The sequence below is a fragment of the Rattus rattus genome, chromosome 10 (assembly GCF_011064425.1).
Source record: "Rattus rattus isolate New Zealand chromosome 10, Rrattus_CSIRO_v1, whole genome shotgun sequence".
In the NCBI taxonomy this organism is placed as follows: Eukaryota; Metazoa; Chordata; class Mammalia; order Rodentia; family Muridae; genus Rattus; species Rattus rattus.
In genome coordinates, this window is record NC_046163.1 from 43,966,444 (window position 1) to 44,038,532 (window position 72,089).

Consider the following 72,089-nt stretch of genomic DNA (forward strand, 5'->3'; position numbering starts at 1 on the left):
ACATTCAGACTAGTGTGGTACATACAACTTTTTTTGTCAGTCAATTGGAATTATTTGAAGGGAACTGACGAAGCCTGCCTGTGCACTTTACACCCGTTCTCTGTGTGTTCTGCCCCAGCCTGCTCCTCCTCAGCTCTCCCTGTCCCATCTCAGTACAGATGTTCATAGTTATTTGTTTCTTGTGCTCTCTCTTTCTCTCTCTCTCTCTCTCTCTCTCTCTCTCTCTCTCTCTCTCTCTCTCTCTCTCTCTGTCTCATGTACACACACAAACACATGCACACACATACACACATACTCACATACACGTTCTCACACACACTTCCACACACACTCACACACATGTGCATGCACACATATACACATGCATTCACACACAGGCACACACATATGCACGATACACTTGCCCACACACACACACACACACACACACCGCACACACACACACACACACACACACACACACACACACACACACACACACACACACACACACACACACACACACACACACACACACACATACACACACTCACACACACACTCACACACACCACACTCACACACATCACACACACACACACACATTCACACACACACACACACACACACACAAAACCTTGGACCTTGCTCACCACCTTCTCTTGGTTCTCCCAATGCCCATCTCAAGTAGCTGTGAGAAATTGAACTGAGAGACTCTATCCCACATCACCCTGAGTATGAGCCACTGAGGAAGCAATGTTTACAAAGGACAACAGTCGAGGACCTCTCTCTTTGGCCTAAGGAACTGAACCTTAAAGAATGTCGGCCACTGAAATAGATGGGTATCTCCCCTTCCTCCCCAACACTTTTTGTCAAAATAATCAAATAGAGGTTCGTGAACAATGAGCCAGATGGTGATACGGATTATGAAAATACATAACTGAAGAATACAATCTGGATTTTCTTACGCATTTGGGTGTGGTGGGCCACACATGTATTCCAGCACTCAGAAGAGTAAGGCGGGATGATTTCAAATTCCCAAGTTCAAGTGATGCCTGGCTACATAGTATTATCAAAGTACATGATACCCTCAAATGAAACTACCCCAATGAACCATTACCTTGTACAGTGAGTATCAAAGAGGTTTTAAGCAGAAAAAAATTCAGAAGGTGTTGAGATGGTCATTTTGTTTTTTCACTGCAATTGGAGATTTCGGCCACTGTATGGCTATACAATTGCCTTGTCCCTGTCTTCTATTAAAAATACTGACACCCTTCCCTCCTCCCTGACCTGTCTCACACATGACACATTGGAACAATCCTTAAAAGGCTCCACTAAGAATATTTTTAGAAAGAAGTCTAACAGAGTCAACACGGTTAAGTGACTAGTCCTCGAATTTCGTTTTCTGACTTTCTGAAGCCATGGGAATATCAAGGTGGACAAGTCAGGTCATGAGGCTTCACAGGTGAATATTAGCCCTCATCAAGATGTGATTAGTTTGTGTATAGTCTATGGTCAAAATAGCTCTCCCAGGGACAGTGCTTTGAAACCATAATGCAAGTCGAAGATGTGATTCATTAGGGAAAATTGTTTCTAAATACAGAAAAAGGAACCTAAAGGTGATAGTTTTAATTTATTTGGTTAAAATTTTATAATACTGTGTATATTCAAATTCAAGAGCTCACATTTCTTTCATCTTTTATTCTGATACTTTTTCTGGAGTGTTAAATTCAAATCTGATGTCTTTGAGGTAAGATGCCAGAGTCCTTTTGTCTTACCACCTCTTGGCATGAATACATAGTCATGAAGTATTGTGAAGGAATGCTTTAGAGTGGGACCCACCCCCTATGTGTGGGCTCAGGATGAGGCAGCAAGCAGAGGAACAGCTTAGCAACCTGAGGTCTCACAGGACTTGGGCCATTGCACCCTTTTAGAGCAATGCATACAATACACATGCATCTCTCTCTCTCTCTCTCTCTCTCTCTCTCTCTCTCTCTCTCTCTCTCTCTTCTAACAATGCAACTCTCAAACTACTCCATTTTTCCCATGTAGAACCTTCCCTAGCTTAAACTGTCAAATTCAATTGCCTAACCTTCAATATGAACATCAGGCAGAGTCCAAGCATAGACAGAATCTATGGCCTTCCAAGAAAGCAAGAATTAGAATCATCATGAACACTACCCACCTCCTTTGCTGTTTCAGGGAGAAAGCATTTTTTTTCATAAAAAGCTAATTAATTCATTGTATCTGCACGAATGCTTTGTCTACATGTATGTCTGTGCACAGCAGTGTGTGCCCGGAGCCCATCCTCAGATCACTGAGACCTGGAGCTACAGCTGGATGTGAGATGCCATGTGGGTTCCAAGATTTGAATCTGGATCCTCTGCAAGAAGAACCAGTTGTTTTAGCCACTGAGCCATCTCAGTCCCTAAACTTGGCCTTTTACATGTTGATTTGTCTGTAAATTATAATTAGTTCTTTAATGTTAAGAAAAAGTTGGCATAGCCAAGGTACAATGATAAAAATCCACTGAAATCCTCAAAGAATTAATTTAAAACATTTAAGAAATATTTGAAGAATGAAGAACCTTTGCCAAAGACACAAAACAGTTAAGGGTAAAGGATGAATAAAAATTATTGGTTAATATTCACAGAGCTTACCAATAACAAAATCCATTATATTCAAATAGGACTTAGCCTGGTCTAGATGATTAAAGTATTTAAAGCCAGAATTTGTGCTTCACTATTTTTCCTCAGAGTTTGGATTGAAGCACTGGTTTTTGTGAGGTTTAGGGAACATTATATTCGATTTACCTTAAATCCTTTTTTTCAAAAAAAAAAAAAAAACTTCCTCTAAGGAAAAATACTAGGACTACCTTAGGAAATATTTCGCTATGACAGGCTTCTACAGGACACTACTTAGAGAATGACAAAGGAACAGCCAAAAATTATGACTATTGATTATCACCATCAATAAACAATTGATAAATGATACATTGTATCGAGTCCTCCAAAGGAGTCAGGGGAAAATTCCATTATTCAAATAAAATGATTCTGGGGGAAACATTCCAAAGTGTACTTTATTCTCCATTATAGAAAACTGAGAATAACCTGGTCCTCTGCTGATCAGAGTTTGATGTCCAAATATCTGCCAAGTCATCCAGACACACTGTAATTGATAGAAATCTTTCTATAATAATGAGCCCTGGGAAGAACCAGACAGCAGCCATGAGTGTCAAGATGTTGCTCGGAGGTAACGGAACCTATGTGCATGGCTGAAAGCTGTTCGGGCTTTAAGTTCTATAACAGCGACTACGAATAATCCATTAGGACTTCTACATGAGGGCCTACGGGTGAACACCTACATGTCTATGTCTAGGGCTATTGTAGTCTAGAGTAGGTTTCTAGAAAAGAAACAGCACAGCACAAGAAGCCTGTGGAAGTTGTTACAGGGGCATCTCCAACAAGAATATGCAAGACAGATAATACAGCTAGGGCATCAGCAAGGAGATCTGGGGAGAGGGTAGCTCCTCTAAGCCGAGCCCGTAGGTATGTTGGATGATGAAACTGTTAAGAGTTTACTGCACTGTGAAAAGATGAAGTACAAGCCAGGGAAGAAGAATGATCACAGGTTCTCTCTTCCTTAAAGTAATCCATGTGGCTGAATCCCTTCTCAGACTCAGAGAGCACAGATCCTGTTATTTCTCAATAACTACTTCTTTTTCATAACCGTTGACTTAAGTGTCACTTCAAAGTTTCAGAGACAGAGGCCTGGGGAGATGGTTCAGAAGGAAAGAGTCCTTGCGTGCAAGCAGGAGGACCTGAATTTGTATCCCCAGCGCCCCAATAAAAAGCCAGGATCACATGTGCTTGCACCTATAACCTCAGTGCTGTGCAAGGTGGAGACAGGAGGGCTGCTGTACCTTCACAGTTGCCAGCCTAGTTCCAGGTTCAGTGAGAGACTCTGTCTCAAGGGAATAAGGAGAGGGGGAGTGGGAGAGTGGGAGACTGGCATTCTCCTCTGGTTTCTTCATACTAGTGCACACATGTCTTCATACAGTCTACATGTATAACACACACACACACACACACACACTCACATACACGAAGTAAAGTAGAAGGAACCAAAGTTTCACAGGACATCCCTTATGGTGTCATCGTGTTCAAACATTTAGCAAGGAGAGGCTGGCAAGGTAGCTCAGTGAGTAAAAGAGCTTGCTCCACATCTCTGGCGACCTGAGCTTGATGCGAAGAACACAGTAAGGAGAAAACATCAAGAAAAGTGTTCCCTGACTTCTATATACATACTGTGGCATGGACACACACACACACACACACACACACACACACACATTATTTTTTAAGTTAAGGTTTGCATTTCTGTCCAGTTGATATTTTGCTCTATATGAAGCCACTGGCTGACACCATTTATAATTTTGCCTCTTTATCCCATGAACTGCAACGTTTTGTTGAAGCTATTTCATGTTTCGTATTGCCACAAGGTGTCCTTCATTGTTGATAATTTTTCTGTAATATCATTAGCCAGAAGCCTTGCTTCAGTGAGTCCTAAAAGCACTTTTGAGGGGAGGAAGCTATGGCTTGAGGAAAGAGACGAGGAGAGTGCCTTTCCTTCACTTACCTTGGTCTATCAACTCATCCATGCAAGAAGACGTTGATGCGGCATCTACAATCAGTGTGCCAAGCTGTGGTCTAAGTTCTGCGAATGCAGTTGTGCACACAGCAAGCATACGGCCTTCTTTCAAACGGTGAGCATCTAGCTCAGTGGACAGCACCTGCCCAGATGTTCTGGAGCTCTTTGCCAATCAATGATAAGTCAGAGAATCTGTACTTTCAGAGTTATTTCTTCTTTAAATTTTGTATCTCAGGAGAGGCATAGGGTATAACTCATTCCTTGCTCCTAAAGAAATGGAGTATAAATAGATTTAAAAGACTGAATATGACCTCACAGGCAGGCCTGGAGATGACTGATGTGTGTTGAATGTCAACTGTGTACTAGGAGCTGTACTCTAGCCTGAATAAGGCAATGTATAAAAACAGACAGGGTACTGTCTTCACGGAACGCATAGTCTAGTGTAAGGTATCAGAGGCTGATAAGTAGAGAATTGCAACTATGATAAAGGCTGTGAGGCAGATTTAAACAGCACATGAGGTGGGGGAGTGTACAGAGTGTGAACTGGGGGTGTGTACAGAGTGTGAACTGGGGGTGTACAGAGTGTGAACTGGGGGTGTGCACAGAGTGTGAACTGGGGTGTGTGTACAGAGTAGGAACTGGGGGTGTGTACAGAGTGTGAACTGTGGGGGTGTACAGAGTGTGAACTGAGGTGTGTGTACAGAGTGTGAACTGGGGTGTGTGTACAGAGTGTGAACTGGGGGAGTGTACAGAGTGGGAACTGGGGGTGTAACAGAGGGTGAACTGGGGGATGTGTACAGAGAGTGTGAACTGGGGGTGTACAGAGAGTGTGAACTGGGTGTGTGCACAGAGTGTGAACTGGGGTTGTGTGAACTGGGAGTGTGTACAGTGTGAATTGGGGTGTGTGTACAGAGTAGGAACTGGGGTGTGTACAGAGGTGAACTGGGGGTGTGCACAGAGGTGAACTGGGGTGTGCACAGAGTGTGAACTGGGGTGTGTGTACAGAGTAGGAACTGGGGGGTGTGTACAGAGTGTTAGAGTAGGAAGTGGGGGGTTGTACAGAGTGTTAGGTGGGAATTTGAGGAGACTGTGAGGGAGGAACAGAAATCCAGGCATGGAACAGAAACGTTTAGCATAGCTCTCTTTTTCCAGGCTTGCAGCAGTCTGTGACTGGGTCTGGGAAGACTCAACTTGAGTCTCCAGAATGACTTAGGCAATCCTAAGAGATTATTTATCTTGAGAGCCCAAGCTTTATGTCAGATTTCCCTTTAATCATTAGTGGTCTCATTTGTAAAGTTGGGGTGACATGTTCCTTGAAGACTGTGAGGGTGACCTTCAATAAAGCAAGTATAAAAGTGTGCACAACAGCCAGACACACTCACAGAAGCAGGCAGGTAGGCATGCTGTGTTTGGTTCAGGAAAATGTGCAGGCACGTGAAAGCAGGGCCTAGGAGGGAACACCTAGGACGTGGTGTTTGAATGAGCATGGCCCCTGTAGGCTCACATGTTTGAATGCTTAGGCTGTAGCTGGTGGACTGCTTGGGAGAAGGATTGGGAGGTGTGGCCTTGGTGGAGATGTGTCACTGGGGTAGGCTTTGAGGTTACAAAAGACCACTCCAGGACTAGTCTCCCTGCCACACCTCTCCCTCCAAGTTAGTGGAAGAAGCACCTGCCTCCAGGGAGACCACCATGTCAGTGGTTCTGTCTCCTGTTATTGTGACTCCCTACAACCTGGGTGTCCATTTGATTAGACTTCTGATGGATTTCTGATGGTCCAAGATGACCAGGAGTCAGACAACAGGGCATAAGAGACAGCACATAAAAGCCTCCCAGGGCACGGTCCAGGAAAGAGAAGACATCTAGAAAGGGTAGAAGAGACGGATTTTTCGTTTCTGTTTTAGTGGCTGGCTTTGTTCTAAGCACTTTACATGGATTGTGTCCTTCATGTCTCGTGATAAAAGCAAAGTATAGGTATGCATGTGTGAGTGCATATATATGCATAGACACACACAGATGGGGGGAGTGTTAAAATTTTTCTGGCAAAGCAGTAGAAATGTCTCTCCTGCTTAGATGAAGGCAGCCTACTGACGTAGAGTTAAATTATTTCGGTAGGTGTTAATATTGCAGCTTTTAAAGAAGCTGGGGTAGAAAATAGGACTCATTAATGTGCAGTGTGCTGAGCTCCAGGCTGTTGACAGGGACAGGAGGCAGGCTGAGCTATTGCCTCTGCTGCAGTTCTCAGTTCTGCTCTGTCACTGCCTGCGTGGGTGGCGTGTGATCAGGAGACAGGTGGCCTGCTCCTGAAAGCCACGGGAACGTCTGTACTTCGACCAACAGCAGGGATACTGGCAGAAGAGCGGTTCCCCATTCTGCCTCAAACTGGGAAGATCAGAAACATTCTCAGGAAATAAACACCCACCTTAGCTTGTGCTCCTAGACCTTAGTGTGCCTAACAGTCAACACGAAGCTGATTAAAGACGCAGGTTCCTGGGCCCCAGCTGCAGGACTTCATTTCAGTAGAGCTGATCAGGGACTTAGTAATCTGTCTTTTGGGACTTCTTCAGGGATGTGGGGTGATCTGTTCACCTCAGTGTAATTCTTTTGGGTGAAAGTGTGATGGATGTAGAGCTGATAAAAGACAGGAAGATTCTCGGGTGACCAGGTACAATATTCAAACCCATTGACGTAAAGTACAATGTGAAGAGATGTTAAGGGAATAAGCATAACAATGGGAGAATGTGTACACATAGTTAAAGGGTCATGAGCGTGTGTGTGGGTCTTAGTTAAAGGGTTAGCCAGATGTGATTACTCTGCAAATGGAGGCAGCAATGGGAAACAGAATCAATGACGGTGTGGAAAGACTGGCCTCCCTGAGGGGTGGGTGCTTCTTCCAGTAACATCTGGCCTCAACCGCCTCATCTTCAGGATGGTCAGAAGGTAGAAGTCAGTAAATATATGAGTGGCCTCTCCAAAGTTAGAATGGGCCACCATTGTTTCCTAAAGGAAATATTCACCCAATAGCAAGATGTTCTGTCCTTTGAGAGACGGGTCTACTTCATTGGGATTGAAAGAAAGAAAGAAAGAAAGAAAGAAAGAAAGAAAGAAAGAAAGAAAGAAAGAAAGAAAGGAAGGAAGGAAGGAAGGAAGGAAGAAAGGAAGGAAGGAAGGAAGAAAAAAAGAAAGAAAGATTGGAGAGTGCTTTGAGATCATCTTTTGTACTAGCAACATGGGCTTGTATATGTAGATCTCCTCCCCCACTGTTCTCTAACTGTGAACATCACCAAACCTCTTAAAACCTATGCCTTTACATCAACTAGATGGACACGATCAAAGGTGGATTCTGTGTCCATGAACACAAATGTGAACTGGAATCATATTAAGTCCCAGAGAAGAATACATATTGCTTGGTCCTCTGGTGCCTGCTGGATTGTGTGATGTCTACATGTGTTATATAAAATGATGCACACATGAAAGGTACTGCTATTATTTCAGACACTATTTAAGCTTGAGCTATTGTAAAGGTGACTTTGAATCAGGAAATGCGTCATGGAATGACATCACAGGAGTGCTTTTCGGTTGTATATTATCCCTCCCGATTTTCCCACTCTTGAATCCAGAACTCGCCTTGGGTCATTCTGTAGCATGCTCTTCATCCCGAGCTCCAAGTTGCACCAGGCACTGTGATCTTGTTTGCTCCACTGAAAACTCTACATTCACCAAAGCAACGATCTTCACACATCTGCCAATCCCTGACCTCTATTCATCCTCACAGATCCCAGACGTCTATTTAAGCAACAAGTCACACGAGCCTCCTGCATTGGACATCTCAGCTTCCTTGACTTAGTATCTCTATTCACTCCAACACACATTCTTGGGTAGTCTAGGTTCCTCTTCTCCAGGAAAATGGCTTCTCCATCTCGATGCTGCTCCAGGGGCTCCTGAGTCCCTCCTCCCCCATCGTGTTCTTCCTTTAGTGTTCAGTCCTTGTTTTCATGATGGCTCCCCCTGGAAGCTTGCTCTCAGACATCTCTACAGTTGAATTCAACCATGTGATGAACGGTACCTCTTAGAATGACAGGACTGTATCAACGAACTTTCTTCATTCCCTACACCCTGAAGTCACTTCTCTACACAAGAAGTCTCTGCTGCATGCAGAGCCCTGGGGTTGCTCATTTACTTTGATTACTGATTTACTTGATGATGCCCTCCTGAGTCTAGCATTACTCTGAGGTCATAATGCCGACCTTCATTTGTAGCAAGCATTATAGTTTATAATGTCTTTAAAAGACTATTATTTAATAGAGGTCTTGGAACGATCTTTTTTCTTTACTCCTTTATATTATAATTTAACTGTGTCATTTCCCCTTTCCTTTTTCTGTCTCTAAACCTTCTCATGGGCACCACCTGGCTGTCTTTCAAATTCTTAGCCTCTTTTTAAAATTGTTGTTACATGTGTATATGTATACATATATACAAGTATGTTCCTTAATATAACCTGCTAAGTCTGAATGTTACTCAGGTGTATGTTTACAGGGCTAATCATGTGGTATTGGATAACCAATCAGTATGCTCTTCTCTGAGGGAAGACTGTTTCCCTCACCCTCAGCATTTCTTAGTTGCTTGAGGATCTTTGTAATTCAATGGCTCTCAATCAGAGATGATTTTGTTCCCCCAAGAGACTTTTGACAACATTTGGAGGCCCTTCTGGCTGTTACAATGAAGGCAATAAGAATGCTACTGAAATTTTATTGATAAAGGCCAGCATGATGCTCAAAGTGCCACAACATGCAGGATCCTGCACGCCAGAGATTCATCTGATCTAAAGCATCAGTAGGGGGGAAAACTTGATGCAAGGTCGTTAAGCTTTCTTACGGGACTCTACTTTGCTAGTTGTGACTCTAGGAATCCTTCTCTTCAGGACTACATGCAAGGTCCTGTGGTCCTATTGTGACAGTTAGGCACCTGGAGTAATAAAATCTCCTCATTAAGAGAAACAAACTGGGGCTGGAGAGATGGCTCAGTGGTTAAGAGCACTGACTGCTCTTCCAGAGGTCCTGAGTTCAAATCCCAGCAACCACATGGTGGCTCACAAACATCTGTAATGGGATAAGGTGCTGTCTTCTGGTGTGTGTGTACTCATATAAATAAAAAATTAATTAAAAAAAGGAGAGAAACAAACTGACGATTTCAAGTTTGTGCAATGTCATACCTGTGAAAATAGAGGCAAGTTAACATTGACCTTTTAAAAATATATTTATTTTTATTTTATGTGCATTGATGTTTGGCCTGGATGCAAGTCAGATATTGGAGTTACAGACAGTTGGGAGCTGCCATGTGGGTGCTGATTTGAACCCAGGTCTTCTGGAAGAGCAGTCAGTGCTTTTAACCCCACTGGTCCACCACATAGAGAGCAGGTATCAGGGCGGAGTTGTTCTATCTTACTCTGCATCTTTCGGTCTTTCCTCAGCATCAGCTGTCACAGTTCCCTCATTGCCTCCAGTCTGTGCATTTTATACCTCCCTGGAAGAAGCTGCTGGGACTAAGTCCAGATGCTTGCATGGTGGGTTCCACAACAGAAAAGCAATGGATCATGCAAAAAAGTAACTGTCAGATCACAGTGAATTCAGGCCCCAAAAATGTATTACCGAAGCGCTTGTGGGTTTCCACAGCTTCTATAACTCAAGCAATGACAAGAGCTGGCGAGGATATGGAGGAATTGGAACCATCGTCTGTTGTTGCTAGGAACATGAAAGGATGCAGCTGTTTTGGAAGACGTCCTGGTAGCTCTGCATCAGGTTAGACATAGCATTACCATTTGCCCAGCAGAAGAGTGGAAGGAACCGAACTTCACCCTTGTGAATGGTTAAATGAAACTCGTATATTCCCACAATAGAATAAGGAAGTCCAAATACATGCCACACTTGGATGAACCTTCAAAACATACCAGGTTAAAGAATTTGGTCGTGAGCAATCAGGCTTTGAGTGATTCCATTAATACAGAAAAATTCATAGAAATGGAAGGAGATTTGTTGTTGCCTTGGGATGAAGAGTTGAGGAGAAATAGTGACTACTAAGTGGTCCAGGATTTATGGATGATTGATTGGAATGGCCTCAAACTGATGGCCAAGATGGTTATAAAACTCTTTGACCAGTAACAGTCAGTGAGTGATATACCTTAAGTGCTGGTATACTAATTAGCTCTCCATAAAACTTCTGATAAATAAGAAACAGAGATAAAGAAGGAAGAGAAAGGGAAGCCGAAGAAAAGACGTGTGTAGTCTCTTGAATGTCCCTTGGCTGCATCTCTTCAAAGCATCTCAAGTTATTAGGAATATGAAGGATGGAAACGTCACCTTTCTCTCCTCACCTCAGTTCTTTCCTGATCTTTAGTTGTGTTTAGAAATTAAACTATCTTTAAGCAGGTTAAGAAGAGAAGAGGCATACACGTTTTACTAACTTTGTGTGCCTTGGAAATTTCCACAAGACAGTGACGTCTGGAAAAATGTCCAAAGCAAAATGCACTTCTACTTTGTAAACAAAGAGGAATAAATCTCAGGAGAGAGGCTAGACATAAGAGGATGGCTAAACACAGGGAAGACAGAGGAGACTAAATTCCATGAAGCAAGGCTTCTCTGCAGTCCCCACTGGCCACCTGGCTCTGAGCTGATAAAGCTATCGTCAGTTAGGAATGATTAATGCCCTGTCATTAGACAGCAGTGAGAAAAGCAGAAAGTTTCTCTGTGTTGGAATAGTTTTAAGGCCAATAAACCTCAGTGTCCTAAGAGGAAATGTTTTGGGTTCCTTCAGCTTCCAGGAGAAGATACAGTCCAGTAATAGGGAGCTCCAGCTTTGGAGTCACGAAGACTGAGCTGGGTCAGACAGGCTTCTGGACTGCTGGGTTCTCCCAACAGTGCGGACTCTGGAATTCGGGTGCGGTGTGAGAACTCTCCTTTCAGTATGCATCAGACCTTCTGGGGGTTCTCAAAATATACTTGGCTATATTCCACTGACCGAGTATCTGAGGCAGGGGGATTGAGTGAGAGCAGGGATTCTGAATTAACAGTCTCTTAGTGACTACCATGCTGCCGGTCCTAGAACCACATGATCTGTAATAATATTTAGTCTGAAATAATATGTAGATGTAATTTGCAAATAACACGGAAATCCGTACTTTAAATTAGTTATGCGTGTTAACACGAATGCTTTATAAATACTTTATTTGCAGTCTCCAAATGTTGATAAAGAAGTAGCTGCAGTTTTTGATAAAATGATAAGAAGGATTAAAGAATAGAATCAAAAGACCCAAGCCATATAGTTGGATTCAAGAAATTCTTTTTTTTTTTTTTTTGGTCAGGGTCTCTTTTAGAGTTTTATTTATTTACTCTACTTGTCCTGAACTTTGAGGTCTGTAGATACAATATAATTTCTAATCGACCTCTAAATACTCGGCCACACCCTGGCTTACCTTGGCAACAAAAGTAGGGCCATTGTCTGCCCAGATTACCTTGGGCACTCCAGACCTGGGGAAGATTTCTTCCAGTATCTTCTTGATGACTACAGAGGCCGTCTTTTGCTTGGTGGAGAAAGCTTCTATCTATTCCTGAAAAGGTATCTACAAGCACTAGGAGATACTGTGACCATATTTTCCTGGTTTTATCTCAGTGAAGTTCACTTCGACTTCCCACTAAACTCTCTAGGTCTCTTTGCCCTGTTTGCTTGCTAAGCATTCACTTACTGATGTACCTTATACTTTTTTACTGCCTCTCTGGCTAAAATCTTAAAGTCTATTACATACACCTTAACTACTTGGACAAGCTTCTTATCTCCTAAATGAGTCCATTTGTGTATTTGGCAAAGTGAGTCTTTTGTTTGTTCTCTTGGGAATATAGTTTCCCCTCAAGTGTGCCATTGTCTTTTTTCTTCTAAGCAATTTGGGCCCTTTCTTCTGTTGTACATTCTAAGTGGGGCCATCCCTTAATCCGATCCCAGTTCCCAGTGGCTGTCTCAAGAAATTCTTGAACTATAATGTCTTCATCGATGAAAAATAGTCCTAAGTATGGCTCCTCAGCAGAGATCATGGGATGATAACCTGAAAGCACGTGGCAAATCCTAAACGCACCTTTCCTTGAGCTCTTTCTCTTCTGTTTGTTTGCTCTGACCTATTCTGGTTCATTTGTTTTTATCTTATCTATTACTATTATTATTATTATTATTATTAATTCTTATTTGTATTCTTGTACATAAGAGAAAGAAATGGTGTAGATTTGGGAGGGAAGGGAAATGGGAAGAATCTGGGAGGAGTTGGAGGAGGAGAATCATAATAATACTGTATTGTATTGTATTTTTAAAAAGCTACTGTAAATATAAAATAAATTCAAATTAAAAAATTAAAAAGAGATACCCCAAATAATTCAAAATACTAAAACAGGCAAGACATTTAAAAAAGTGTGTTCCATACCAAAAAAAAAAAAAAAACAAAAACAAAAAACCAAAACCTAATGAAAAGAAATTCTTAAAATCATTAGCCAGGAGCCAAAAATATTCATGCCAAACTGTCACTGCACACCTATTAAAATGTCCAAAATCAGGAAGAAAGGATAATTTTCTGGAAGGGTGATGCCATAGCACGTGCAGCCTCTTTTAAAGTTAGACACATTCTTACCTAGTGACTGGGAAATCAGTCATAAGTATCTACTGAAGGGAATGAAGAAGAAACTTTATACCGAAACCTCTGTGCATTTATAGAGACTTTATTCATAAGTACTTATGCACGGTTATAATAATTTTTTACAAACGAGATATTCCACACGTGCTTCGGATGGCACATTTGTATGGGACACCGTACTGTGGAACTCTTCTCAGTAACTAAAAGAGGTGGGTGACCGACAGCGCAGTCGAGTCTCAAAAGCAGGGGTAACCCAGAGACTGACTCACGAGGCATAGCCCCACTTATTTACAACCTGGAATAGGCAAAATTGTAGGGACAAACATCAGATTGTTGGGTAGCAGAACTAGGTATTGGGAAAGGCGAGGCTGCAGAGGGATATGGGGAGGTGCTGTTACCTGTCCAGTCTCCTCTACGGTGTGATTTCAGTGCTGTCTGCAGAACCGTATGCTACACGGTTAAAAAGCTGGCCTTTATTTTACACACTGTACCTCAACAAAAAGAAAAGTCAGTGTAAAGTTAGAAAGTGCCAACTGATGAAAATTACTGATCATTTGAGCTTAACCAGTTCTACATTTAAGCTAGGGCTGAAGCGATCAATTTCAGCAGCTCAGGTGGCCCCGCTGCTCTCTCCATGGACCAAGAGCACTTCTACCTGCACGTCGAAAATTTTAACAGTAGACCCGAAGACAGGCACATCTGCTTCTACCCCAAATCAAAAGATGTTGGACTAAGAATGTAAAAACAACCAGGCTCCTGGGTTCGCAGAAGACCAAAGGTTGCGTTTCGAAATCACCACCTGGATTTCCGTATGATTCTAGAGGGCTAAGCTGGAGAACGAACACAGGGTTTGCTAATGCGGAGAGTGGCAGAGGGGCCGGATGCCGAGAGATGAGGGATAGGTAGGCGATTGAGGGGTCTTTCTTGGGCGTTTCTGGGCAGAGTGGAGCTGCTGGCTCCAGACTCTCTCCGTGAAGTGATTCTCCAGGGAGATTTCCTTGATTTACATGTTCGATGCATATTCATAGAATTCCACCTTAAAACAAACTGGACTCAAGCAAGGCCAATTTCTCAGCGTGGAAGAGCTTTTGCTTGAGCAATGACACACTGCAGTTGGATCCAATTCCCCCACATCTGGAAGCCACATGTCAGCAGCAGCTGTATAAAAGTCAGCCCAGCAAACGGAGGGTGACATTTCTGTAGCCAAAAGCCGGGGCAGTATGGACCTCACTCTTCTGTGGGTGCTTCTGCCACTGGTGAGCACAGCCTGGGGCCAGTATGGTGACTACGGGTACCATCCATACCAGCAGTACCAGGACTACAGTGACGACGGATGGGTGAACCTGAACCGTCAGGGCTTCAGCTACCAGTGTCCCCACGGGCAAGTGGTGGTAGCTGTGAGGAGCATCTTTAACAAGAAGGAGGGCTCTGACAGACAGTGGAACTATGCCTGCATGCCCACTCCCCAAAGCCTCGGGGAGCCCACTGAGTGCTGGTGGGAGGAGATCAACAGGGCTGGCATGGAATGGTAAGAAGGAGACAGCGCACTAGGGACGGGAGCATCTGTGCATGTACTTCATGGGGGAAGTTTGGACCTCGAGGAATAGCATGGCTCAGACCCTGGGCACATCCCAAACTTGCTATCGCATGCTCTGGGGGGCAGGTCTGTACAATGGAGATGGCATTGTAAGGTGGAAAACCAGGGTAGGATATGTCCCAGGAAAGACCAACCTCTCTGGTTCTAGTCCTTCAAAGGCCATCCTAATGCTCAGCGTGTCCTGCAGGCTGGGTGTGTGCGTGAAGAATGCTTATCAAACTTCCCAAATCGAAATTTCTTAAGGAACTCATAGAAAGTGGTCATCGCTGTGACATTGGAATAACATTTCCATTTTGTAATGATTTACTGTTTTCCAAAAAATATACTCCAGGACGGTTGGGAGAAAATAAACAATTAGGTCCTTAGCCTCAACATTCTGAAAAATACTGATTTAAAGTAAGTGATTGGATAGACAGGACTGAGAACTAGAAACAAAGGGAGGGGAAGTTAAGTAGCCCTCTGCTGTTCTGATAAATTATGCTCTGTCAGGTTTTACTACTAAGATTTCTCTGTCTCCCTTTCCCTCTCTCTTCCTTTCTCTTGAATTTAAAGTAGCTTCTGTTGCTAGGATATAGTTTACCAAAAGTTTTCAGAGGTGCCCTTCTGCCCTTTCTGCCTTTTGCCCTAATCAATGGAAAGGAATTGATCCCAGTTTGTGCTTCTCTGTGGTGTTTGAATATCCCAACCCTGGCATTGGGTCAGAAACCTGTCTTAAGAGCCAATGATGGTCAGACGGGTCATTCACAACTGTCCAAATGGTGCCCAAATTTCAGGGCTTAGGGAGAAGGTGGAGGCTGACCCAGGAGAGGCAGACTGAGGGAGGAGGTAGCCCAGCTGGAAGGCCGCCAGGTGTGCTGTCTGCTGAGCAAGACCACTGTGTGAAGAGAGCCCCGGCAGGACAGGGGTGGAGTGAACATCCGGGAGGGCTCAACATAAGACATTAGTGGTGTCACTTTCAGCCGTCCAGGAGAAATGCCCTGAGCATACATCACACCACACACTATATACAATGATCTCATTTAATGCTTAAAGCAAGTCTATAAATCGTGCTGTAGGTGGCAAACTGTGGTCTGGATATAAGGTGGGTTTCCTCAGCTAGAAAGACAAGGTTGGATCCAGAAACGTCTCAGCTTTAAACATCATATGCTCAACTACAGCAGTGGGTTCCCAAGAGCCTGCTGCCTCCACCCCAAGCTGATTCCTGTCTGCAGAGCCAGGGCCCCAGAACCACACTCAAGCTCGTTTGTCCCAGCAGACAGACTCATTGCCTCGCTTCAAGGGTGGAAACGGTCTAGTTGTAACTGCCCGTCCAGTCCACCCACCCTAGGGGACGATCGTGTAGATGGGCCCACTTTCTAACCCCCTGTTAGAGCCACAGTAGGACAGCACTCGGTGAAGATTGCCTAACCCCTAACAAGAGAGCCCTGGGCTGAGTCACAAGCTGGGTTCGGGTTCTGGTGCTAATGACAAAATGCAGTGTGACCTTAGGCCAAGCTTCAGTGGTCTCTCTGCTGCTGCCTTTGGAGGATGAACTCTCAGACTTGGCGATGTCTACACAAAGCAGCCACTCACGTCGGCGCATGCTCGGCTTTCGCTTGCATTCTCTTGATCCTTGTGATCGCCCAGCTAAGGAAAGAAGCCAAATGCTATTTAGTTCGAAACGTGCCGGTTTGCAGCTGGTTGCCATGAACTCTCAATGTTGAAGAGAGGCAGAAGGAAAAAGGGGGGAGGGAGGAATGTGATTTTTTTTAAATGTGCGGGATCTAAGATCTTTGCTTTCCTCCTTTCTGCCCTTCATTGTCCATAGTCTCCTCCCCACCTCCACCAATCACAGGGCTAGAAAGTCATGAACACGGAAAGCAGCTTCTTTCACGACCCAACCCAGCTGCCCCAGAACCCGTACCCAATTACTCCCTAGGCATTTTCTCCTTGACGATTATGACTTTGTGTTCAGACTCCAGTCTCAGTGAAAAATTTGGAAGGAAAGAAAATTGTTCACAGGCTGGGGAGCAATTACATCTCCCCGACTGGCTGCCTGTTCTTAATCTGTTCTGGGGAGGAGTTGTTGATGAGTTTGTTGCAATTTGACTGTCTTGTGTAAGTAAATTAGCTTTCAGGTTTATTTTAAGAGGCAGGAGGGACAAACACAAACTTGGCAATACAAAGAATCTGCTGAAGAAAACTTGCTAATGGGGAGCCATCTTTTCTGGGCGCTACCTTCAGAGCGGAGTGCTGTTACCCATGGTGTCTATGCCACAGACCATGGTTTCGAATAAAGTTTAGAATTAAGCAGGGTGCCTGGTTCCACCAAGGAAATCTTTGGGAGGCCTTATCCGGTCTTCTGTGAATATGTGTGGCCTCCTCAAGGACAGGTCTGCAGTGTTCTCAGGGGATTCCTCGGACTTTGGTTAGCCAATACCATGGGATACACAAGTCTTTAGTGGAGCAAGACGAAACTGGAAGTTGTAGTGATTCGGAACTGCCTTATGGTAGAAGGGTCTCTGAACGAGGATCCTTCTCACCTCCCAGCTGTAGTGTATTAGGCTCTCAATTGCTTCTGGTGGATGGGGTGTGGGAGAGAATAAATGAGAGAAGAAAAAAGGAAATAAAAGTCACGATGCTTCCAGGAGAAGAGGGGGATTCTAAAATAAATCTACATCTAAAACAAACATTTGGCACGTCGCCATCTTATTTAAGGGCAGTCAATAATGATTTAGTGAATATGGGATTTGACAAAACTTATTTTGGGCAAACCAGGCTTATGTGAGACCTGTATTGGAGGAAGGATGGTCTGTATATTTTTACCATTTCTACTCCCTGGACTTCAGAGAATCTGCAAAGACATTTAAAAAGACTCTGTTTTATTAGAGCCGAAATTTTGAATTAATTAATCCATGACAACACACTGCTCATGTCTTTGAAATTTTGTATGTCCACATTTATAAAACAAAGTTTTGGCTTACTGAATCCACCAATATACATGATAGGGAACCTTCGACGTTTCCCTAAGAATCTCTAAAACAGGAACAGAGCATGGCTGACTCACGTTGTTACCCCAAGATGACCTGGTTATTAGATTTACATTCTCCTATAATTTTAATGTTTCAGTAAACTAAACTATTTCATAGTGAACTCTTTGTTTCCAAAAGCATAAAGACTAAACGTTGCATAATATCTCGGATTGAATACTAGACCAATAAAAGGGCATTAATGGCAAAACTTGTAGATCGTAATAATTTCTAGAGCTTAGACTTCTGCTAATGTCATGTCTTGGTATTTAGAAACATACTGAGTTTTGGAATGTGGCATCAGGAAAGGACAGATATGAATCTTGCTTTATCTTTAAATCTAAACTATTCCAAAGTGGGAAGTTGAAAACTAAGAGTTCAGGCTGTCTATTTGCCTTATGGGAAATTCAACGACAAACCATGTATATTCAAGAACCCCAAGCCTGGAAGAGGGCTTCCTGAGCATGTAGACCCATCTTCTTACATCATAGTTAGAAACGAAAGCCCAGGAAGTCCAGCAATTGAAAAGTCAATGAAGTCATCGTAGTAAGTAAAAGGTGGATGGCCCATGCTCTAAACCATGTGGCCCTTTGATGCTTGTAGCCTTTGCCAATTGTGCATTTGTTTGTCCAGTCTTGCTTTTTACTATAAACTTTGCTAGACTGTGATATGAAGATTAATATCACAAATCTATGTCCTTGAGTTACTCACAGGCCAACCTTACTGGGTCTCCACAACGGGACTGGGAGGAAGGTATTTGGTATCTTTGTTTTCCTAATGTGGGAGCATAGCTCTAAGCATTAAGGAATGCCCACCGATGGCCAGTGATGGAGAAGCAGTCAAGCCTTGTGCCCCATACGACAGATGGGTATGAGATTATTCTTGTTATTTTTTTCTTAGATAAAGCCATATTGAGTGCTAAGCTAAAATAGATTCCATATACAAATGGTTTCTGAGGACAAGGCTGAGTGTGGGAAACAAGGTTGTGGCAGAACAAGGATTTGGGCCAACTTTCTGTCTAGGTCATTCTACTAAGTACTAGAAATCAATTGTCCAGGGGAACTTGATACTTTTTTTCTTTCTTTGAAGGAAGTTCTATGATAAAATTCACTCTCCCCAGTGTGGGATTTGCCTCTGTCTGCTATCTACTGATATCAGCTTTCCAATCAATAAAAGACTTCTCAAGAGCTGGAAACCTTAGGGTATGCCGAGTATGTGTGCACCTGAGTGTGTGTGTGCTTGTGTGTGTGTGTGTTTCAAGGCTTCGAACTTTACCCTTAAGAGGACTAATTCTCAAAAGGCATCCCTACAACACAGTCCTGTAGCTCTCATGTCCTCAGTTTCTATGTCAACAGAAATGTTTTCTATAAATTATTATAAAAATGTTAAAGGATGCTGGCATCAAAGCACTCAACTTTAATCCCAGAACTCAGGAGGCAGAGGCAGGTGGATCTCTGTGAGCTCCTTGACTCAAGAGGACTGCTTGATCTACAAAGAGTTTCAGGACAGTCAGGGCTATTATACAGAGAAATCCAGTCTTGAAAAACAAACAAACAAACAAACAAACAAAACTTTTAAAGGATATCTATGTGCCTTTAGGAAAGATACCTAACATCTCTAAAACCTCATTTCATGTATAAAGCAGGGAAGATAATGCTAGCTATTTTTGTCCATTTCAGAGAATTGTTTTGATGATTAAAATGACTAACACAGACACCATATTTAACAGAATACCCAGCCCATGTAACTCCTTGTGAAGGGTTGTTCATGATCACTGGTAGGAACACTCAGTTGAAACTGAGCTTCTCTGAGACAGACACACCTAGCCAGTAAGTTTCAAAATGGAAGTGGCAGGATACATGGACTTTTGGAATATACAATTCAGTTAGAATCTATGAATATTAAATGTACAATTTCAAGCATCTTGAATACTAGCCACAACTTAATAGATACTGGGACGGCATTATGCCAACAGGTTAAAAGGTAGTTTAGTAACTTTTGATTATGAGCCCCACCACAGTTAAGCCTGCTTGTTGTCCTTTCATTGTCTGAAACTTTAGGGAGATAAGAATGTCTCACAAAATGAGCTGGATCTCCTCAGAGGCCCTTTGAAAAGTCACTACTGACTGCTTCTCTACAATGGGTCTTTCTGCCTCCGGTTGTTTCTGCTTAGTTCTTAGTAGATAGTCCAGCAGCTCTAAAACATGGAGTCTGGTGACAGAAACTCAAAGTCAGGAACAACAAGAAGAGAGCAGCCTGCATACAGCTGAACATTATTTAAAAGAAAAAAAAGTTCATGACCCCATCATTAAAGCAGGACAATAAGTGGTGTGGTATGTTATATTCAAAAATCGTGGAGCATCATACTGGGGGGGCAGCCAGATGAAGACTGTTTTAATGAAATATGTGATAGTTGTATCAACATATCACAAGGAAGGAAGATATCAATATGAATTCCAAGTGTGAGACTCACTTGGAGTAGAAGCTGAAACTGTGTCTTACCCTCTGACACTGGACACATTGTTGGAGGAGTTCAGTGCTAACCATTCCTCAGGGAGGACCCAAGGATTACAGATTTCTTTTAAAATCCATAGATATTAAGTTTTAAATAATAAAAATATCCAGAAATCCAGTTTTTTGGATTAAACAGCCCTATCCTCCATCCAAGTTTACAACCTACATGTTACCTCGTCGTTACGTTACCACGTCACTGCCCTGACACTGGTCTAGTGCTCTTCCATCGCTGGTCCCACTTTGCTTCCTCTTAAAAATGTCTCCACTGTCAGAGGATCTGGTTGTTAATACCAGGACCCCAAGAAGGAGACCAGACTAAGTACAGAGCAGACTTTAATGAATACTTGTTGAAATATTTAATGGGTACACTAAAGTTCTGTGGATTGTGTTTTAAATGGTTAATGGTAACCAAAAAATTATTCCAGTAAGAACAGAATGGAAAACTAAAATTGATTCTATGCTACAATTATCTACTTTGAGGAATGGAAAGAAATTGGAAAATGTTCAGAAGGTTCCTTCATTGCAGGGAGTTGGCCACTGGTGTGGAATACAGGCAAAACTACTCTTAGTCCATCCCAGCCGTGGTGCTGAAGACTGGCTAACAGCCCTTAAAATATTTGTGTTATCAAGTGGGACAAGACTAACACAACCAGATCATCTAATTTAAAAAAAATTTTGAGAGCTACTGACCAAAGATGGTCCTGTGCCCTTCGCTTTTATACCCAACTCAATCCTATTTTCAATTCACTGAAATCTTGGGCTTTCCACACATTTGAACAGGGGCTAGCAGAGATCAGAGGAAGAGACTGAAACTCCACAGACCACTTTAAAAGAAAAACAAAGAAAATAAAAGAAAACCTGCTCTCCCCTCTCCTACCTCCCCCTCCTCTCTTCTCCCCCTTCCCTTCATACTTCCCCCTCCCACCTCTGACTGGTGTCCTTCTTCCTGTCTGACCATCCCAGAATTTCACATACATAAGGGAAAGTCTAGCTGAAGTGCTGATGGGAGCAGATTGACAATATAATGCCAGATTTGTTTATTTGTGTGTTGTTTGTTCTGTACTTCCTTGAAGGGAAGCATGCATGAAAATTTTGGTTATAAAGAAGCCCTAGCTATAAATCCTTTTCTAGTTAGTGACTAGCTTGGCCATTCTTGTTCAGGCATCACTTCACCAAGTCCTCACTGTCTATGAGCACCCATAGAACACATTCACCTCAAGATGGAGAGGAGACTTCCTGCCTGCAGACTCCTCAGGATAAGGTCCTCCCATGACCTATTATTTCTATTTTACCATTGCAGACAGAGGGGTAAATTTTCTGTCTCTGCCTCTAAGGCGATGGCCTGGAGATAAATCATTTTCAGAAAGGCCATTTTCCTCAGAACACAGGAGCAAATGTTGTTGTCACGGGAAGAGTAATAGCCTCATGCCTTCCCTTCCAGAAAACTCCCAGCCTTAGGTGGTGTGGAACTGATATTGCTCCTGTGTTTGAAGCTAAAATTGAATAGCAAAGAGATAATGAAAAAGAATGGGAGGGGAATCTCCAAAGCAGAGCACCCGGCCCTCACGTGCCAAGGGGACGGTTTTCTTGCAGTCTGCGGAGGATGCAGGCTCATTCCACAACTCATCAGTAAAGCTGCAACCTTGGAGCTGACACTCTATTCTGCAGACCATTCAAAAGCGACAAACCACTGCTGTGACGTGTCCCCGGGCCTTGATGTGTCCCTGTACCGTGGCTTGTTTTCTTTGCTTGAGCTGGAGTGTGTGGACCAATTCGGAACCTTCCAGCTCTTCCCCTCACCTTGTCAGCTGCCCTTACCTCTTCTCGATTGCCTTGAACCTGGGTCTGTAACTCTGAATTCTGCAGCTACACCCAATGTTCACATGAGCTCTGTTGTCTAAGAGCTTATCGAGAAGGTGACTGGGAGTGTAAACAGGGCCTTTGGGGACTACATAAAATGACCCTTGTTTGGCACCTTCATCCTCCAGCGGGGCTGCTCCCGAAGCAGAAGGTAGAAATGGGAAACTTAACCACTGCTCCGGTTTCCATAGGAGCAGCCTAGGAAGAGTTCCAGAGACTTTCAAAGACTCAAATGATAGGCCCTTACGAGTCAAGTCCTCCTCCGAGATCAGGAGGCAGCCGGTCAGTCATTTGCTCGTCATTCTACTATCAAACATTTACTGGACAAGCGTCAGGCATTACGAGGAATACAAATAAAAATTAAATGGCCGTTTCTCACAAGGCCTGTACTATCTACTTGGGGTGATGAGAGACACCAGAGCATCTGTGTACAGAGAGGCCAAGGCATCCACTCTCAGTGAGCTTCATCCTAGGGGCACAGCAGCTCAGAGCATGCATACGATGCTTCACTGACACTCAGCACGGGAGTGGCTCTCACAAAGTAGACTCCAACTCACTGTGTAGACTACACCAAAGTGTAATGACAGGAAGTGATGTATGCAGCATCAAAACAGCAGCATCCTCAGAATTTTCAATGCATTCTCTTATTTGGTCTTCAAAGAAATACAAATATATGCTATTCTTGTGTTCGTTTTACCGAGGAGAAAATCTAGGTCATTAGATGGCATGGTAACTGTTCTAGATGACTCAGTTAACAGTGAGGCACCAGTCCAGCAGCACAGCCTGTGATGGTAACCGCCCCCCCACCCCACCATGTCTGTCTTCACATTGTGAATACATACTCCTACCAATTCCACACCACCAAACTCACATCAGACTCCCATTACCAAAAATACGACGGCAACCGAGCTGGGTTTGTAGAGGAGCTCTGATATTCAATTACCTTTCTCCAAATGGTCTGGGGCTGGGCACATGTAAGGAGCAACTACCCTTCACAGGGAAGCATTATTTGAGGGTGTGGGAAAATGATAGCACTCTTCTCGCAAGGGCCGTGAGTCTGACTGGCCAGCAGAGAGCCAGAGGGGAGTTTGTGGAACTTGGATTGCTTTCAGAACTGGGCCTCCATGAGATGGATCAGCTTACCTCCTGACATTCATTTCACATAAGGGGAACTCATCACCTTATAGGAAGCTGAGTACACAGAACACAAGGATAGACGAGTAGCAGGGGGACAAAACCACAACCGAGATGGGGAGCAAAAGGCTCTGCTTCGGAGGAAGGTGGGTATTTAAGGAGGAGGACAAAACAGGAAATCTCATAGAGCACCAGCGTGCTCTGCCCTTTCCCTTTGAAGACCTTAGGGTTTGCCTATGACTCTTGGAGCTTACACTGGTTTCCCTCCACCCACACTGATTTGGAGTTGAGATGAGTAGATATACCCAGGAGACACATGAGGACAGTTACTTCTCCTTTATACGATGACAGTCACAGTCTAATGTTAAATGGGTAAACCCAAAGTGACAATATTCTTGAGGATAAAAGAAAAAGCCATCAGTCTCAATTTACATATTGGATTTCATTCTTGATTGCACAGAGCTGAATTCTCTACTCTGAACTTCTTACCACTCTTGAGAACATCATTGAGTAACACCCAGCCCATCTCTTAATTCCCTTCTCATTGTAGAACACAGTGGTTGAAACAGAAGAGTAGTAAAACGTAAGTTGTTGATGAATAAATGTATATTTAAATATATATATATATGTATATATATATATGAAAGAACACAGACATACATAACAAATGAATGAAAAGGAAAGATGCATGAGTTAATTTCCACCAGTGGGAGAAGAAAAGAAAATGACACTTAAATAAATGTCCCAGTTCATTTGGGCCACCTGTAGACTTTAATTTTTCTCCAACCCTATTTTTAATAATGCTTCTTGAATGCTTTAACCTCCCTTCTAGCCCACCCATAGAGGTAGTAGAAAAGAAAGGTTATTATGATACAGGGGGAGTGGACCTATTTAGAAATTGTTCTTTGGAGCAAATCCCATGTGTGTTGTCAGGAAACCAGCAGTTCAGTTTACAGGTCAGGAGCGTTAGATCGATCCACTTGCAAACATTTCACAAATATACCAGCAATCTAGGTTGGTAGATTCAGAAGAGCAAACACGAATCAGCAGCAATGGTGCAACCTAGCTGAGACAGCCAGGCCTCAGCTGAATCGCCATGAGTCAGCAGGAGGAACCTGGACCACCAGGGATACCAGAAGAAATTCTTTGCTGAACCTCTCTCAACGAAGTGGCGATCAGCAAAGACTCAAAACCAGGAAGCATTCCAAAGCTAGCCATGCAAGCAAGCCTCTTCTGTTACTATCTGTTGTCCTATTTATATTCCCTCCAAATATCACGTGACCTCCACGAGCCTTGCCTCACCATGTTTCTTCCACGTGAGTCTGTAACAGCTGATATCACTCTGCCAATGGCTGGAGTTTGAGGAAGCAGCCACCAGAGCACCACCAGAAGTGTTTTGGTGCATTTCTTTCTGCAGAATCATAACAAACAGAGCTCAAATACACATCATAAGGTGAACCAGTACATGCATGTCATTAGTGAAGAATTCTTCATCGTGTGCCTTTTCATGTGCTTGCTTTAGCAAAACGTCCTTCCACCTGTGCTCACTCCGTGAAAACATTCTTTCACGTGTCCGTGTGTCCCACCCAGCAAGTCACCATCCAACACAACTGACCTTCCAAAGAACCCTTAAGTTTCCACTTCCGTCCCCACCTCAGTGCTCAGTGCAGGGAACATCCCCCTTTCATAGTTTCTAGAAATAGTTTTATTTGTAAGTCAGGGCTAATCTAGCAGCCTTCAGACAATGTACCATCAGCCACCCACCTTCTGTTTCACTCGAGAGAGGACAGATCGATATCCCAGGTACCTAAGAGACTGAAGGATACAGAAATAGCTGAAGACCTCAGTTGGAGGGGCTCGTACAGTGGTTTGGATATGTTTCATGTATTATAAATTTAATCCTTGAATTTGTGTGTGGAGAGCATTAGGACCTGTCCTTCGGAAGGTAATAGGAAACGAGTAAGGGGCCATGGTAGGATCAGTTTCTCTGTAAGCAGGGAAAGGAAAGCCCACATTGATGCACTGCTCCATGTGAACAGCAGGAAACAGCCTGGAAAACAACGTAGGAAATAGCATGGTCTACATAAGGCAACAAAGCGCTGAGGCCAGGAAGAAAACAGTCATCATCCAAGCAGAAAGGACCAAACCTTCAGGCAGTGTGTGAGTGGGGAGAGAATGAGCCTCATTGTTCTTCAGAGAGATGCCTTAAAGACGGAAGGGGCGGGCTCGAAGACCAGCAGCACAGGTAGATGGAAGGGGAAATTCCCTACCAACTTAGGACCAATGGTAGGAGAGAAGAGGGGCCTCTGGAGGGAGTTTGAACTCAGTTGGCCTGGGATTTTCTGTGGGGAGTTTTTTCATGCTCTTGGCTCACCTGTAGGCTCTAGGGGTGAAGTTCAGAGACCCACCTAGTAGGTGGTAGAAAGATTTCTGGATATGCAGAGAGAATGCTGACAACGGTCCTAGATGTCCCATCAGGTTCCCCAGAATAGCACTATATTGACCTGTACTTTGTGTGCTGTGTAGAGAGAGAGAGAGTAAAATGTTAATCTGAAGTTCGAGAGTTCGTTATAGTTCTTTGTCAGCATCCTAGTTTAAAGTCAGGTAAAATGACGTACAGCACCCTCAACTGTAAAATTCACCAATTTTCTTTCATCTGAGCACACATTTATGGAAAGCCGTTAGGAACAGGGTCTCCCAAGCTTTCTGCCATTCAAAGTGGCTGAGCCATTGGAACTTTTACGGCATGGATGTAATTTCCACAATAGGACATCTAGTCTTTGTATTAAATAGAGTAATGTGTAGGGGTGTGGCCAGGGGGAGAGTATTAACTGTGTCAGGGGGGCCGGAGGAAGGGGTTTGCCGTCATCGGTGCCCTGACACCTTCTTCTCTTCAGGTACCAGAAGTGCTCTAACAATGGATTGGTGGCGGGGTTCCAAAGCCGTTACTTCGAGTCAGTGCTGGATCGAGAGTGGCAATTTTACTGCTGCCGGTATAGCAAGAGGTGCCCATATTCCTGCTGGTGAGTCTGATATCTAAACCTTACTCCTCAGAGCTCCTGGGGGTGGATAGGAGCCTACAATGATCTGGTCCTTCGAAAAAGCCCAAGATGTTACTAACTGGTTTGATAAGAGGAGGCTAGAATATAGTAGAGAAAGAGTGACTGAGGGAAACCATTCATACCGGAAAGAAAGAGCCCTACAGGTTATCCAATCTGATGTCCCCGTACCCTTCTTTGCCATGAAAAAAGAAACAGAACAAGGCCTAGTGGCTCCTATCCCCATCCCTGTTCCCTTTGTCTGGATGATGGCTTCACCTCACATCTGAGTCTGTTTGGGGCCTGTATTCCTCCAGTGCTTCCAGGACTTTCCAAGTCTCTCCTGAGCCCCGCTCTGACACAGAGTTAGAGACAGGAAGCGAAACTACAATCACAGCAACAGCAAAGCAGTGCTGGTGTTTTCTGAGTTGCTTGGCAGCCACAGCCTGGGATGTCCTATTTCTTTGTCTCTCCCTGGGCTGAAGCCCAGTGCTCCCTGACTTTGGCTTCCAATCTTCTACGGGAGTGCACATACACTTAGTCACCCTGATAACTCACACCGGTTAACCACACGACTTCTCCCAAACTCTCTGGCCCACAAACAACCAAAGTCTTGGATAGTTATGCAAAATCAACATTTGAAGCTTGGCTCATCCAAGGGATCTGTCTCTGCATAGACGGATGCTTGGGAGGAGAGCCTTGCGGGTTCTGTTCTCTGTAACCTGGTGCTACACTGCAGACACCCCAGAGGTGCACAGTCTCTAGAGACCGACAGTTCTGCTCGCAGCAATGACAGTAAATTCACAGCTCAAAGTCCGCTGATGTCTGAAGGTACACGATGGGAAAGAAACCTCCTCTAGCTTCATCAAAACTGCTTCTTACCCCCACCACAGCAGGTGAGCAGCTATGCCAAGGGCTGATGATTGAGCCCAAGCACATTCAGAATCAAAGACCAAACTCTGCATGCTATGTTGGGCCCAAGGAATGCTGGATAATCCCAGGGCATCCTGAATGGAAGGCTCCGTGCCGTCTTTCATTGCAGTCTCCTTCCTCTTTGTCCCTCTGTAATTCCCCTGGAAAGACACCTTTACTTCTAGGAAAACCTCAACACACCATTGGAAATGATGGTGATGTTCATTTGCTGTGTCTCCATTGAAAAAACTATTGGATGAAAACTGCAGTTTGCAGTCTGCAAGAATCGGAACAACATGCTATTACGTTCTGTCTATCTATGGTTACTTCACTCTACCCAGACTTCGAGTACTTGGTATAGGAAAACACATTGATCTTTGTACAACCAATGACTGGATCTTAGTGGTGTGTGTGTGTGTGTGTGTGTGTGTGTGTGTGTGTGTGTGTGTGTGTGTGTGTGTGTGTGGGGTGTGGGGTCAGAAAGAATGAGGGAAAAGAAGAGAGAGAAAGAGCACAAAAGTTTCTTGTTTTCTTGCAGTGCCAGGAATCTATCATTCTAGGCAAGTGTTTCAGGACTGTACCACATTCCCAGTCATAAGTGATTCTTAATAGGAAGATAATTCTTTTTTTTTTTCAGAAAAAAATAGACGGTTGTCGTTTTCAACTTAAATAGATTTTAATTCTTCATTCCCACCCTCCCTCCCCCACTTTATAAGCTTTATAAGCTCTGTACTTGTGCGTGCCACGCCCTTTAAAAAAGAATTTTTGTATACTTTTCTCTGTGTATGTTTGTCTGTGTGTGGGTGAACATGTGTTCAGATGTGTGTGCACATGCGTGTGGATGTTAAATGTCTACCTGGGATATAGCCCTTTAGGAGACATCCACCTTGTCTTCTGAAAGAGTCTCCTTCTGGGACTTGGATCTTGCCATTCTATGTTAGACTGGCAGACCGATGGGACTCAGGCACCCTCCTATCTTGGATTCCTGGGGGCTGGGATCACTAGTGTGAGCCGCCATGCTCAGATTTGGACATGAGTGCTGGAGATCAAACTCTTCTTGCTTATGCCGCAAGCCCTTTAGGGACTGTCTCTCTCCACAAGTCCCAAGGCCTTTTAGTGACATCAGACACACAGCAGGCACTCCCATTTGTTCAATTAATGAAGGCTTTAGCCTATGCCCTAGTTTTATAGTGAAGGTTAAATGTGATAACAGGATCCTGGCACTGCCATGGGCTATGATCACACAAAGCACAGTCCCCTCCCCTTTCCCAAATGCAGCAGAGGCCTTCTAATAAGCCTTTCAAGGGCAGACCCTATCCAGAAACACCCAGCAAGGCCAAGCACTGCCTTGCAGAAAACAGAACATGTGACAGGAGACGGATATGCAGAGGAGCAGGGGTGAGCCAGGGGTGCATTGAGTCATGCTCACCCAGGGAGAGGAAGAGTATTCTGGGACAGACACATTTGCCATCACAGTGAGAGCCTGGGGTCTCTGCCAGGATGAATGAGAGAGCCTGCAGTGTCTGCAGACAGACCATCATGCCTGCTGCCTGGGGTCCTGGACAAACAGAACAACAGGGAATAGGCTCGGGGCCCAGGCTTTCAACCATCAGGCAGATAAATGACCAAGGCTCACTAGTTTTAGAAAATCTTACCAACAACAGAGGTTGAGCATGGATGTAGAGAAGGCAGGGACAAAGGTGGAAGCATCTAGCTTTTCTGTAATCCTTGTCTTCTAATTGAGCAACCAATAAAAATGATTCACATTCTGTATTGTGCGTCAATACTTGGAGCATTGATGCTTGTAGCTTACCCTGTTTACTGGAGTGCCAAAAAATGATAAATCACTGTGCACCAAATTCCACTATTGATCTAAGGGTGCCCCGACTCCAGTGATCATCTGCCTTGCTTCCCCACAAATATTACATGTCCTTTGTCTCTTTATTTTATTTTATTTTTTTAAAAACATGTATTTATTTATTATATATAAGTACACTGTCGATGTCTTCAGACACACCAGAAGAAGGCATCAGATCTCATTACAGATGGCTGTAAGCCACCATGTGGTTGCTGGGAATTGAACTCAGGACCTCTGGAAGAGCAGTCAGTGCTCTTAACCGCTGAGCCATCTCTCCAGTCCTCCTTTGTCTCTTTAAAAATGACTTCCCAAATTCCCCTTTAGATACAGCTCATCACTTACAACACTAAGAATGAAAGACTATGGGAAGGTATGGATAGGAACAGAGGATCTTGTTAATTTAACAATGGTCTAAATGAGACAGGCAACTCTTCTTGAATTGACAGAAACATTCAGGTTGCATAAAATTTACCCCCAAGCCTTGGTCTTCAGTGATCTTCCATTTGCATTCCTCACCCCCAAGCCCTATTCTCCCTCACCCCACCCAGGTCCAGATATCCTCATTGGTCAGAGTCACAGGGTAGTGAGAACAGCATCACAACTCAACCTTGAAGCAGACTCCACAAAATGAGTGCTTCAGCGTGATTGGCTGTAACTCAGACAGCACAGTGTCAGAACCAAGAGCTCGTGCAGTGGCCTGTGGAAATGACACTTTTTCCAAGGAAACACTGGAGAAGTGGCAAGAAGAATGTGCACCAAACCCCATAGCACACAGCATATGACTCACTGTTCCAAGAGCGTCTGGACATTTTAGTGGGCTCTTTAAATTGCCTGAGTCATGGTGTTATATTATACCCTGCTAAATTGAAGGAAGCCCCAAGGTCATAAGTTGTCAATGCTTCAGTATCTCGAAATACTGTCTGGCCCTTAATATAAAAGGTGTCAATAACTATACATTGCAAGCCCTTATGAGCAGTAATTGCAGTGAAATTGACATCGATAGAGTGACTTATTAATAAATGATCATAAAAACCAGCTTTCTTTGTGCTTATCGTTGTGCTTGATCCCTTTAACAGCCCTGCACGGTGAAGCAATCCACAGCCATGCCCTACATTCCCCACACTGACGTGTTGGTAATCCCTGCACTTGGTACTTTCTCTGACATCACTTTAGCTGACTTGAATTAAATGGTAGAACTAGACACAGGAAAAGATGGACCTTTCCGTGTGTGTGTGTGTGTGTGTGTGTGTGTGTGTGTGTGTGTGTCTGTGTGTCTGTGTGTCTGTGTGTCTGTGTGTGTGTGTCTCTGTGTGTCTGTGTGTCTGTGTGTCTGTGTCTGTGTGTCTCTGTGTGTCTGTGTGTCTGTGTGTGTATCTGTGTGTGTCTATGTGTATGTCTGTGTGTGTCTGTGTCTGTGTCTGTGTGTCTGTGTGTCTGTGTGTGTCTGTGTATGTGTCTGTGTGTCTGTGTGTCTGTGTGTCTGTGTGTGTCTCTCTGTTGTGTGTGTGTGTCTGTGTGTGTCTGTGTGTCTGGTTGTTGTTTTTCTTGTGTGTTTGTCTTTGTGTGTGTGTCTTTGTGTGTGTTTGTCTTTGTGTATGTGTATGTCTTTGTGTGTGTGTCTGTGTGTCTGTGTGTCTGTGTGTCTGTGTGTGTGTCTGTGTGTGTGTGTGTGTCTCTGTGTGTGTCTGGTGTGTCTGTATGTCTGTGTGTGTGTCTGTCTGTGTGTCTGTGTGTCTCTGTGTGTATCTGTGAATGTGTGTCTTTTCTGTGTGTGTGTATATGTCTGTGTGTCCAGGCATCACGGAATCCTGAGGAGACCATTAGATGACTGAGATGTAGAGTTATAGGAGGTTGAAAGCTACCCTATGTGGGTGCTGAGAATTGGACTTTGGTCCTCTGCAAGAGCAGTAGGTGCTTTTAATCCCTGAGACACCTCCCCAGTCCTATGTGTTTGTCTGACACAAGCTCAGTGTATCCTTGGCTAGTCTGGAACTGCCTTCGTAGATCAGGATTTCTTCAAACTTTCGGCAAACATTTCCCGCCTTTGTGCTGAGATTACAGGCATGCGCCACCGCACGCAGCCTGCTCCCTCTTCTACATTGAAAATCTCTCTGCAGGATACATGCGAAGCTTGTCAAGTGAATGTCTGGCACGTCTGTATTTTCAAGCATTTAGAGACTCAGAAATCTCATCATTCTTGGATAGGAAAAAACCACCACCAACTCCCAGATGCATGTGGGATTTATTTGTTTGGTGGGAACCAAGGTGCTGTTCTGATTTCAGCGGGATGTCTCTCAGGATATCACAGCATCACTGAAACCTGGCGAGAAAGTGAATTCCTGTCTGATGCAGACATGCCGTTACTAATCGGTTCCCACCGGACTAGATGGGTATGTAAATGTAACACATATTTATTTAGCAGGAAGAGTCCAAATTCATAGCCTAATGGTCTGTTAACAACCAACACGTGTCACCAAAGGGGCGGCAAATAAGCTTTCAGAGATCTTTTCCCTCATCCCCTGTCCTCAAACAGCTCCTGTTCCTCCAGGCCACATCCCAGTCAGTCGGCCAGCTGGATGGAAACCATGCGTCTGCATCCTGGAAGAGAGGGGTTTGAACTTAGTAACGTGTTTGTTTGTTGTTTTGTCTAAATGACTCTTCTCTGGATCTATGACTGTTCAGTGGGTTTGTAGAATGAACTGTTTGGACATGGTCACCTGTTTAAATGACCTTTACACTGCCTTTCAATGTCACTGGCTTCCTGTGACAATCAAACTCAGCATTCTCTACCACTGTCCCCCCAGATGCACACACCCACCCCATGTCCAGTTCAGAAGGCAGAGAGTAGCTTTGCTTAATTCCTGGACATTTCTAGTTCACAACAAAAGTCAGTTGAAGAGAACATTTGTCTCTTCTTTTCCACTGTGAATAATCCAGTCAAAGAAAATCTTTGTGAGATTGGGCCCTGTTGTCCAGATTTTAACACCAGACGAAGTTTGTTGGCAAGACCCTTCCTGTAATGCTCTATTCGAGTCGGGAATGAGCTCATAGGCCTTCCATCAGGGAGTCTGTCACCCTGCCCTGGCTGGCTGGTATCCTGTAGCACATTTCCCAGAGACTCGATGAAAAGAGGGACCTGTCCACACTGCTCTGAGCAAGCTAGGAGCTATTTTTGCAGGGATGGAAGACAGTATATCTTGAGAAAACTAATCTGGGCGTTACCGTTTAGAAGCGTGCACACGGTGCATGTGTTGTTCCCATCCTTCACAAGCGACCATCACCCTGCCCTGCATGCACTCATTCCGGAGGACCACAGCTCCTCTGAGCCTGAGCGGAATCAAATGTCCTTTTCCTCAGCTGGAGCGGCTGTCACAGTTTCTGACCCCTGTTCATAAAGTTGACGTCTATTGGCTGCCCACATAGAGGAGACGCCTCTCTCGTGTTCAGACTTCAAAAGCTTCAGAGATGTGTCTGATTGTCTTGAGGATCAACTCACCCAAGCGGTGAGCTACTCAGAACGGAGCAAGCCTGTCAATCACAGACCAGTGATTCTATCAGCCACTATCTATCCCCAGGATTCTAGCAGCCACTCTTCAGTTTTTCATTCATTTAACCATCAGTTACTAGATGTGAAAAAAAGAAAGATTTAGGGTAAGTTCCAAACCGTGACCATTACATGGCCTTATTTATTGATATTGTTCTGTGCTCATGGAGAACCTGAGATATAAAAGTTGTAACGCTCTTCAAAAGAGTGAGCTCGACTCAGAGAGGTCCAGGCACCTCCAGATCTCATGTGTATAGTGTACGACCTTTATCACAGGAAGAAAATAAGAACAGTGCAGATCAAACGTTAGGCAGCAACACGGCAGACATCTAATGGCAGAAGGAAAGGGGAAGCATGTGCTTTATTTAGAGGAAGGGAGACGTTAGAGGTGAAACCGTCCTTGCTGATGTACAGCTTAGGGTAGCCAGGCTGATGACTGTCAACAGTAATCAAAATAAATGTGACCACTGCCGACCGGCCCTGGGCTTGAAGCAAGAGCTCGGGGCTCACTTCCAAAACTGCAATTTGAAAAAAGTTCAGGGACTTTCCTCTTCTAATTTAAGTCACGGACATCCTGGGAACTATGCTTCCGCTGTGTGGTGATACATATCTGAACCGTTTGAAATATAAACCCCCAAATGCCACAGAGGATAGACACTAACATTTTATCTCCCCTGCCACAGCTCAAGTTCCCAGAATTCAGTCTGTCTACACGGAGAAGGGCACTTGTGCGACTGTAGAGGACATGGCATGTGGTCCTATTTGGCCCATGCCCAGCTCTCTGGGGAGGGACCAAGACACCTGCTTCTTTGCTTGTGTCTTTTTATATTTATTTTTTGATATATAAGTCCATTTGGGTTTTACCGTAGTGAATATTTAATCTTAATTGAGGGTTTCTACCCCACCTTTGATCTTCAGTTCTTAGATAAAAGACATACAACCTTTATATTTATAATAAGCCTTTGAGCAGCAGAGCTGGACAGATGTCTACCCTTTATGTTATTATGTCTACTTCCTTATCAATAACCCCAAGTTACTACTTACCGTGTTCCCTCTGGGCTGCTCTTAACTCCTATTGGCCGGCTCTCATGGCCAGACGTTCATGTCTCACCTACTCCATGGTGTCTTCTCCTCTCTTCGCCTTCTTCTCTCTCTCCTCGTGGTCCTCCTCAGACACCCAGCCAGGGAAGTGAGACTCCACCTTCCTCTCTTCTGCTCAGCGTTAGACCGTAGACATCTTTATCCAACCCGTAGTTTTCAATTAAGAAGCAAGGTCACATAGCATTACTTTGTGTGCATGCAGATTCTCTCATCCCTGGGGCAACCAGGCCTTGGAGGCCAGCATCGAGCATCACAACACATAGCAAAAGGCCAAGCCTCAACGGTGTCTTCTCATTCTGTCTTTGCAAAACTAGCTCAAACAAGTTGTGACGTCGTACAGATTAGGCATGCTAGGGCACTAACAACGTCATCTACCCGGAAGTGTCCTCATGTCTTACAGTATGACAGGGAAGGCATTATACACGAAGCTTGATCCTGAAGAAGTGACAGGGATATTTAAGAAAGTCTCCACTGACTTACCTGTCAGAAAGTTATCCTTTTTGACTGAAATATAATTTGTAAGCCAATCTTGGCACATCAAGTCTACACGTGCTTAGTGCCTCTTCTATGCTCTGTAACGGTAACTCAGAAAAGCCGTGTATGGTGCTGTGCACCGATGATGCTTCAGGGATCTCCATCCCTGACAGCCCGTGACTCACCCAGTAACTGTTCACTGAGTCCAGCTGTGGCTGCTGACCATATCCATAACTCAACTATCACAGAGGATAAAGTCCTGTATCAACCTTCCTTCAGTTCAAGCTCATCTTTGGCTGCTCATAACTAAGATATTATTTAAGTTATTTCCATCTTGGTCATCCCTATCTGATACAAGAAGTTATACAAATCTTAAGTTTTCCAGTTCTCTAAGCTTTGGAACAAGAGGCGAGAAACTGTGCCCCAACAGATACTTTCTGAAAGTGGGATGGAAAATAAGTATACATAATTGCATGTGGACACACAGACACACACGTGACTACACATAAACACAGTGGTTTTTTTATGAAAAGAATGTAAATGTGTCCCCTATATTTCTCAGAAATACTTTAAAATTTCTTTAATATACTGTCTTTCCCTTCTTCCTGTCAAGCCACGGGCTTACTTGAATATTTTAACTGGGCTAGAAATGTGTGGCAATACTCTGTATGAAGGACTTTGCTGTATGCTGTCTGAAACTGCATAGTCATCCACAAGAAAACTGAAACAATACTGAATTTTACCTCTTTTATCTTCAAGAAAGACAACACCATGTGCAATAAAGCATTAGCATCCAGTTTCCTTTCGCCTCTCTTGACTTTCTGAAAAGTATGTAAACTTTGTCTCAGTTTTAACTCTCTAAGTTTAAAGCCTTTTATTTTCTTGACGAACTATTATTAGGGCTTTTATTTATTAAAGCATTGTGTGTGTGTGTGTGTGTGTGTGTGTGTCTGTGTGCATGTGTGTGTGTATGTGTGTGTATGTGTCTGTATGTGTGTGTATGTGTGTGTATGTGTCTGTATGCATGTGTGTATGTGTCTGTATGTGTGTGTGTCTGTATGTGTGTGTGTGTCTGTATGTGTGTATGTGTGTGTATGCATGGTGTTGCGTGTGTGTGTGTGTGTGTGTGTGTGTATGTGTGTGTATGTGTGTGGTGTATGTGTGTGTGTGTGTGTATGTGTGTGTGTGTGTGTATGTGTGTATGTTTTTGTGTGTGTGTGTGTATGTGTATGTGTGTGTATATGTGTGTGTATGTGTGTGTATGTGTGTGTGTGCATGTGCGTGTGTGTGTGTGTGTTTGTGGGTGTGTCTGTGTGCATGTGTGTGTGATATCATAAAGAAATAAATAGACATGTATCTATTGGACTAAAAATATGGGATCCTAGACTAAATTGAAACAGAAATCCTTGCTGCCGGTGGTGTTGGGAAGGCTCACATTTTGTCAATGACTGAGACCATTTCTGCTTCTGTACTTTTAGTTTCCAGTCTCCTTCACCATTTCCCTTAATCCAAGGTTTGGGAAGAAAGTCTAAGCCTGACCTCCTATTTTTATGATGAAAAATAAACAAAATACAACCAAAATTCAAAACTAAAACTAATTTGGACCAATACCAATGGTACACACCTCACCTTCTCTGGGAAAGTCTATAAATTCACGGGACAGATGACTCTGCTGCCACAGAGAGAAACTTTCTAGAAACCTGTCCACAGAGCAGAAGGCCCCCATCTGTTCACTAAATGAATAAGAATCCTCACTAGAGAAACCATTAGAGAACTGTTTGCCCCTCTGGAACCTAAACCTTATTGATGTTTATTTTAGGTGCCAATTTTTCTTTACCACTTTATTCCAAATGTTTTTAATTATGCAATTGATCTGCAGGCAGGGCAGAGGATTGATAGAAACAACACTCAACTAGTTTGGGCAATTGGGTGTAGCCTAACACAACAGTGCTGAGTACAGACATTGCTGGAGCAGAATTAAAATTTCTGGTAATGAAGTTGATACATTGTGTCTAAATGCAGCTTTTCAAAGTTCTAGAATGCTTTATGAAATGGAGAAAACACACTCAAAATCCTACTTACATTATGTTTGTTCTCAACAGTCCTCCTCCCCCTCTGGATAAATTGTCACACAGCAACTGTCACTGAATCTTCAGATCACAAGCCAGGGGGATCCAGCTGAGGCCCGATTAGGTCCCTTTCTGAAGCACTTAGCTGGAGTTGTTGCTGTTGCTGTTGTTGTTGTTGTTGCTGTTGTTGTTAGACAAAGGAAGTACTGTTTCCCAGTCTCCTTAGAAACCCAAAAGAGATTTAAAATTTTCCTTCATGAATATATCAATTAAAAATGCATGGAACTATGTAAGGTCAGGCTTAGAATCTAAGATGGCTTGGTGATTTCTTCAAAAGAAACAAATCAAAAAGGGCGGGAGTTGTTCAGGCAAAGGAATGACTAAAAAAAGCCCAAAAAGACAATTTAGATTCCTAAGTCTACCTATCCTGTGCTAACCTAGGTCCTGCTGCATCTAACCATTCCTTCCAGAACCTCCCATCAGCCCTTATAAATCATAAATCAGGATTTATTTTTTAAATCTCACAACCTTGAGAAAGACCACTGGTCCGCACTCTGGCCTGGTACACTCCAATCAAATGGGATTCCTGGCACTCACAAAGTAGCTGCTTCCTGAACAGCCTTGAGGATACAGATGTGGTCCAGAAGTGCTGGCACATCACGTAATCTTGGCCCTTGGGAGGAGAAGGCGGAAGAATCTGGAGTTGAAAGTTATCCTAGCTACATAGTGAATTCAAGGCTGGCTTAGGCTAGATGAGGCCTGTCTAGGGAAAGACATTAGTGCCTTTTTTCTTTTTTTTAATCTTGAATGGACCTATTTTGGTCTTGAAGAATCCCAGTGGCAAATCTTTATGAGATCCAGGGGATTATAAATTTGTCCCCAAATTGACTCAGTCTTTGAGAATAAAGAAGGAAGAATGACAAAAGGAAGTAGAAGGGGCAATGCTGGTGGAGGAGGGGAATCCTGTTGAATGATTCCACACCTGCCTTATATCATTTTATCACACATACTTTCACTAGTTGCAATGAAATGTATAAGACAGCTTTCATTTTTAATAGGTTGGGGAACCAATTAAATCACAAAGCCATTTGTTTATTCAGAAATATTTATTTGCCATGTAGCAGGATCTGTTTTGGCTACAGGAGATATCATTGTGGACATATAGAACTGTACCTTTGTGGAGCGCACATTTTACCTAGATATTTTAAACACATTTACTCTTGCCAGTTATGATAAGATATATGTGTTAAACTATCACTAAATATGTGCACATAATCAATGCATACATACATTTAAATAAAGTTTTCATGCACAAACTCTATTGTAAGCAGTGTACCATTTGAACTGATTTTTTTGCTCTGTTTCATTCTCTTTTAACCTGTTATGTTTATATTTTCTCAGTGCTATGACAAGAGCAACTTAAGGAAGGGAAGATTTATTTTTTTGCTCACAGTTTAAGGGTGCAGTCCATCATGACAGAGAAGTCGTGACATCTGGAAACGGATACAGCTCTAGATTGTCTCCAGTCACAAAGCAATGAGTGGCAATCACTGATGTTTGGCTAGCTTTCACGATGAAATTTAGCGCAAGACCCCAGACCGTGTGTCTTAGTTAAGGTTCCATTGCTGTGAAGAGATACCTGGATCAAGGCAACACTTCTAAAGGCAAATTGGGCGTGGCTTACAGTTTCAGAGGTTCAGTCTATTATCATCATGGCGGCAAACATGGCAGAGTGCAAGCAGACATGGTACTGGAGGAGCCAAGAGTTCTACATCTTAACCTGCAAACAGCAGAGGGAGACTGTCTTCTGCAGGCAGCCAGGAGGAGACTAGATTCCACACTGGGCAGTGCCTGAGCATAGGAGACCTGACAGCCCACCTCCACAGTGACACACTTTCTCCAGGAGGGCTACACCTCCTAATAGTGCCATTCCCCATGGGTCAAGCATTCAAAACCATTAGTCTATGAAGGCCAAACCTATTCAAAATACCACACCATAGTTCTGTCTACATTTAGTCTCAGTTAGCACAATCTAGAAAAAACATCTCTCCAAGATGATTCTAGACCCTTTCAAATTGACAATCAGTATAAACCTAGTCATAGTCAGTTCAATCGATTTTATGATCTAATAATGAGTCATGATCTGATTTGACACAGCACCCTGGCTGACTTTTGAATAGGATGGAAACAATTCAGCATATAACAATTCAAATACAAATAACTCAAATAATTCAAAGACAGGAGAGGCTTCTGCACGTGTGACAGCTACAGTTGCAGCTGCTGCTGCCGCACATGCTCAGTGTGTAGTTCAATGGCGAGGGAAAGGAAGTAGAGAAATGGAAGACGATCTCTATCATTGTGGCTTGGCAGAAACCACCGAACTTCGGATGCAATTTCCCAAGATCTCCTCCTCCCCTTCACGTTGACCTCCCATCGGCTCCGACCCTTTGTTCTCTCTCCACAGGATGACAACAGAGTACCCAGGCCACTACGGCGAAGACATGGACATGATTTCCTATGACTATGATTTCTATATGAGAGGAGCAACAACCACTTTCTCTGCAGTGGAAAGGTGAGAGGGCCAACCCCTGTCCGGTGACCTCAGGGCTAGCGGCTTTGTGGATTCACTGCTTGCTGGGGTCCTGACTGTGGACCTGATACCCCAATAATCTATCTTTCCACTCAGTCAAGGATTAGCTGTGGGTTTGGTTAGATGGCAGGAGCCAGTGAGAAGTGAGAATTCTTGGAAACTTGCCTCACAAGGCAGTGTGACCTCGACAAGAAGGACAGACACCAACCTACTCGAGTACAACAGCAGCCTTGAACTTGGCATGGGCAATCCTTGATGTTCGAAACAATTTTTGCAGTCAAACTCAGACACCGATTGACATGACAAGGAAAGGTTGAGATGGCTGGAAGGGTATTCACTCTCAAATTGGAGCCCTTCTGTTAGTGTGTGTTCCCCACTTAGAATTGTAGGAAGGAAGAAAGGAAGAGGAGGTATTCACAAGAAAGAACACACAAAATCCATCCTCTCCATACATTCAGTCTGGCATAACACAGACTAGACAACTTATAAAACTCAGAAATCTACTGTCCCAGAGACTGGGAACTTCAAGATCAAGGTAGCAGGAGATGTGTGGTGAGGACTGATCTTTGCTTCGAAGACAGACCATCTCACTGTGTCCCCACACAGCTGAACTGAACCTAGTTCCAAAGGCACTAAAACCATTCCCGAGGACAGCATATTTTTGATATAATCAGCTCCCAACCCTTACCTCTTAGTACTACTTAGTGCTATGATTACATTGGACATTAGTTTGCAGATTTCATAACAGACGTTAACATGCAGACCACAGTGTCTAACTAATCACATCTAAAAATGAAACGGGGGGAATCATTACGTGATGAAGTCAGAATCCTTAAGGGAAAAGACATCTAAATAACTTAAGAAAAACAGCACTCACTTGCACCTCACCCCTGCTCCTCCCAACATTCCTTTGTAGGCCTCTCTAGAGTAGGTTAAAACCATAAGAAAACAAGACTCAAAAATTCCTGTAGACATGATCATCATTGGGGATCTTGTGGTTATTCTATTAATTCATGGGAAACTATGGAGAAGTTCAGAAGTTAAGAAATGAGTTGACTAACTTTAATCCAGTGATACTAATGTCACACAAAAATTAATTCCAGGAAGAATACCCGCACATGTTTTGCAAACCAAATAAAACAGAAAGTAAAACCTCAGTTGCTAACAGACTTTGAGCAACTTGAGTGCCGTTTCCTTTCGTGCACAGGCTTCCAAATGAAGTTGCATCTCATTTAGCTGCAGTTAACTCATTTATTAAGAAACACAAAGCTTAAAGGCACAAAAAAAGCTCTGGATGGGCACATTGTATGTACTAGGTTCTAGGTCCCAAGATTCTAGTTTCTCCACAGGAGAACACCTCAGTTTCATATGTAGCCTGTTTCTGTTTGAGATGGGGTTTTAACTTACTTAGTTACCTGTTTTCTAAAAGCTACAGTTGGATAAATACATCCTAATGAGGGGAAACAACTGGGTGGTATACCACACAGCAAAAATATTTAAGAAGAGAGAGACCCAAGAACTCAAAGAGTATAGAAATCCAATTCATTGAGTACCAAAGTGTCTGCCAAAGTTCAGAACACAGTGCCCGGATCAAGTGTTCCTAAAGATTCCCAGGTTAAAGGGGACATTGGTTCTGAATTTTCTAGTTAAAAATATAACAAAAAATGGAAACTGTAAAGAATGAATGACTATCACCTAAAATTTGTGCTAAATAAATATTTTTTGGCAGTTAAAATGGTCAATTCTGTCTGACTTGGCAATGATTAGCTACATAAACTGTACAGAACCACTGAAGACAGAGGTATAGTGTCTCTGAATTATTTTAAAATGACTTCTGCCTCCCTCCAGATAAAAATAAAAGTAGCATACATAAAATTAGCAGGTCCATGTAGTTTTGATGCAATTAGTGGTTTGGAAATCCACAGTTTTAGTCTCTTTATTTCTGTCAAAGATGGGGTGCTCACCCCCAATCCCACTGGACAAATACCATCAGAGCAAGGGCTTCCCTTCCCTTCCATACGAAACTCACTTGTGTATGTCCCCTCCTGGAATGGTTTCTCACCCTGGGGCCAGATAATTCTCTGTTGCAAGAGCCTGTCCAGTGATTCTAGGTGTTAGCCCCATCCACCAAGTGCCACTGGTATCTATCTCCCTTCGGGGTGACAGGCAAAACTCTTTGCAGCCATTGTCAAATATATCATGGAGTCACTTAGCCACTAGTTGAAAGCTACTGTCTGTCATGGGAAACAGAACCTGGCTGGTCCCCTTGATTCTTTTAGGATCAAGTCTAAATTTCTCTCAGCTTCCATTCACTGCCTCTTAAACCTCCATTACAGATGCCTGGGCACAGGCTCGTTCTTACCTTCTTCGTGCATAGATGCACGCGTCTTAGCTGTGATCATTAAATTCACTTGGAAAACGCACAGCACCAGTGTGCTAATCATCTCAAGTAAGCCATATCCTCTGTGGATGACTTTACAGGAATGAATATCAGTACACATCTCATTCCTTAAAGACGTGCCAGCGAATGCACTGCATAGGACAAGCTGGAAAAACAGACTCAGAATGAGAAAGCTGGCCTTGACCTATTTGTTCACCATCCCCTTCCCCCCACTCAGAATAGCATGGTCATCCCCACATACTTCCCATTCAGAAACTGGATGCCAGCGCTGTCAGCCATCGGTGTTTAAGACTCAGGAATAAGCCTGTCAGGTTCAAAGAGAAGGAGGAGGAAGGACCGTGGCTGTGGAAGAAATTGCTCAGTTGAATATGGATAAAGTAGTACCACACTTTATTGGGTTAAAGCCAAGAGCATGACAGTTGTATCCCCTGGTGGCATTAAGGACACTTGGCAAGGGACACAGCATAGTGCAAGAGAAAGACCAATTTTTGAGTCCCGCACCCTCAAAATCTGACACCATCACCTTTCACTGGTAATCCTTTAAAGCAAGTCTTATCGCACTAAGCCTATTCCTCCATGTGCCCTATAACCAGCAATGGGCAATCTAACCTTACAGATTCATCAGTTCTCTGGAGACTTTATCAAAGTCTTCTGAGTTCAAGGTGAGAATCCCCACAGCTCCAAATCCTGCCAAAGCCCAGCAGTGCTTTTCCCCAGGAGCCATTTTCTACACTCTCTAACATTCCTCTTCTGGTTCTCCTCCTACAGGGATCGCCAGTGGAAGTTCATAATGTGCCGGATGACTGACTATGACTGTGAATTCGAAAACGTTTAGATTCGCTGCGTACAGAAGTCCGGGTGAAGGGCAAAGGTCCTGAGGGTGTCATATCACATCTGCTAATATTAATTAGAACATCTGCACTTTTTTTTTTTTTTTTGCTCTCTTCCCTGGGATTGGGAGCTATAGTGTCAGCTGCCTAGGCCTTTGTCACCCCGATCACACGTATAAATAAACCCACAATTAAGCCTTGTTTCTCCCTTTCAACACATTCTGAAACAAGCATCTCCAGTTGCTGATGACAGCTTCCTTGCATAGCACATGTACAGCTTACAGCCTGCTGCCCAGAGCACCTGTCCCAGCCTTGCTGGGCTCGCACTATAACTCAGCTTCAGATTCAGCTTAATGAACTTGGAGGGGCGGGGGGAGGCGCTTGAGAGAGGCGGGGATAAAGGTTCTCTATAGCTAAGCCTGTTTGAATGACAACACCCAGAGATCTCACCTGGGGTGGTGGGAGCACTCTGTCTTGAGGGAACATGTACCTACTCTCTCCTTCCACAAGAGCCACATACACTTAGAAGTTCCAGTGAAGATCTATGTGCTTCAGAAGAGAGGGGACTTGGAGGTGAAAGGGGGAGTGGGAGGGAGATTTGAGGACCGAGCTGAAAGATTTTAGGCTGAAAGAACTTCCTTGATTCAAAGACGTATGTCAGCAGACCCAACAATGAGAACGAATATGAGGGCCAGGAAAACTTGTGGGAATCAGTCTCAAGACAGAAACAGAGAAAGAAAGAAAAGTGGATAGGACTCAGATTGGGAACCTGGGTAGACAGGAGTGGCTAGGGGAGAAGGGATCTTGGGTTATCCACAGTTTGAGACACATCCGGTATTCAGCCATATCCCCAGAAGCCACAGAGATGTTGCTTACACGTCTCTGGATTGGTCCTGAAGGTTCCTCCTCCCTTTCCCATGGAGCATGGAAGTGTATTCTGCAGAGATAACACCATCTTTCCTCCCCCTGTAATATGTCCCTAGTCATTTGTACCTTCTTCTTTAAAAAAAAAATAAATAAATAAAAGTATCAATATTCACTGTGCTATAGATATCAAAGGCCAACTTGTGTCCCCTGTGCTCCCCTTTTGATCATCCATTAACTCACTCTGAAAATACACCGTCACACTGTGATTGGGAGGTTTGAAGACAATGGTGAGGGAGCCATGTGTGGTGACTGGAGGAATCAGACTATTAGAACACAAAGTAGAAAGTGGTCACCAAGTGGCAAGTGGTCACCTAAGGATCAGACAAAGGATGAAACTGTGTTTCTTTGGCTTTAAATCTAGCTGCTTTACCCAATATATCACGTGACCCGATATGTCTCCTGAAATTGTAGCCATAGGGAACTCATACTTCCTTTACCTATATCACTTGTTCTTTCCTCAACTCTGCTACCCTTCCCTCATCTTCTCCCTGGATAGGCCCAGAAAAGGTGCCAGATGGGCAAATCCCCAGTGGGGACACTTTGTATATACCCCTAGTAGGTGGTGAAATAGCACATTTCCATCAACAGTGGCTGAATTTCCCTCAGTGAGCTCCCAGCTTTGGGATGGGCAAGACAGAACCGAAGATGGACTTCTTTGTCTTAATTCTTAAGAACTCTTTGATGAGGTCTTTCTGCTGAGTTTTGTTATTTCCTTGCTTCTGCTTCTCTGCAGTTTTAATTTATAATGAGAAGCTTCCTGGTGTCATTTTTCACAGAGGGTGCCATTAATATTTTAGCAATTGCAGTGCTGGTGCAGGATGACAACCAGGAAATGGCCTTGGTTGGGTTCATGTGGAGCCCAGCAGGAAGGGAGACAAACAGTGCAGATTGGTTCACTCCATAGCCACATCCGTGGTAGCAACAAGAGTTGGTAGGAGGATGGGATGTGGGGTGGAGAGGCCTGTGGCTGAAGGAGCTGTCAGGGGACTGTGAAAAGCACACGTCAAGGAAAGAACAGAAGGCCGTCCAGTAAGAGGAGCCTGTGCCAGATGGAATAAAAGGGGCTTCTACAAAAAAAAAAGAAAAAAAAAGAAAATGCTCTTTTTTTGTCACATGAGAAAAAAAAGGGGGGGGGGGTTCTACAAAAAAAAAATCCCTTTGTGTCCAAGCCAAGGATCATGCCAGGAAAGACATCATCAGTTTGGTCTGGATATGGATCATTTGTGTTTCTTATTATCTGTCAATCAGCAAGAGTTGAAACTCCAAGTAAGGAACAAGTCCCAGACTGACAAGGAGTCTTAGGTCGCATTGCTCCATTCTTTCTACTAACCTTCTCTACTGCCTTGGACATGAAACCTGCATTTTCTAGCCAGCGGTCTAAAATGAAGTCATTTATCTAGGAATTGATCAGTGGTTCTCCATCTTCCCAATGCTGTGACCCTTTATTATAGTTCCTCGTGTTGTGGTGACCCCCAGCCACAACATTATTTTTATTGCTATCCCATAACTGTAATTTTGCTAGTGTTATGATTGTAATGTAAATATCTGTTTTCCAATGGCCTTAGGTGGCCCCTGTGAAAGGTTGTTAGAATCCCCATAATGTCATGATCTACGGTAAGTTGAGAACTGCTGATCTAGGTGATTGTTACATTTCTCGAAGTTCCAGAATCTTCTGAAATCTTTGCCATATGGTTGATAAGGAGATTCCTGAGGCATTTTCTCCTGGGGAAACAGCCTGGCACTATGGCTGAAGACATAGGTCCTATGCCAGAATCTGGCAGAACAGAGCTTTGTAAGATTAGACAAATCTCCAAACCCATGTTTTCCCATGGTCAATGACGAGAGAATCCCTTTCCCAGAAACCTCACAAGATGCTGCCAATTAGAACACAGTGAGCAGCAGAAGAGACACGAGATTCCCACTTGGCAGGACATCTGTGTGCTGGGGAAATAATAGTCAAAGCAGGCCAGTGAGGCAGAAAGGGGAAGGTGGACGCTGAGTCCAGCATCACTGAACAAGCAGAAACCCTGTGGGCTATGGCTGTCACCCTGACTCTGTCACTTCCCAGCATCAGAGTCTTGGGCAAATCACCCACCTTTCTTAATTCCATTTCTTTATCTATAGAGATAATAATATTTGCATTATGGGCTCGTTAGGAAAATTAAATGCAATCAGATAATGATTGACATTGAAGACCCCAGTAAATGCCGTACCAGAAGTATTCCAGATGCATTCAGGGATTGTAACAAAGTGGGTAACTTGTTTATTTGTGCAGTAAAAAAAAATTCTAGTAAAGGTGGAAACAAATATTGAGTATCAACCGTTCCTTAATGCCTCCAGAAGAACGCACTCTAATGAAGGAATTACAAAAAGAAGTAAAAGAAAGTAAGAGAGATGTAGAATTGTAGACCTGTCTGTCTTCTGCATAGATTCTTATTCAAGGAATTTTCCTGGGGTCTAACTCCAAGCTTATGTAGTATCTTCTCTTACTCACCAAGCAAATTATTGCTCAGTGACGTCCATGCTGACGTGGTTATTCACGTCACGGTGGTCCACAGAGTAGACTAACTGCATTCGCTTTCCTTACAAAGTTTCCTCTCCATTTTATTTAAATTAGTTCAGCTTAGTTCTGTTTATTGAAACCACGCTGTTAAGGACTTGAACCTGAGTATCTTCCTGGAAGTTAATGAGGAGGGGCAAAGAGAGATTTGCAGAACCTGTGTATACTGACTAGATTTTATGTCAACTTGACCCAGGCTGAAGGGAGCCTCAATTGAGAAAATGCCTCCATCAGATCAAGCTGTAAGCAAGCCTGAAAGGCATTTTCTTAATTAGTGATTGATGGGGGAAGGCCCAGCCCATTGTGAGTGGGGACAACTTTGTGGTCCAGGGTTCTATGCAAAAGCAGGTTGAAAAAGCCAGTAAACAAGCAGCACCCCTCCGTGGCCTCTGCCTTGGCTCCTGACTCCAGGTACCAGCCCTGACTGAGTTCAAGTCATTGTGAGGAATAATAAACTATTCACACACAGCCACGATTGTCATGAGACTTGCAGCTTTTCATAAGCTTAAATCTGAAGACCAACAAAAACTCTATTAATTGTAAAATGTACCCGAGAGAGACCACTGAGCTTGCCAACTCCGCGCGCCCTCCAGTCTGCGGCCTCCAGCCTTCCTCGCCATAGTACACTTTCAAGCTCAGCTCAGTAAGTCATACATACCAATGCATGCCTATGGGTGGCAAAGGCTGAACAGGAGGTTTGCACAATGCAGAGCTGTGTGGCTCTGTGCACGAAGTGCTTGTCTAGCAGGTAGGAGGAAAAGAGCTTAGACTCTTAGAACCCCAGGAAGTGCTGTGCAGGTGTGGCTGCAAGCCTTTAATCCCAGCACTGAGCCAGCCTGGAGCAAACTAGCTGGCTACAGAGGCTGGCATGGGCAAGATCTAGGGTCAGCAAGAGATCCTGCCTCAGTGAAGTGGAGAAGAACAGAAGAAGAGACAAAACACCACTTAAGACCTCCACACACATGTGAGCCTACCCACATGCGAACACACATGCACACCTGCATGTACACCATACATAAAAACCCGGAAGTACAAATCATGCTATTCCTTGGAATGAAGCATTACTGTAGTGCCTTGTTTTGTATGTATCTTCCTTCCCCAATGAAAACAATTAACATTGTGTTGGCCATCAAAGGAAAAGTAATTCTAAATCTTATGGGATAAAAGCTGTCACTGGCTGCCAAGCAGTTTAGCCCTAGGCCTGTGTTCCAGCTGAAAGGTGACCAACTATATGCTTACCTCCTGGAAAGGATGAGATTATAAAAACCCAGACCCTCTCATCTTCCCAGCCGCCCAGTGGACTGTAAATATGCAGAATTACTGGCCTCTTCCAACATTTCTCACCATCCCTGGGGAGAGCAGCGCATATGCTCAGCCTGTCATGTGGCCAATGAGAAACCAACATTTAAGGCAGTAACTAGAAATCCTGTCTCTGCTTCGCCCAAGTTCAATTTCTGAGGACAGACTCTGATTCCTTATACCACTTTTCTACTCTCTTTCAAACCTAAAATCCTTCCCTGGGGCCTTTGGTCTGCTGTTCCCACCTTCTCTTCATCCAGAACATTCTCCTGTGTCTTGAAGGCACAGAGTAGATCTCACAGAGTATACATCCTTTCACAGAATAGAACAGCCCCATCCCTAACTACTGCGAACCAACTGAAATGCCCTGTTAACTTTAAGTTGTGCCCCAGAGCCCTGCTGAGCACTAGACCCTACCACGAGGAACCTCTTCCCTCTGCTACTGACCTGTAAGCTCACACGCAGAAGGAGCCTACTGACCACTGTGAACACTAACAGTCAGAACGTGAATCTAGATTGTCTTTACTGGGAAGCTCTATCAGGGTTCTAAACAACCAATCATTGAGAATGATATCTATGCGATCTGGCCATCATGCGGTTTTATTAAGAGACAAGGCATCGTAGGGGCCCTACAGTTCTGAGGCTCATCTCTTACTCTTCTCCAGCATTATTAAGTAATGATAATCATTCATTTTTACCCCTTTAAAAGCTAATCGCTAATGATGGGTGAGTGGGAAAATATGACTGTCTGTCACATACTTGGAAAGCATATGCCACTATCCTAGGTAATCGAATGCCATTTTTAATGAATTAAAAGTCATATTGAAAAGAGTACCTGAGCAGTCTTTGGTGGAGATGAGATGGAACTTCATTGGGTAATCCCCCAGTAGACTGTAGACGGAGGAACAATGGCCGACAGATAGTCGATACACAGTGAGAAGACATCTAAAATTAACTGGATGTGTCTGTAGGTTGGGGGAAGTTGGAGATAACGCCATAGATGTATGAACGAGTGTCTCGGGAGACTGGAGGAAGGGATGGAGAAACCGCAAGAGGATTCTGGCAGAGTCTGGTGGAATACTGGCCCTAGTTGGCTCTGCGGAGGGAAAAGGATCTTCTTCTTTGTTTATTTCCTTGTTGTAATACTGTTTGGTTTCACTTGGTTGTGTTTTGTTAAGACAGGATCTCACTCATCATTTGAGCTGCCCTCGAACTTGTGATTCCTCCGCTCCCACATCTTGATGTCTGGAGTTACAGGGGTGTGCTTGACTGGTAGACTGGAACTTCAGTTTTTTTTCTTGGATATTTTATGTATTTACATTTCAAATTTTATCCCCTTTCCCCCTCTCTCATATCCCCTCCCCCTCCCCCTGCTTCTATGAGGGTGCTCCCACTCCCAACCACCCACTCCAACCTCAATGCCCTGGCATTACCCTACATTGGGGAAATGAGCCTTCACAGGACTAAGGGCTTTCCATCCTATTGGTGCTGGACAATGCCATCCTCTGCTACATAGATAGATGGAGTCATGGGTCCCTCCATGTATACTCATTGATTGGTTGGCAGTTCAGTCCCTGGGAGCTCTGGTGGGATCTGGTTGGTTGATGTTGTTCTTCCTATGGTATTGCAAACCCTTTCGGCTCCTTCAATCTTTTCTCTAACTCCTCCATTGGAGTCCCCTTGTCAGTCCAATGGTTAGCTGCAACCATCCTCATCTGTATCAGTAGGGCTCTGACAGAGCCTCTCAGGAGACACCCATATCTGGCTCCTGTCAGCAAGCACTTCTTGGCATTAGCAGGGCAGTCTTGGGATAACCTTTTCTTCAGTCCCTGTTCCACTCTTTGTCCCTGTATTTCCTCCCATGAGTATTTTGTTCTCCCTTCTAAGAAGGAACGAAGCATCCACATTTTGGTCTTCCTTCTTGGAATTCATTCACATGATCTGTGAATTTTTTTTTTTTTTTTTTAGGTATTCCAAGCTTTTGGGCTAATATCCATTTGTCAGTGAGTGCATACCACGTGTGTTCTTTTGTGACTGGTTTACCTCACTCAGGATGATATTTTCTAGTTCCATCCATTTGCCTAAGAATTTCATGTTGCACAGAGAAACAAAGGAAGAAACTCTCATTCACAGGTTCTACCAAAGTCATCAGCACTCACGGACACCATTGCTGCATGCTATCTGTATGCCCAGTGCTGTCCCCACACCTCATGCATGGATTCATACAACCCTGCTAACTCAAAGGAAATATTCACTTTACCTCACACATCTAAACAGTAAAGTTCTTGAAAGTGAAGTGTTGGGCTAGGTGTCTGGGTTCTCTTGGGGATCTCTGACTCAAAACCATAGCTCATCCCACAACCACATATCAGCCTCCTGTCACATCTGAAGTGTGCTTCATGTCAAGAGACTCCAGCACTATACAGGAGCCACATTAGTCAATGCATTAGGTTTTTGTGTCTGTGAGCCTCTTTGTTGGTAGACTCACGGGTGAGCTCATTAGCTAGTACCGGGTGGAAAGATGTTCTTGGAAGCCAAACATGCCCTGTGTCACACCTGTCTTTTCCCCCCACCACAAGAGAGCATGTCTTGCAGATTGGTTCCACTCACAGGCTTCCAGGAGGAAGGAACTGGAACTCTCTCGCAGTGTAAAAACGGTATGGTCTGTGCTGGAGAATTGACAAGGGGTAGGCAGGTTCTCACGGGCGAACCTTGAGAAAAAAAATCATGTACAAGAACAGAGAGGTTAAAAAAATTAGAAAACACAGAACAGTGCACTCAGCCTTTCCCACACTGACAGTGTTCTAAACTGACAACGGAACCGGATGTGTCCTCTTAAAGGAATCACAGCAAGATGTCACTCATTAATCACTTCCGTGGTTCCTGATTCAAACTGAAAGGGGCCAAAATACACATAGCACACCTTTTTATTTCTTGCAGAAAGAATATTTTTTTTAAATTCTAAACAAGGGAAGAAGGACTAAAACTCAGAAAGGTTACTTGATGACAGAAGGCTCTAGGCCATCAAGCACATGGGTGACCTTGTGCTGTTTCAGAGGTAGGAGGGTCTCTACAAGCCAGTAGATGGGTAACAACAGCCCAACCGGCAAAGGAAGAAGGGCCAGTAACTGAGTTGCTTGAGCGAGCTGGGGGGCGGGGGTACTTGCCAACCTCTTGCCTCCTGCCTCCAGCTCTCAGGGAAATGAGTTACTCAAAACACAGGAACAGATCTAGCATGCAAATGCTCTGTAAATACTCCAAGTAGGAACACACATGTCCATACAGCCAGGAGTGCGGGCACATGTCTGTAACCTCGAACTCAGGAGGCTGAGAGATGAGTTTGAAGACAAGTTTGAAGACAGCCTAGGCTATATACTTGTTTCAAAAATACATACATACATACATACATACATACATACATACATACATTAAAGGACAATATAACCTGTCAAGTCCCTATCTGGTGGTTTAGTTAGTGGCAGGAGAAGGGAGCACATGCACTATAGATGTTTGTGCCCCATGACCTAGCTGCCCTCCCATCTATTATAGCATCTACAGAAAGGTAGGCATAGTGCCAGTTAAAAAGCAGACTCCCAGATCCTTGGAGCAGGAGGTAACCTGCCCACACTCACACACTAGTGTGAGTTGACTTGAACGTAAGCCAAGTGGTTCTCAAAGCTTATCTGTTTCTGCGGTGCCAGTTTGGAGTTGAAGGTTTCCTCTGGGAAGAGAGAGTGGTACTGTTTGAAACTGCTTTGTAGTTCCATGGCTGAACATACAATAGGAAAAAAATGATTGACATGCTTATTTTAATACTGTAAATGTTTTCCAGAGAGAGAGAGAGAGAGAGAAACAGAGACAGAGAGAGACAGAGAGAGACAGAGACGAAGCTGGTATGGTGAGGTTATTAGGAGAATGTTGCTTGAGGTTTACAGAGCCAGCTGGGTGGTCTGCAAATCAGAGAGATACTCCCCTAGTGTTTCACATTCACCCAGACCTTGCCTAGCACATCAATACTGGAACAATTCAACATCTTCAGTGGTGGTTCTCTGATTGTCTGCCTTCTAAAATGATTTCTGATAAGAAATGAGAGACTCAATGTGACCCAGACAAGCAGAATGGAATGAATACAGTGATTGCCTTTGCCTGACTCCTGGGCCCTCTGCACAGACTCATGGCCTTGTTCAGCTTTGCAGTGTGTGCTCTGGTAGGGAATCCACGTGCTCAATAGACTCCACTGTCTTCTTGGCTGATGAGACCTCAGGACATTCAGTCCTTTGGCGGAAATGTGCTGTTCTGTCAATCAAAGCTCTATCCCTTCTTGTTCCATGATGTCTCCTTGAGCTTATCTTGAGCACACAGGCTACCTACATCATAAACCACATTGATGGCTTGTATTTGGTAGCTATAATAGATTCTAGACATGTAAATTTAATACCTTTAATTTTCAGCAAAAGCACCTAAAGAAGGGAAGTAGCACACTCCTGTTCTATTAGACACCGTGAACAGTTCTCTCACTAAGTAAGAAAAGGCAAGGAAATGTACACTAGTGTAACCTTAAAGTCCTTCCCATGGGGCCATTCTCTGTGGCCATTGATGAAGTTCCCCTGAGGTCATGGGCAGCTTCGTCCACACTGGCGTCAGTGAAATCAGAGTAGGTCTTTCTCCCATGGCTCTGGAAATACATAACAAATGATAATGATGATGGTAACTGATTGCTTTTGTACATACAGGAATCTCACCCGATACTCATCATAGACATGAAAGGTAGCTAGCATCACTCTGTTTTATAATAAGGAAACAAAAATCACCTTCTTTCTCAGGAATATATACCATACACATGGAACAGACCTCAAACTCGGCCTGGATGAGTACAAGGCACAATATTACACTGAGTCCTTTTCTGTCCTCAGACTCCGCTATAGACTGCCATGCTTCCTTCTTTAGGTCATACCCTGGGCATCTTGTGTTACTGTATCTCTCCTCGCCGCTGGCACAGCCATATGAAATCAAATCAATTCAGCTTCAAAGCTCATTTAAAACTTAAGAGCCAGTAGTTTTTCTCTGGACACACACACACACACACACACACACACAGACAGAGAGAGAGAGAGAGAGAGAGAGAGAGAGAGAGAGAGAGAGAGAGAGAGAGAGAGAGAAAGGAATGAATCCACTTTAGTTGTTAGACTCTGGAGTATAGACACTTTATCAATCTACTATTTCTCATCCTCATTATTTGTTTTCATTCCCACTATAACTTCACACTGTTCTTTCTGTCCTCATGTGCCCAGTGATACCTTCTGTGCCTTTATAGTTTTTATAAGCAGGGATCAAAGGGGAACAAAGGAGCTATTCGTCTTCTACCTTTTCACAGACCCACACTTAACTTCTCACACTACCTGAACCCCACCCTGCCCTGGAATCCTCTGGAGTGCACTCTGTATGCATCTGTGTGTGTCCGGATGCTGCAGGGCCAGTAGTTACAGTCTTTACCTGCAATGGAGCTCTGTATTGTCTTTTATTGTATCCCTGATCCTCATCTCCAAGAAATCCATCCTCACGCTGGGGGAGGAGCCACACTTCCCCTGTGCTAATTTTCATGCCTGGGTGCCTCTCCACTCACATTTTTTCAGTATGAGTCTCAGAGCTACATTTCCTGGTTCCCGAGGCAAATTAATAGTCCCTCGCCTGTGCCACCAACATCTGGTTATATCAGCTCTGTCGTGTCTCTTCATTTTCCTGTTTGGAGAAGAATTAAATGTTCTCTTTGTGGGTCCCTTTGCACCCAGCACACAGAATAGAGTGGGTATTCATTAACTCACAAATGTTTAAAGAATGAGCAATGAGAGTCTGCGGAATCGAGGAAAATGACAAGCAGGGCCCATTCTTTGCCCCAGACTATGGCAACAGCTCTGTCTTCTCTCTCCATTCTTGCTTACGTCTTTCAAGTCTAATCCCCAGACAGGGAGTTTCCAGTGGAGGGATATCGTGTCAGACTTACTTTGCACCCATGATAGTCTACACAGTTCCTAATATGCGCTCTTTAACACCCATTGAACTAATAGTACCTAACGATATGGTACTGGATAGGCATGAAACAAATACCCCAAACTGTTGCAAAGGAAAGGAGACTTTCAAATAAAAATCAAGCCCTTCAGCAGACTTTAGGTTCAATGTATTGTAGAATATTAAATATTTGTTTCGATAATCACTTATTTTTATTCATTTTACACAATGTATGTGTGTAAGTGTGTGTACACCATGTGTGTAACAGAGACCAGAGGACTCTGGGAGTTTGTTCTCTTCTTCCACCATGAAAGTCCTCAGGCCATTGTACTTGGCACCAAGTGCCTTTACTAGCTGAACTATCTCATTAGCCCTTAACGTGTCTTAGTAGAAGTTCTCAACTGAAGACAATATCCTAATACTGTTTGGTAAAACCCAAAACCTGACATCTTGAAATATAATTTTAAAAATGCAAAGACTTCATAATACAGGTAATTTCACAGAGCATTTTTCAGTGTACACTTCCAAAACTAATGAGGCAACATTGGTGTCATTGTATTTATCCAAATTGCACACAACAACACATTACGTTCCACCAGATCAACTACCCCGTAATGCTTCCTATTGAAAGACAAAGTTCCAGCCAACTGATCAATACATATTTATTTAAAACATCTTGAGAGGACACCACAATATCGTCTGCAGTAGGGACGTCATGGAATGAGGTTGTTTTTTAGGACTCAAACAGCTCACAATCTGCTTAGGAAGACCAAAGAGACAATTGGGGGCACTAAAAGATAAAACTTTTACCAATCATATACATCTGATGAGAGGAAGGTTAAATGGAGAAAGTGGGACTCAGGAAAGAATTTGAATAGCTGCCAATAGACGGTTTTTATTGAGTTGGATTAAAACATACATTTTGCTCACTTGTGACTTTTTTCATCTACCAAATATCTCACTAAAACTGAGAGTTCAATGCAAGCTTCTCTCCCTTCCCAATGCTAATTTGTTCCCTGTACAATCTGCCCTGTGCATGATTATTACCAGTGAGTTGAACACAATAGTTATATAATTCTTCCACAGACTTGTGTAGTGTCTGTTGTCAACTTATCTTCTGACTAAATTAGATACCCAGAAATTGTGGTGCTCGAGTTTACAAAGTTGTATGAAATGAGACCAAGACTCAAACTCATGCCTTCTGAAACTAAAATCCATGTTTTCCCATGCCTTTGAACTAGCAATACCATTTTGCCAAAAATTAATAGTCCTTGCAAATTCCCACCACCGTGAATTTACAGACTATATCAGTTAAGGCATGTTGGTTGGACACATTGACTAGAAAATCCATAATGGCTCTGGCAATATGAAAAGAACACCTTCTCTAGTCTCCACTGGAACCATTGATTCAGCCATGGCTGGCTCGTTCCATCAGGCTACATATGCGAGCAATGAAGATACAGAAGGTGCAAGTGGCATATCTAATCGGAGGATGCAAGCATTAGCTGGGGAACTACAAGTGAGACAAAGCCAGAGCCTTAGCTTAGCTCACATTACCTCATCCTCAGGGTTATCACATTTAAAATGCTGAATTTCTGATTGTAAACATCATGTCCTCGTTAAAACTACATTTGGCCTATCAGATGTCCTAATTAAATTTGTTTACATGACTCAAAAGCATTCATGAGTCTCCTCTAGTTTCCTGTATATGCTATACTCATAAACAATATTTGTCTCACTAATATTAAATTACTGAGTATAGTGGGTTTTTTGATTTGGGTATGATATACATTAAATCTTGATAGAATTCTCCACTTTTTGTAGCACTAATTGTATCTTAGGCTATTAACCTGAATCATTATGAGCAGAATTTTCAAAGGCTCCTTTGAAGTTATTGAAGGCAAACTTAACTTTTTACCCAATCCCCTAAACTTTCTCTGATATCCTTAGAAGATGGGTATTGGAGCTTAGTTTACCAAAATACTGTTTGTGAACATAGTTTAAAAGTATTACAGCCAGAGACCTCCTAAGATGCCCTGTGTGCAGCCTTGGGATGCCACCTTGTCCTTTGTCCTTAAATCATTGCCCGGCCATAGTTACAACAAAGTCCACCTGCAGCTGCCAACTGCTTCCAACCCTGATCTGACTTTTCAGTCTTGGTTTGTGCTATAATCACTACAACAGAACACAAATATCTCTTATGAAAACCAGCATGGTATTTTCAAGTACAAACAGCTTACCCCTAATCAGGATTACAAGTCATCTAAATTTAATTACTCAAAGAAGGCAAGAAAAGAAACAATAAATTAAGCAACTTGTCTTTCAGGCGTATTCAACTAAAGAATTTGTCCTGAATATTTGTCCTAAAACATAGCCTTAAACCCTTAAATCAAAACTCCTATTAATTAGCAGGAAACTGTCTTCCTACATGCACAATAAAGAAATGTAAGGGGCTGTCCAATATGAGTCCAGAGTGTCACAATGGACGCCTCTCCTGCTCTCTCACTTTGCTTCCAATTTGTTCCAATAGTCAAATATGTTTGGAGTATACATGCAGGAAGTGACAATAGGATCTGACTTACTTAGAATTTCCATTGCTATAAAGAAACACTGTGAGTCAGGAAATGCTTATAAATGATAATATTTAATCGGGACTGGCGTACAGGTTCAAAGGTCCAGTCCATTATTAGCAAGGCAAGAAAACGACAGTGTGCAGGCAGGCATGGTGCTGGAGGAGCCAAGACCTCTACATCTTGATCTGAAGGCAACCATGAGGAGACTGTCTTCTTGAGGTAGCAAGGAAGAGGTCTCTTCAGTACTGGGTAGAGTTTGAGCACTAGGAGACCTCAAAGCCCACTTACACAGTGGCACACTTCCTCCAACAAGGCCACACTTCCTCCAACAAGGCCACACTTCCTCCAACAAGGCCATACCCACTCCAACAAGGTCACATCTCCTAATCTCTGGGCCAAGCATAATCAAACCACCACATTCCTCTCCATGGTCCCTATAGGCTTGTTCAAACACATAAGGGACACATACCAAAGCATAGAATAATGCTAAAACATTTAGTTCAACTTCGAAAGTCCTCATAGTTTATAACAGTCCCCAAAATGCTAGAAGTCCAAATTTCAAAGTCTATTCTGATGTTCATCTAATCACTTCACTGTGATCGCCTATAAAATCAAGAATAAAAAAACAGATCCCACACCTCCAACCTCGCAGTATATAAATTACTATTCCAAAATGTTATAGTGAGGAAATGCTAGAACCAAAACAAGACCAAAAAACCAGCTGGGTGAATTCCGAACTCTGAATCTCCATGTCTGATTTACAATCTTCATGTCTCCAACTCCTTTCGTCTTTGTTGACTGCAAAAGACTTCTCTCTCCTGGGCTGGTCCCACCCCCTTAGCAGCTTTTCTTGGCAGGTGTCCCATGGCTCTGGCAATTTTAACATCTTGGGATACCCAAGTCAACTTCAATGTTACAGCTTCTTGTGCCAATATCTGAGAGGCACACATGAATGTCTGGGCTTCCCAAAAGAGCTTGGGTCACTTCTCCAGTCCTGCCCTCTGTAACACTCTCGGTTTTGGTTGACTCCGCTCCACTGCTGCTGCTGTTCTTAGTGATCACCCCATGACACTGGCATCTCCAGTACCCTGGGATCTTCCACTGGAACTAGGCTTCAACAACAGCCTCTCCTAGGCCCCCTTCATGGTGCCAAGCCTGAACTTCTTTGCATGACCCCTTCAGTTCTGGGCCGTCAACTGCAATTGGGTGTGCCCCTTCACCAGTGGCTGTCCGTGGCCTCTCACAGTGCCAACTTTCAGGTGCTCTCCATGACCCCTTCATGACTTCAAAAAAGCAGAACTACCTGGGAGATTATTACACATTACCAAGCCTAAGCACAGAATACAACCTTGGTTACTTCTTTGTACTCTCAGAAAACATTTCCCAGAAGATTTTGCCTCAGTGATGCTGGTCTCTTCTTAATCACCACTAATTTCTTAGCTCCAGCTGACCAGCATCAAGTGTCCCAGCATTCTCTTTCCACTCTTGATTCAAAGCCAGAGTCGCATGGTCAAAGCTGCTGACTTCTGCTGCTTGCTGGGTTGGAACATGGTCCCCTTGTTCTATTACATTATCACTAACTTTCTGTTTTCCAACTCCTTTAATGCCTAAGCTTGTCTGTCCTAGAACTTGCTCTGTAGGTTGACTTTGAACTTAGACTTCTGCTGGGCTGTCTCCTGGGATTAAAGATGTGTAATACCATGCCTGAACTTCTTTCAAAGTCACCACTCCCTCAATTTGTTTATTTCCTAGAACATAGGATTCAGGTCCATTCTATTTTCTTGTGCTCCTTCAATACTTGAATCATATATTTTGTATTTTTTTTTCTTTTTAAGCTTGCCATGCTTCATCAAAATGCTCTTCATGAGACTAAACCACAACACAAAGTAAAACTGGGTTGTTTTGAGACTTCCTTTGTCAGTGCAATTTATCTGAGTCTCTCCACTTTAGCCTCAGACAGAATCTTCAGACAAGGGCAAAAAGCAATTACATTCCTCACCAAAATATCACAAAAACAGTCTCTCAGCCACATGCTAAAACTCTCCTCCTCTGAAACCTCTACAGCCAGGCTTCCACAGTTCTAATCACCCTTAACAACAAAGTCTTCCATATTCTTACTAGGATAGACATTAAGCACCACTTAAAGCACTCCACTGCTTTCCAAAGTCTCCAAATCCACATTCCTCCAAACAAAAGCATGGCCGGGCCTATCATAGCAATACCCCAGTCCCTGGCACCAACTTCTGTGTTAGTTGGGTTTCCATTGCTGTGAAGAGAGAGCATGACCAAGACAACTCTTATAAAGGGCACCATTTAATTGGGGCTGGCTTATAGGTTCAGAGGTTCAGTGCAACATCATCGAGGCAGGACCTTGGCAGCGTCCAGACAGGCATGGTGCAGGAAGAGCTAAGAGTTCTACATCTTCATCTAATGGAAGCCAGGAGCAGACTGTTTTCAGGCAACCTAGGAGGAGGGTCTCAAAGCCCTCCACCCACATTGACACACTTCCTCCAACAAGGCCACACTTCCTCCATCAAGGCCACACCTCCTAATAACGCCCCTCCCTGAGCTAAGCAGGTTCAAACCCCCCACAGGATCATTATAGTTCATCTGAGCATATTAGAAACCAAAGGGTTGACTGTTGAAACTCCTAGCCTTTGAGTGAATGGTAGAAGCAGACTGAACTGCATATTGCAAAGCAGGTAGCAAGGTGTTGGGAGAATGGCAGCCTGTGAGAGACATAGCCAGGGCCTCATGCATGCTCAGGTTAGAAACTGAGGACTTTTATCACAGTATACTCAAACTTTCTGCAATTGTAATAACCACTTCTGTTGTGGTTTTGAAAGGCCTTGAGAACAAATATTTCAGAGAAATATTGTATTTTGTAGAAGAGAGTCTTTTCAAAGAGAGTTGCAGTCTCAGAAATAGACTATTTGAAATTTTTTTTTGAAAATGAGCTTGAACTATAGGAAGTTATTGCAATAGCAAATTTTAAATCCACAGACGCATATTGGTTCATTTATCCAATTCCTCCTAATTTGTATGACAGAGTTGCATGTGTGAGTGTATTATACTCTACGTCTTTATATCTATATGGATCCAGACAACAGTTTTACCTATTTACAAAACATTTGCATCATTCCAAATTTTCCCCAAACTTGATTAATTTGCACCACTACAGTCTCTGCAGCTAGATTATAATGTCTTTAAAGTTAGAACCATTGAATATATGTTTTCCTTATTTGTAGCTAACACTCAAAGCTCCTGGCCAAGTATAGGACTCATACTCAGGGCCCATTGAACACTTGCTTACAAACTCCTCTGCAATCAAAAGCTGCAGAAACTGGGGCTTAAGAACACGAACTTAACACCACGTGAGCAGGTGGCATTAACGGTGTATTTCATCAGTCACTTGGGCCTCAGCAGCTCAATGGAGTATGGAGAGACGGCCATAGATACCTTTATTTCTCAGACTGCCTCCCTTATGAGACCTGGGTCACTTGCCCACACCTACACTGATTGAACATGCAGGGCAGAAAAACTTTGTCTCCCCCATGCCCAGCATTGGGTTGCTGCTCACAACTGTGTCTCAATTCAAAGCTTTGGGCTTTGCCTGAAGTCTTTGATACATTGTTTGGTGGGGGTAAGAGACAGGAATCTAATGTTTCCCTTCTACAAGTGGATACCTCGTTTCCCTCAACACCATTTGTGTTTTTGTTCCCAGTGTAGTTTTTTTTTTTTTGCCCCTTTTGTTGAAAACCAAATTGCTACAATAGCCACAAACTAAAACTAGAAGCAAGAAAACAAATGGCCACAATAGAAATCTAACAAAGGAGATGAAGGCTCTCCACAGTGAAGGACCTCTACATAGAAAGAAGTGCTATGCTCATGGAGTTACTCAATACATCTGTTTTTCTATCAGTATCATAATGCTTTTGTTAGTAAAGATAGGCAGTATAGTTTGAAATTAGGTGTTGTGATACCCCCAATACAGGCTTTTTTTTTTTGTTGTTGGTTGTTTGATTGGGTTGGTTGGTTGGTTGGTGTGGTAGTTGGAATATGCTTGGCCCAGGGAGTGTGTAACATGTACAAATTACTACTAAAATATTTTCTAAATTATATCATTTAAGAAAATTATCCAATGCTAAGTACTTTTACACGCACATCTCATGAATGGTAAAGCTGAAGCCAGACAGTACTGGATTGAATTGCCCACATGAATGGAGACTTTAGCTAAGAGACATATTTTTAGTCATCTTAATTAATATATCCTGTTTTTTTATTTTTATGAGCTAATCGTTCACTTGGATGTTAATGGGCTGCAAACACTTATGGAAGCCTCTCTTACAGGGCCAGTTTGCAACTGTGTTTTCTCTGCAAATTGAAACATAACTTCCTTTATTCTGTTTTAGTGGCAGAATGCATTTGCACATAACCACTAGTTATGGCATGGAACATTGATTGCTCCGTAGAACTTGGTTTGCAAACCATTGTTAAATGAACTAAAAGCTGTGAAGAGAGGAGGATACAAAGATCCTTGCCTGGTTCTGAGAACATTCGAGTCAAGGAAACTGAACAGTTTTCTCCGGCATTCTGCAATGCCAGACAGCACCCAGTTAGGGACTATTGGCTTTGTGAGGTCTTGTCACCCTCAAAGACAGCTGGATAAAATGTGACTTTAACAATCCTAAACCTAACGACAACCAAAGCATTGCCCAGAGTTCCCGCTGGCAGCTCAAGATATTGCTGTTTCTACCACCAAACTGAAAGTCTCCCAAGGCCTTCCCACGGCAGCCTCAGCCTCTTCCAAAGGCTACGTACTGACTGCATTATCTAGGCAGTCTGCATAACAGATGGTGTCATGATCATGACCCATGACCCTGCCACAGTCTTTCTCTCTACTTGACCCAGACTCTTTCTTATCCTTGCAAATACTACTGTCCACAGCTGGTGGCACACTGGAGTATGGCTGCAGTGTGATTCAAGAGACTGTGAGTGTGGTGTTTAGGTTTGCTCCCTATTCAACGTATCTGAACCTTTGCAGAGCCTTTTGGGTTGAACTCATGGATACAGTTATAAATGGGCAATGAGTGCATGCACTCTGCCAGTCACGGGGGCAACGCCGTCTTCCTCTGAGACGGGACCGGTGGGGATATAAAACGTTTAGGTCCCAAAGAAAGTTAGCATCCTTGCAAGTCTTCACGTAGGCTTCTCGTTTCTGTTTTGGAAGGCACGGCCTGTCTGGTGGGGGTAGCTCTAGGAAAACGAGCCTATTGGGAAAAACTTAACCTCCTACTCAACTAGGTGGAAAGACGTCATGATCTAATGTCCCCTGAGGTGGCATGCCTGTGACAAGAGGGGAGGCTCAGTAGCAGAGAAGGATGCCTAATTACCACAGGTAAAAGTAAGCAGATGTGGACCAGGGGAAAGGTGGAAGAAGCTGGTGAGATCTGTGCTCTGGCAAGTTAGGCAAGCCATAAGTCACGCTCTAGCATCTGCTCTGCCTCTGGCCCCAGGGTAGGGAGAGGGTTAGTAATCTACCAGCAACAAAGTCAAGGGGACTTCAGGTATAGACGGGCACTCACAGGGAGATCTTTGAGGACTGTTAAACCAATCCTTAGCAAATTTAAAATTGCAAATAAAGATGGTTCTTAGGGATCCAGCCAAGGGACTCTCCAGATTCCATCCAAGAGAGACAGCTAGATCTGGGGACATGTTTTGTCTTCCTTGTTGGCTGCAAATGGTGCATTTATCATAGGGTCCCTTGGCTCACAAAACCGTCACTTTTTTGCACAGGTCTTTTCATGTGCATAAGGAAGTAACGTGCAAATTACCCATGACCCACACATATTTCTATTACATTCAAATTGACAGTAACCATGGGTATCTTTGCCTAGACTATTCAGATGACACTCATGTTCTTCCTCTCTGACGTGAAGCTGGAGACCAGAAAAATATTTTTTTTCATGCTTACATATTTCCCAGTAAGAGAGAAGGAAAGGCTGTAGTAAGGAAAAAGGAGGCACAGAGGGACAAAGGTGTGCCCTCACTGTGGCAGTTTAAACAAAAATGGCCCCCCATAGGCTCAGAGGGAGTGGCACAATTAGGAGGTGTGGCCTCGAGGGAGGACGTGTGTCATTGGAGCTGGGCCCTGAGGTTTCAGATGCTCACGCCAGGCCCATTGTCACTCTCTCTTCCCACTGCCTGCTGGTCCAGGTGTAGAGCTCTCAGCTGCTTCTCCAACACCATGTCTGCCTGCGTGCTGCCATGCTCCCCACCGTGATGATAGCATCAAACCTCTGAACTGTAGGTCAGCCCCACTTAGATGTTTTTCTTCATAGGAGTTGCCCTGATGTCTCACCCCCGCAAAAGCACCCTAGGACACCCAGGATTCCATTGCAGATTCTTCAGGAGTGAGGATAGTTATGCACGGTTGTAAGAATGCAGGGCTGTCTCTCAATGCACACTCGCCTGCAAGAAGTGGAGTCAAACCTCTCGAAGTACAAGGGCCTCTTTTTTTTTTTCTTTTCTTTTCTTTTTTCAGAGCTGGGGACCAAACCCAGGGCCTTGCACTTGCTAGGCAAGCGCTCTACCACTGAGCTAAATCCCCAACCCCAAGGGCCCCTTTTAATGCTAGAAGACATGATCCTCTCAATTCACTTGGGGTTATTTCAGTTTGGGCACTGAAAAATTCACTTCTTTGCAACCCCTCCCTGGGATTCAGAAAGACCTCATAGCAAGCAACAAGTATATGAAGTGAGGGAAAGAGTACAATAAATACCTTTACAATGTAGCGAGAGAGCGGGAGTTTTTGCTACACTGCTTTGGCTCCTGGCCGGTCACATGCGTGTGTATGGCCACCACCCAGGAGCTATCTTGGATAAGAGAATGAAACACACACACACACACACACACACACACACACACACACACACACACTCACACTCACACTCACACTCACACATACACACACTAGCTTATTTTTAACATGTCTCACTAGCTCAGTAGCTGGGCACTTCTAAACCTCCTGCAGCTAGCATGCCCTTCCCTCCAGTACTCCTGGATCTACAATACCTTCTAAACCTGCTTTCTCCTTTGCTGCCCTGTTACTGTCTGTGAATCTCATTGGTCTTTGCTGCCTAAAACACTTCTGGGCAGCCCTTCTGGGGGCTGCATTTCCTTTACTCCTACATTTTGGATGACCTCTGCTCTGTACCTCTAAAAATGTTCTGTCTCCCTCTCCAAGTCATGGAGATTCTCCCTTCCCTCCTCCTGCATCTTAACCCATGCAACTCTAAGGGTCCCGCCCTGTCTCCCTTTGCCCAGCCATTGGCTAAATGGCAATTCTTTATTGCCAATCAAATCCATCTGCAGGCAGGGTTCTTTTAGCCTGTGTGCTGGACACTGCAAACAGGTTTTTTAGGTAACACAATTAGCAAGAGAACACCAGCCACTACATTATAGTGTTTTAAACAAATGACAGAAAACAAGACTCCTTTCAGCGTCAATGAGCATGGTTACTTGACCTCTGTAATGGTTGTTAAGGGAATCTCTTAATCCCATTGTCACTGGGGGTCTTGTTCCAGCTTTCTCTCTGGTTCTCTGGTCTCTGTGATCTCTGTCAAATGATACAAAACATGACACACAGAGAATAAGGTAGAGTAGGCAGAGCTCATCTGTAAGTGGTATGAGGAACTCCCAAGGACAAGAGATGAATGACCAAAGGTTCTACTGTGAAGTCAAACACTCATGTATGAGAGCAGAAAATGGTCGGAGAAACTGCTGCCAACTCACGTTTCCATGTAGCCTTTACACTGTTGCCTAACAAGATAATAAATAAATACTAGCTTAACTGTTCAATGCTCTGACTATTAGAATCCTGTTTCCTAGGTGTTCGGACAATGAATATGGAAATAGTAATAGCACAGGTATGCGCACGAACTGGACAACCTCAATAGAGAAGGCCAACAGACTGTGCTATTTTATTGCTAAGAGCACACATCCAACTGGGTTAGGGGAGTAAGCAACAGAGTACACCTCACAGGGTGAGAAAAGAATGCATACAAGATGAAAGCCAATTGTCATGGAAATGTGCAAAGTCTGCCAAGTCCTTGAATCTAATCGAAGTGTTCTTGGCTGGTAGAAGGAAGCCAATGCACATTTCTGATCGATGGTCAATGAGTTAGCTTGGGCATTCCAGATAGATGAGTGTGTATTATCCTCACTCCCCTGCCTTCCCCGTGACATCAAGACAGTTATAGTTATATGTCTAACGCGGAAGGTATGGCTGAATGCCTATCAGAGAATTAAAGGGTAAATTCTGATAATGGATATACTGACCTCCTGTAATGTAGAATTGATCCTGTCTAAGCTGACCAATAAGCACAGCTTCTGGACTTTAGCAATACACATGTTAAACCGAGCAACAAAAAGATTTGTCTTCAGATCTTCTGTACTTTGATTTCAAAGTATGGATCATCTCAAACTCTATGAATATTTTACTTCTATAGTGTGTGCGCCCTGCCTCTCTCTCTCTCTCTCTCTCTCTCTCTCTCTCTCTCTCTCTCTCTCTCTCTCTCTCTCTCTCTCTCCCTCCTTCCCTACTCTGGATGAAGCCAGCTGCCTGTGGCGAGGACTCCAGGCTGATGATACGAAGGTCCACGTGTTGAGAAACTGAGCCCAGGTCACAGCCAGGTGAAGGACTCTGGTGCAGATCCTCCTTCAGATGAGTGCCGAGATCACGAGCCTGAGAGAGATGCTGAAGCCCAGGCACTGGCTGGAGCATCCCATGGAGTACCATGGAAACTGAAGTGTTTATGTGTATCCTTCTGAGCTGCTAAGTTTAAGAGAATGTACTACAGGGTGGCAAATAACAGATACAATGTGCTTCCTTCTCCAATTCTTCCTGTCACTCAAGCTTCTCAGGCCCAGTCCTTCAGCCCATCCTTTCCCTCCTCCTCCTTGTCACACAGGATAAATGTGCCAGCTGGCCAAAGCCACAGTTTCTCTGAATCCATCTCCTCCTGTGTATCGAGAACTTGGGTTTCTTTAAAAACCCATTTACATTATGTGAATGTGTTTTTGTTTTAATCTCGGGTGTGGGATATCAGGCTGCTTCAGATTGTCCATAGCAGTTAACTGTAATTATCTCTTGCTTAGGAGGGGTGTGGTTTTTGTCAGCTGCAGATAGCTTATGTTTGGAATTCTGGGAACTCTTGAGAAGGTAGAAATGCCAGAGCATGAAGAGGGCCCGAGGCCAGCTGCCGCTCTCCTGCTGTGGTCTCTCATGCTGCTGGTTCCTGTTGCTGTTTTTTGCTATTACTGAATTGCTGGGTTCCTGGATATTCTGATGACTAAGATTGGACTTGGCCCAAGGAATTCAATGCCCCTAATCAGCAGGAAGTCGTTTAAAGGGTTTACATTCCTCATTCGCTATAACCTGTATTCTCTCCTACCCAGTGTTAAGGGGTTGGACGGGATTAGGGTGGAATAAGGTTTGGAAGGGTAATAAACATAAGAACCCAATAAAATAACTCCAAAATATGCTTACACTTCTTCATGTCCGTCACCTGCCAATCAGTTACTGCCTATTATGATGACAGCTGGGATTATTGCCATCTCCTTCTTTGTCTTTATGGTTACATCATTAAAAGGTTGTTTAAAACTTTCCTATGATTAACCCATCCTTAAATGACACTCCAGCGCAGTGGTTCTCAACCTGTGGGTCTCGACCTCTTTGTGGAGTAGCCTCTAGGTACCCTGCATATCAGATATTTACACTACAATCCATAATGGTAGGGAAACTACTGCTATGAAGTAGTAACAAAAGAGTTTATGTTTGGGGTTCACCGCAACAGGAGGAACTAAAGGGTTGTCACATCAGGAGGAACTACATTAAAAGGTCACGGCGACAGGAAGGTTGAGAACTGCTGCTCTAGTGACTTCTCTACTCTGTATCTCTTCCTCTTCAGAGTGGAGCTCCTTAAAGGAATTGTCTTTGTTTCCTCTGCTTCAACTTAAAGCCATCATAGCACCTCTGTTCCAGTAAAATGAAATCCGTGTCACCCAGACCCCATGAACTTAACTCCAGGCTAGGGATGACTCACAAGGGGCTGGGCCCTCCTCCATTGGTGACTAATTAAAAAAGTGCCCTACAGGGTTGGGGATTTAGCTCAGTGGTAGAGTGCTTGCCTAGCAAGCGCAAGGCCCTGGGTTCGGTCTTCAGCTCTGGAAAAAAAAAAGAAAGAAAGAAAAAAAAAAAAAGAAAGAAAGTGCCCTACAGACAGACCTATGGAGGCATTTTTCTCAGTTGAGGTTTCCTTTTGTTAGATGACTCCAACTTGTGTCAAGTTAATGTCAAACTAGCCAGTGCAATAAACGTTTTAAATCCACTACAAGTCTAAATACAAAATTTGATCTAGATTACCTCTCAAAAGCCCTCATTCTAACCGCCTAGGTCATCTAAGTCACATATAGGCGACACTCTGAGTACACTCCATCTTGAACAGAGAGATAATTTTCCTATGATGGACTGAATTAACCAGAAAATAAATTCCCTGTTTCTAAACACACAGGTAAAACATACATGTTTTCATCCGAGAAGGGAGAAAATAGACGGAATTAAGGGGTCCTCTGGTGTCACACACATCCAAGACTAAGCAAGAAAAATCCCTCTGGGTTTCAGTGTCCCTGAGCTCTCCTCTTTGGTTCTCATGTCCATCCTCTGGGACCACAGCTCCTGTGCCTGTGCCCTCAGCAGCTGCATAATCACCCCTAGCCCTGGGCCCATGGCTCTATCCAGTGAGTCATTCCTGATGGCTGGCACATCTGTGCAGCTGCAGAATTTATCATTTCGTTTCCTGCCTACATAATTAAGAGAATCTGAAAATACTTTTTCATTTTGTCCATCCTCTGTTCAATTTCAGACTAAGATGTTCCTGGGTATAATCCTCCAAAAGAGCATAGGCCATCTGTGTGTACCAAGGGGAGTCACTCGGAGAGACAATAGTTTCCCACAAATACTTTGATAGGGCAGCCCTTCACTATTTCTGGCTTCTTCCAACATGAGGGAGTGTATCCATGAGTCGAATGCCTAATGTCTCCAAAGACTGTCCTCATGTGCCCTTGGCTGTGTCTCCAGAGCACATTTGCTTAGCAGCACATTTCTTCTTTTCAGCATTCTTTGCAATCTGGATAACAAGAAAAATCTCTTAAATCATCCAAGGCTAATGCTTAAGAATTTCTTCTTTACTCTCTTCCTGCCTCTCTTATTTTCTCTACCTGGCAAAGAGAAACCAGACAACCCCTTCCACACATTGCTTGAAAACTCTTTTCTGATAAATGTCCAACTTCATTATTTGCAGCTTCCCCCTAACAAGACAAATTTTCTACCACTTTATCAAAAGTGTTGTCTTTCTGTACTTTCCAATATGACCTCATTTGCTTCTGGGACCTGACCTAAGATTCCTTTTTTCTAGCTCTTCAAGGCAACATTAGATATTTCTTTGTCCTTTAAGCTTTCACTAATTCTTCTGAGAATTTCATACAATGTGTTTTGATAATAATCATCCCCCTCCTCATTCTTAACTCCATCCAGATCCACTCCTACATCTCCACAACTCCAAAATTCTTGTCCTCTTTTAAAAGATTAATCCATTGAGTTTAGTTTGTGCTGCTCATATACTCATAGATATGAGGCCATCCACTGAAATGTGATCACTCTTCCAGGGACTACGATCCTAAAGAAGACGTATGCTACTTTCGCTGGAAAACAATCATCTATCTGTGGTTCCTTAGCTATGACTGGAGGCCCATGAACTCTTCCGCACTCCATGCTAAAATTCTGACTGGCTTGATCTTATGTAGATATTCTGCAAACAACCATGGGTGCTAGGAGTTCACGAAGCTATTGTACCCATGTGCATATCTTTCCAAACTAATCATTATTGTAATTCACAGAGTTCAGAGCTGGGTTAGGCTGATGATGCCTCCCCTCTGCTCCTAGCAACTCAATAACACATTCCAGTACTATGAAAGCTCAGTATCAGATTTTCCTATCGTGCCTGTTCCTGTTACCCAATTCAAAAGCTACTTCTAAAGTTTTTATGTCTATTATAGCAGAATTTTGCTCCCTCTTATTAAAAAAAGCCATGTCAGTTCTACAAAGGAAAACAGAATAGTTTCGGTGTGATATTAAATTTTGTTTTAAGAGATTATCTTACATGACTGTAGGGACAACCAAAGATGTTGAAAATCTTTGAATGGGAGCTGATACTCTAGTTCTCAGCAAATGTCTTCTATTATAATAAGTTTTGTTTTTCCTTTAGGTCCTTTTCAGTCATTGGATGAGTCCAACTCAGATTATTGAGGAGAATATTTACTTAAAGTGAACTAATTACTTCTCTCTGGCTTGAACCTTTGTATAATAATATAAAATTATTGGCTCACAAAAATAATATATTTGACTATTGTCTTAGTCACTTTTCTACTTCTGACAAACACCATGATCAAGTCAACATATAAAGGAAAGCATTTAATTGCTTAATTAGGTTTATGGTTTCAGAGGATTAGGTCTATGATGGTGAAGTGAAGGCATGGTCGCAGGAACAGCTAACAGTTCACATCTTGATCTGCAAGTAGGAGACAAAGAGAGGCACACTGAGAATGGCTCAAGTTTTTTGAAACCTCAAAGGCTGTTCCTAGTGGCATACTCCCCCCACAAGCCACACCTCTTAATCCTTCCCAAACAGTTCCATCTTTTGTGTGCCAAGTATCCAAACATATGAGCCTATGGACTCATCCAAACCATCACAATTGCCACACCTGATAGAAACTATACCAACAGTTACACATAGAAGTGAAAATTTCATGATTTTGTTCATAAAGTAATATAGTGCATTGTAAAGTTTTATTAGCTATCGTATCACCTTTCACTGCTTCTTGAAATAACCCATAATGAATTGAAAGAAGTTGGAGTGTGGAATAGGCTCTTATTTTTGCCCTTCAATCCCTTGAGTTGGCTTCCAAGCTGGAATGATATAACATTGACACTGTTTACTAGAATATTAAAACGTTCCTTCAAATTCGAATACACAATACAGAGGGACCAAGTCTTCACATCTCACATTACGCTTAGGAGGAGTGAGGAAATAGCCTCCCTTTGGTGAGTCCTCTTGCTTTAGAGTTGACTTAAAGCCGCATCGACTCAAAGCTGCCGTCTCTTCAGTGCACCAGGGCACTATTTTAACTTTGAAGGATCATTCAAACTGAGCATGCTCAGACAAAATCAATTTCCAAAACCAGAACATCCAAGTATCAAAATAAAGCTAGAGTAGAAGAATTGTATTATGGTATCCTTCTGACCATCTATTTATCTATTGGAAAGTCTTATTTAATTCTTCTGTGAAGGATTACATCACTTAGTGACCATAGAATAAGGAGGGCAACTGAAACAATGAGGCTTTCACAGAGCACACTGCCATCTCCAGTGAGTACACTTACGTTACCCATCAGCACCGTGACCTTTGGTGTACTTTGGCTGACATATTCCTCAGATATGTTAACTTTTTCTATCTGGTTATAATAAATAATTGGCTTTTGAGCTAATTCTTTCCTTTAAATCAAAACAGCCATTATGATGCCTCTTTCTGGGCGTATAACCAAATTACTTTTTAATAACTTCTTTGAGTTAGGTGTGGCATTATGACTATTCCTGGCCAATAATTTTCAACTACTGAATATTACTTCTGGACAGAACAGTTACCAATGAACGTAAGTCCCGCTCTAGTTTTCATCTGCCAAGGTGGAGTTTGCTTTGGGGCCCCAAGTGGAAACCATGTGGCCAAATTCGTGAACATCACATGCCATAAGCAAAATCCAAGTCTGACATTTAAACCCTGGAGAAGTTGGGCATGCCTATCGCTACAGTAAAACCATCCTATCCTAAATAGGAAAATGACACTGCATATTTTATCTGTGAGATTTAGGTTATGACTCATAACAATTTTATTTCCCCTTTTCCAAATCTTTGGAAAACTCATCGCTGATGCTTGTTTCAATATATCATCTGTAGAATCATAAATACATAATACATGTATAATGTTTATCAGGTAAAGTAATTTTTATTCACCTGACCCCTAACTCTGTATATATAGGTAATTAATTTAAAATTTTCAAAATAGCTTTACTATCCATGAGATTTTACCAAAAGAACCAAAAAGAAGTTGGGGAATGTGTTTAATCTGTGTTTTATTTTTTCTATTTTTGTTGTCAGTTTTTTAATTTGCTTATAAAGACCTAGAAAACAATCAGGTTGGCTCTTGCTATACTGTGTACGATTCACTTCTCCTCTAACTATCAGACATGACCACCAACCCACAGCCTCTAATAAAGAGGGTGAATCACATTTAAAATTCAGCCTACAATAAAGGAGAATTCATTGTACATGAAAGACAGTTAAGGAAGGGGACTCAAAGCTCTTCATGCCCTTTTCTTCTGATAGAAATTCATCATCATCACCACCACCACCACTGCCACCATCGTCGTCGTCGTCGTCATCATCATCATCATCACCATAATCATCATCCCTTTCTCTTCTGTCTCCATTTGAAAAATGAAAAGGACTATAAAAGACAAGGGTACTATACGTGTAAGAACAATTAATCAGGTTGCTAGCCTTGTTGCTAAAGTCAGTTCCTTACACATAAGGAAAGAAAATTTGTAAACGTTTTGGACCAAGATACCCCATGGGATGCTATTTCTCATTTTTAGAAAGTGACAATTCATTATTCAGAAATGTAATGAGAGTGCACATCACTTTTGGTGTACAAATTTGAAGCAGTTTTTGTTCAAGCTCACATGTCCAACCCTTCCACTGGCAAGCATCACCTTATGGCCTCGTGCTTTCCTTTGAGAAGTTTCTTTGAGGTGAATTACTCAGAAGCTCCAGAAATTGGGGCTATTAATAACCATCGTTCAGGACAGGGGACTGCAGAGCTGAAAGCCTTGGGAAAGTAGCCGTCAACTCATCCAGACAGTCCCCTCGCTGTCTGGCAGCTGGCCAACTTCAGCAGCTTGCAAAAGGCCCAAGTTCTCTACTGTTCCCAGGCTGTGGCCTTGAGAGATGAGTCAAGGGTTATTTTAACTTTTGCCAGTAATTTACACTTTCAACACGACTGCTTCATGACTACACCACGAATCTAAGCTCCGAATGGCCAAAGGTCTTGAAAGTCTTAAGTTATAAGGATATTTTCAAAGCCTCTAGATGGTCTCTTAGCCAGCAAGATATACGTTTCCCTGAAAAATGGTGTACGAAAAGAATCAGGTCCTATAAGCAATATTTTTTGAGATAATGGTTGTCAGTTACTCATTACTTATTAGAAAATTTGAAATGTGCTTTTGCCAAATTCTTACCACGGAAGTGAGTTAATCTCCATGTCATACACAGAGCCTGCAAGGATGGGACGGGGTAAATAATTTCTCTGACACCTCAAAACATTTGAACCATTTCTCCAAATTTCATTATCATAAATCCTCACTTACATTGCTCCTAGCATGGAAATTATATAAGATTGTGAAGTTGTAGAGTGACCAAGTGAGCCTTCTTTCTTAGGAAAAAAAAAATGACTTTAGCAATCAAAGACAAATTAACATCAACATGTCCACAAGGGAGGAGAAAGAGAACTGTGACATCACAGTCTGTAGAGAGGAGCAAAGACTAGGAAAACGAAATACCATCTCAGGTTGGATCTTCAAAGTAAACAAAAGGACACATCTGAATTATAAAACTGACTTTTATAATTTTATAGTTTTTATATATGTGTGTTTCCTTTTAGCTTCACTTTCCTTTGTGTAGCGGAAGCAGGAACATCTGATGGGTCTGGTTTTTGTTTGTTTGTTGTTTTTATAAGCTCCTGGGCCTCTTGAGGCAGGGGTGGGACCTTCCTTGCCCACTCATCCTTCTACACTCACTGTCTGGCACACCTAAGTGAGACCAACCACCAATAAACTGACCGAACAGCACGTGATTCACTGTTTTGTTTTCTCCTGATGTTTAACATTTTTTAAGAAAACATTATCTCAGTTACTTCATTCTATGTCCAAGCCTTCCGTTAGCGAATACTATATTCTTACATTCTTAAATGGTGCTTAGGGTACCTTAATCTCATTGTTGCCAACATCGCTTATCTGAAGATAAAACTTACACCTTGTGCTTTCTGTTATGATAGCATGAGCACAGTAGGGACATTGACAAAGACAGGAAAACGCCAAACCCTCCCCTTCAAACCTGTTGACTATCTTATATCCTTGCAAAGTCTGGGTCGCTTTATTCTTGTAAAACACCTGCTATTGCTCACCAGAAACAATGCTCTCTCAAATGTATCAAAGGAGAATATTCATTAGTCCTGAATTAGGTCATGAAAACCACCCACAAATTAGAGGACACAATTCGTGGATATATTCCTTTGGCCCATTTTCTGTTACTATGACAAAATGTCTGAG

General features: G+C 43.2%; 1 protein-coding gene across 1 annotated transcript; it reads left to right on the top strand.

The window, feature by feature from the left end:
* The first annotated feature begins 14,132 nt into the window (after window positions 1-14,132).
* Dpt (dermatopontin) lies at window positions 14,133-43,277 on the top strand. The gene is made up of 4 exons (XM_032915628.1): window positions 14,133-14,822; window positions 26,305-26,430; window positions 38,868-38,975; window positions 42,163-43,277. Exons 1-4 carry the CDS (start codon window positions 14,515-14,517, stop codon window positions 42,227-42,229), a joined length of 609 nt encoding a protein of 202 aa, XP_032771519.1. The 5' UTR covers window positions 14,133-14,514; the 3' UTR covers window positions 42,230-43,277.
* Window positions 43,278-72,089: the final 28,812 nt, after the last annotated feature.

What these genes read in the sequence shown, in the direction of transcription:
- Dpt (XM_032915628.1), top strand. Translation starts at nt 14,515, where the DNA reads ATGGACCTCACTCTTCTGTGGGTGCTTCTGCCACTGGTGAGCACAGCC. An exon ending in AACAGGGCTGGCATGGAATG is followed by an intron (nt 14,823 to 26,304) that starts GTAAGAAGGAGA and finishes TCTTCTCTTCAG; the next exon opens with GTACCAGAAGTGCTCTAACA. An exon ending in AGGTGCCCATATTCCTGCTG is followed by an intron (nt 26,431 to 38,867) that starts GTGAGTCTGATA and finishes CTCTCTCCACAG; the next exon opens with GATGACAACAGAGTACCCAG.